Raw genomic sequence first — 57,582 nt, 5'->3', positions numbered from 1 at the left:
TTCTTGCACTACGACTGGATGACCTTACACTGATCCTTCACACACACCATTGCTGCCTCTCCCCCATATCTTACAGCCTGACACGTTGTGTCAGACGGTGAACCACAGGAGTTGATGGGTGATCATAAATAGTGTACTGTGATGAATTCAATCAAAAACAATGCGAGCAAAAACCAAGCTGTTGAACAAACTCAGTAGGTCAAGCAGCGTCTTTGGAGGCAAAGGGATGGTTGACATATCGGGTCAAGAACCAACATCAATACTGAAACTATAGAGAGGAGATAGCCAGGGTAAGGACTTCAAGTCCCTGAAGGTATCTGTCTCTGATACAGGGAAAAAGTTTACTCCATTCTACCTTATCTATACCCTTCATAACTTTATATATCTCAATTATGACCCCTCTTAATCTCCTCTGCTCCTGGGAGAAAATGCCAAGCCTCTCCATTTTCTCTTTGTTTATCTATTTGATATTGAAAAGCAAAAATATTGTAGCTACTGGAAATCAAACCCTTAGATTAAAACAGAAACTGCTGTAAGTCCTCAAAGGGTTTAGCTGGATTGGTAGAGAGAGAAAATTAATTAATGCTTCAAATTTATCATCATTTATCAGCCAACTCATCCTGGAGGGGTACTGGTTTGATAACTCACTCTCACCCTGGCAGGAGAAGCTTTCGTTCATTCTATTTCAGATTAAGTTATGAAGTGAGATGTGAATGTACATAGAGTGAGGCTGACAATTGCAATAAAAGTTAAAACCTGAAACCGAAGCAGGGCCCTGAAGATGAATTACAATCCGTACAAAAAGGCAAATGGCTATCACACCATAGTCATCCAAGTCCATTGATTAGGTATAGCTTTTCAATTATTTTGGGGAAATGTGACAAGCCACCCCATAGTTAATCCCATAATTTTGGCCGTTGTGACCATTCATGTGAGATGTTGTCACAACCACGGATTTGGCAGCGCAACAGATATGGCAATTGCGCTCGTGTATATGCACGTATCGGCTAATTATTATTTCATTGGGACAGTATTTAACTCCATTCTCTTCACTGTAGTGCTTGTCGAGACTTGAGCAAACACAGCAACATTTCGCTGCCTGCTTGCATTCGGCCTTGCCTGAGAAATTGGACTGTCAATTCAACTGAAGACTAACGGTATTTGTTCTATATTTAGTTATTATTCTCAGTCGCAGTGTAGGCTTCGTTTTCCATTTGAGAGTAATAGTTATTGGCCCTGTTTGGCCTTGTGTTTATTGTTTTCTTTTCCCTCTAACTCTATTTGCATTAAAGCCTGTGAACTATTGACCCGCTTCACTGTCTCTCTCTCTCTCTCTCTCTCACTAGACACTTGGGCCATATCCAAACATACTAACGGATGTTATAACCACTTTACTCAAATTTTGCTTGGGTAAAGCAGAAAAGAGATGGGCAGGTTAAGTTTTTTTACAGAGTGGCATGTGTTTGGAACTTGCTGCTAGGAGTGTTGGTGCAAGTAGACACGATACTAGCATTTAGACAGGCTAGGAGAAAAGAGAGATATGGATCATGTGTAGGCAGATAAATTAATGTTTAATTTGGCATAATTCAGCACTGACAATGGTGGGTCAAAAGACCTGTTCTTGGGCTCTGATGTTCCATGTCAACTATATTGACTACTAATCCTGCTTTGCCTTAACTAGGGTTGTTACACCTTCCAACTCTATTTACTCAGGCCTCTAGATCAAAGCACCTTTCTGCACTAATCATGCCTTCCTCTGCTCAGTGACACAAGGTGTATGGTTTTTCTCAACCTAACCACTTCAAAAGTTCAAAGGTCAAAAGTACATTTATTATCAAAGTAAGCATACATTATACAACCTTGAGATTTGCCTCCTTACAGGCAGCCACAAAACAAAGATGCCCAAAAGGACACATAAAAAATGAGGACTGTCAGAAGCCCAGTGTTCAGAGAGAAAAATAAATTGTGCAAACTATAAAAGTAAGCAAGTAGCATTCAGAATGTGAGTGAGTCTACAGGCACGAAGCCCAGAGCAGCTGGAGCAGGCCATGGCCTTCATTCAGCGCAGAGCCGAATAAACATCACGGAGCAGCAAGCAAAACTTTTTGCTGTTTAAATCGTCCGAGCACTGGTTTGTTCCTCGCTCAGGGACCTGGGCCCTGTCACTTCGATATGCTTTAGGCCTGGACCCTGCCGCCTGGTTTCGGCCCATACCAGACTTTTCCAAATCAGCCTGGCAATTAGATCGACCAAGCCTCAGGTCTTTCCTCGCTCTCAGTTTTGGTGGACTGGCTTCAAACCTGCTTCGTCTCTGCCTCACACCTGCTCGCTCCTCGACTCTGCCTTGCCTTCTCTTGCTTCGGCCTGCGACTCTGCAGTGAGAGTTTATCAGAAAAAGTGTTATTAATAAAGCATTTAAGATGTATTCCTTGTTTTGTTTGCCAGCAACAAGTTGTTGTTGGGCTTCAGCAATCCTTTTCTTGTCCGTGGGTCTTTCACCCTCCCCTTTCACATTGGTCACTTTAACAGGTTCTATTGTCTTCCATTATTAATGACAAATTAGTTGAAATGTTCACACACCCCATTGTACAGATATTGTGCCTGACTTAATGAGTGGCTTCAGAATTCTCTGTTTCTATTAAAAAAATGAAATCATCTAGTTATTTATTTCAATAACACAAGAGGTTCTGCAGATGCTGGAAATCTTGAGCAATGTACACAAAATACTAGAGGAACTCAGCAAGTCAGGCAGCATCTATAGAAAGGAATAAACAGTCGACGTTTTGGGCCGAGGCCCTTTCTCAGGACATTAGTTACCTGACTTACAGAGCTCCTCCACCATTTCGTTTGTGGTGCTATTTATTTCAATTCTTTTCAGGATATGACTTCAGTGAGTACAATTCAAAAGAAACCCTTTAACTATAAAATAGCTTTGGAGAGACCATGGATATTCCAGACCTCTTTTAACAAGACACCTTCATATATTAACTTACAGATTTAAAACCTTTAATTCTTAAGAAACAATTCTCGGAAAATCAGAAAGCATGATTATATTTCAGGAAGCCAATCACTTAAAACATGAAAAAATTGACAACTATTTAAAATAATGTTCTAAATCAGGGGTTCCTAACCTTTTTTATGCCATGGACCCCAGGTTGGGACCCCCTGCTCTAAATGTATATAAAAATGAAATACTTATTTTACATAATAAAATTCATACTCCATAAAACAAAAGCAAAACTATACAGCAGAATCTGATAAATGAAAAGGGATAGGGGGAGATTTGGTTTTGACGCTGTATGTACTTGACAGCTGGGGCAGAAATAGAGAACAATACGACAGTAGATCCCCAAATATTCAATTCCGATTGAAAGAAGTTGAGCAAGATGAACCTCCCCAGCAAAAGGTATTTAAGGATACGGCCCTAATGCAGGTAAATGTGACTTGTGTAGATGGGTAAAATGGTCAGCATTGATGTGATGCACCAAAGGGCCCATTTAGAGTCACAGGGTACTACAGCACAAAAACAGGCCCTTTGGCCCATCTTGTCCATTCCCCCGATCTACTACCTATACCTGTCCCAAACCCCTTTCATCCATGTACTTAGCTAAACTTCTCTTAAATGCTACAATTGCGCACCCATCTACCACTTCCACTGGCAGCTCGTTCCACACTCTAAACACCCTTTGAGTGATGACATTTCTGATGCACCATCAATAACTCTCGGAGACGGGAGGTGAACAATAGGCTTTTATTAGCTGCAAGAGACCACGATTAGCAGCAGGAGACCACCACACAACATCCTGGAGACCGAGGGAGGAGCAGTGCCTCCAATCGCCTTTATACTGGGGTCTGTGGGAGGAGCCACAGGAGCAGTTAGCAGAGGGGCATGTCCAGACAGGTATATGTAGTTCACCACAGTTTCCCTTTAATTATTTTGTGTTTCACTTTAAATCTATGATCTGTAGTTCAGGCTTCACCCAGCTTGAGAGGAAAAAGCCAGCATGCATGCGCCCTATCTACCGGGCCTGCACAGGCAGGCACCTCCCAGTCTCCAGCTAGCTAACAGGAGTCATCTGCCATTCATTTCCAACTCATTACGTGCAGCCTATTCAAACCGAGCTCTGATCCACAGTCCTTGTTCACCCATCAAACCAGCGAGGCACAACCAGTTGTTCCTCGCTATCAGTTACCTAGTTGCTGGAGGCATGTTAAGTATCCGTTCTCTCTTGTTTTGTGGCCCCTTGTGGCTTGTTAATTTGCAGTTTATTCTTAAAGTGTTTGCTCACCGCTAAATTGTTTCCGCTGCTCTGCAGTTGGGTCAGGCCTACATTTCCTGACACGATCTGTACGCCTCATAATGTTGTCCACCCCTATAAGATCTCCCCTCATTCTCCTGAATTCCAGAGAATAAATTCCTAACCTAACCCATGCAACCTTTCCCTATAACTCAGGTCCTCCATTCCCTGCAAAACCCTTGGAAATTTTCTCTGAACTCTTTCAAACTTTCTGTACTGTACAACTCCATTTCATATCCAAAACAAGGTTTCAGAAACACTTTTCATGAACTTCTGTTGTCACACATACTATTCTGGATTTATTTTTAAAATCCTGCTTCTCCCTATTTTGTTGCTATCCAACTCTATTAACAAAATACCACATAAACAAGAATAACAAAGGAAATACATTGTGCTTAATGATGCATAGAATATGCAAGGCTAACTTCTCAGCAAAGGTAGATGTGTATCAGGCAAACATCATTATTCTTTAAGGAATAAGGAATGACAGAGCAATTTTTTTCCTTCTCTCATTTTTGCTCACAACAGGTTAGTAAGAGATTTGGTCCTTAAAAGAATTCCACTGTGATAAGGTTCACGTGCAGCTGTTGATACCTTGAGCGCTGTTGCAAGAACTGTCTTGAAAATTAATACGTCTTTGATGCTGAGATCGTGTGGATAGTTTTTTCACCAAATACTGCTTATCTTGTCTTGCCTAGAGAAACAAATAGTTCACAATTAATGAATATTTGAAATAACATTAAAGGTTTTGTATCCTCTGTGTTCGTGCAAGTACTTTTTACTAAAGATGTTCATAGTAAAATAAAACATGCAGGATATTTAATGCAGCAGATCTGGCATTTAAAAGCATCTCTGATCTACTTCTAATTCATTCACATACTTTCTCAAATAAGGAGAGCAATAATGCAGCATATGATTGGAGCACAACTTCTGCACTTACCAGACTTAAATGCCACTTCAGCAGGGTAATAGCCCTTCTGTTAGCTCGAACCAACACTACACATGTTGTCAGTACCATACTGTTAACAAGAAAGAATTTGAGAACTACGATTACATTGTTTATGTACAATAAATATATTATTATTATTATTATTCACATGTAATGCCTAAGAATGTTATTAGCTTTAATATACTGTGTATATATTGGTAAGTCCAATAGGGAAACACCCGAGAAGGTAGTGGAGAATGACTGACTAAGATCCTGTGGAACTTCCAAAGGCAGACAGATAAACAGGTACTGGCCAACCAACCAGATATAGTGATACTGGACAAGGAACAGAGGAAAGCAATAGTTGTGGCAATCCAGAATGACAGTAACATCAGGAAGAACGAATATGAGAAGCTGGAGAAATACCAGGGCTTGAAAGACCAGATAGAAAGGATGTGGAAGGTTAAAGCCGGAGTAATCTCAGTGGTGATAGGAGCACTTGGAGCTGTGACACCTGGACTGGGAGAGCGACTCCAACAGATACCAGGAACAACATCTGAGATCTCAGTCCAGAAGACCACATTACTAGGAACATCAAGGACACTGCGCCAAACCCTCAAGCTCCCAGGCCTCTGGTAGAGGACCTGAGATTGAGGGAAAAATACTCTATATACCAACCATAAACATTGAGAAATATATATATATATATATATATATAATATTATATATATAATTTTATATATATATATATATATATATATATATAAAAGCAAAGGGTTTGAAGACTGACATTTCAATATATCATTATATCATTCAAATAAATTTCTTGAAGAAGAGGGTATTGAAAGCTACAGGATCAATTCACTTCTTGCTCACAGAAAACATGGGAAGTATATAACAATAGTGACACTGTTTTCAATTTCCACATCTGCACTTTATTTAAAAATAAAAACCATACACATTTCTATTTTAAAAGGATTCATCATCTCACAAATAAACAATTGTGGCAGGTGCTATCAATAATTTAATTGCAATCACCTTTGTTTTAAAAGATTTGCACCATCTTTTCTCTATGATAAGCAAATAATTGTAAAAGATACAGTGACATTGTTGCCTACCCCAACAGCAATAGAAATAATTAGAATAAAAGGTGAACTAAATGGAGCTTGGTCATTCTTCATTTCACAATTATTATGTTCCTTTAATTTCTACATCTGGTTTGTCCATGAGCAAAGCTACCAAATGATAAACTTAAATGATAAAAGAATGCTGTAATCTAAACTTAATTCTTAGCCAATGGTTCATGCAAGCAATATTCTGCAAGTTCATTATTTCTTTTGTGTCCTAACGTTCATAACAAATAATTCACACTAATTTGTGCAGTTTTCTTTTGCTAGAAACCTCTAGGCAAATCTGTAAGCTTCTGTACCACCCTGTAACTGGCTCCTCGACTTCCTTATCAAGAGACGACAGTCAATGCAGATCGGGAAAAACAACTACTTCTCACTGACAATCAACATAGGTGCACCTTGAGGAAGTATGCCTAGCCCACTGCTCTACTCTCCCTAACTCATAAGTGTCTGGTTAGGACTATTAATTCACCGATGGTATCACTGTTAACAGAATTTCAGATGGTGAATAGGAGGCATGCAGCAGTGAAATAGATCAGCTGGGGAACGGTTTTTGCAACCAGAACCTCATGCTCAGGATCAGCAAGACCAAGGAATTGACTGTGTAATTCATGAAGGTGGAGTCAGGCGTACCCTGTCTCCTCCAGTCCTGATCAGTGGTGGGAAGGGTGAGCAGCTTCAAATTCCTGGGCATTAACATCCCAGAGGATGTAGCCTGGGCCCAACATTCTGATTCAATCATGTAGAAGGCACACAAGTGGCTCTAGGAGTTTGAACAAACATTAGGAGTTTGTGGAAACTTGGTAGGTGACCAAAGGTTTTTGAAATTACTACAATGTAGAGTGGAGAGCATTCTGACGGGCTGCATCACAGCCTAGTACAGAGGCTCTAACACACAGGATCACAAGATGCTCCAGAGGGCTGTAGACTCAGCCATCTCCATCAGGGGCACAACCGTCCCCGCCACTGAGGACATCTTTAAGAGGTGGTACCTCAAGAAGGCGACATCCATCATTAAAGACTCTCACCATCTGGGATATGTCCTCTTCCTATTACTACCATCAGGAAGGAAGTACAGGAACCTGAAGACCCACAAACAATATTTTAGGAACAGCTTCTTCCTGTCTGCCATCGGGTTTCCTGAATAAACCACGAACTTATGAACACCACCTTGTTTGAAAGGGAGAAGCTATCCTGTGCAGTGTATATAGGGAGTTAGGGAAAAGGCTGAAGAACAGGACCTATAAGGTAATAATCTCTAGATTACTTCTGTCGTCATGTGTTTTAGTCTGGGCAGGAATGGGATGATAATACAGATGAATGAATGGCTGAGGAATTGGTGCAGGGGGCAGGGTTTCAGATTTCAGGATCATTGGGATCTCTTCTGGAGAAGATATAACCTGTGCAAAGAGGACAGGTTACACCTAAACCCAATGGGGACCAATATCCTTGCCAGCAGGTTTGCTAGGTTGGTGAGGGTTTAAACTAATTTTGCAGGGGATGGGAACCGGAGTGATAGGACTGAGGATGGAGTAGTTGGTATACAAGTTGATACAGTGTATAGTGAGACTGTGAGGAGGAACAGGCTTACGATAGGGTAAAATTGCCCTCAGTGGGATGGGTTGAAGATCGAAAAGGGTGACATTTAAATGCACACAATATACAGGATAGGGTAAATGATCATGCAGTGCAGTTAGAGATTGGCAGGTATGACATCATAGGCATCACTGAATCGTTTTGAGCCTGAAAGAAGATCATAGTTACAAGTGTAACATCCGAGTGTAACAACCCTTGGGAGACAGTGATCATAATATAATACAATTGACCCTGCAGTTTAAGAAAGAGAAGATAAAGTCAGATGTATCATTATTTTAGAGTGGAATAAGGGAATTTCAGAGGAGTGGACAAAGTTGATTGGAAGGGGACACCAGCAGAGATGATGGTAGAACAGCGTTGGCTGGAGTTTCTGGGGAGAATTCTGAAGGTACAGGATAGATACACCCCAAAGATAAAAAAAAGTATTCTCAAGGGAATATGATGTGACTGTGGCTGGAATTGTGGCTACAGCTTGGAATTCGATATTATCACCCCCTCAAAATTAATTAATAAGGTTCAAGACTTGGGCCTTAATACCACCTTGTGCAATTGGATCCTCAATTTCCTCACTTGCGGACCCTCACTCATCTTCACCCGCCCCATCATTGAAATATTCTCATAACCTGTGCACTGGCTTTCGAGGATTCTTCATCTCATGTTCTCAATATATATTGCACATCTATTTATTTATTTATCTATCTATCTATTTATTAATTATTATTTTTAAAGTAGTAATTTGCACAGTTAGTTTTCTTTTGCACACTAGTTGTCCACCCCATTGGGTGCAGTCCTTCTATGATTCTGTTATGGTTATTGGATTCATTAAGTGTGTTGCAAGAAAACGAACCTCAGGGTTGATAACAAATTTACTATGAGCTTTAAATAAGGTAGGTCAAGGACAGCATAAAAGCAGAAAGAGGGCATACATTATAGCAAAATCAGTTGGAAGTTAGAGGATTGAGAAACTTTTAAAAACCAACAGAAGGCAACCAAAAAAAGCCATAAGGGGAGAAAAGGTAAAATATGAATGTAAGCCGGCCGTTTATATAAAAAAAGGATACCTAAAGATTTTTCAGGTATTTAAAGAGTAAAAGAGAGGTGAGAATGGATACCAGACTGCTGGAAAATGATGTTGGAGAGGCAGTAATGGGGCAACAAAGAAATGGCAGACAAAATGAGTAAGTATTTTGCGTCAGTCCTCACTGTGAAAGACACTAGCAGTATGCCAGAAATTCGAGAACGCAAAGGGCAGAGCTGAGTGTTATTGCTATTACTAAGGGGAAGACGCTTAGGAAGGTGTAACGTCTGAAGTTAGATAAGTCACCTGGACCAGATGGACTCCAGCTCAGGATTATGAGAGAGGTAGCTGAAGAGATTGTGGAGGTATTAGCAATGATCTTGCAAGAATTCTAGATTCTGGAATGGTTCCTGACAACAGGAAAATTGTAAATGTCACTCCACTTATTAAGAAGGGAGGGAGGCAGAATGGAGGAAGTTATAGGCCAGTTAGTTGACTGGTGGTTGACAAGGTGTTGGAGTCCATTATTAAAGGTGAGGTTTCAGAGTACTTGGTGGTGCATGAAAAAGTAGGCCAAAGTCAGCACTGTTTCCCCAAGGAAAATTCTTCCCTGACAATTCTGTTGGGATCCTTTGCAGGAATAAAAATCAGGATAGACAAAGGAGAGTCAGTGCATGTCGTTTATTTGGATTTTCAGAAGGCCTTTGACAAGATGCCACACATGAGGCTGCTTAACAAGAGCCCATAGTATTACAGAAAGACTCTAGCATGGGTAGAAGATTATCTGAGTGGGGTAAAGGAGGCCTATTCTGTTTGGCTGCCTGGGACTAATGGTTCCGCAGGGGTTGGTATTGGGACCGCTTCTTTTTGTGTTATATCTGTCAGTGATTTGGATGATGGAATTGATGGCTTTGTGGCAAATTTTGCAGATGCTACAAAAATAGGTGAAGGGGCAGGTATCACTGAGGAAGCAGGAAGCCTGCAAAATGACTTAGATTGGGAGATAGGGCAAAAAGTGGCAGATGGAATATAGTGTAGGGAAGTTTATGGTCCTGCACTTTGGTAAAACGTATAAAGGCATAGACTATTTTCTAAATGGGGCGCAAAGAGACTTGGGATTTTTGTGCAGGATTTCCCAAGGTTTAACTTGCAAGTTGAGTCAATGGTAAGGAAGGCAAATGCAATGTTGGCATCTATTTCAAGAGGACTGGACTATAAGAGTAAGGATGTGATGCTGAAGCCACACTTGGGAGTACTATGAGCAGTTTAGGGCACATTATCAAAGAAAAGATGTGCTGTCATTGGAGAGGGTCCAGAGGAGATTCACAAGAATGAAAGGGTTAATGTATCTGGAGCATTTGATGTCTCCTAGCCTGTACTCACTGGAGGTTAGAAAAATAAGGGGCGATCTCATTTAAACTTATTGAATATTGAAAGGCCTGCACAGGGTGGATCTGGAGAAGATGTTTCTTACAGTGGCCAAGTCTAGGACTAGAGGGCACAACCTCAGAATAGAGGGACATCCATCTAGAACAGAGGTGAGGAGGAGTTGCTTTGGCCAGAGGGTGGTGAATCTGTGGTATTTATTGCGTCAGACGGCTGTGGAGACCAAGTCATTGAATATATTTAAAGAAGAATTTGAAATGTTCTTTATGAGTCAGGGCATCAAAGATTATGGAGTGAAAGCAGGAGAATGCTGTTGAGAGGGATAATTAATCAACCATGATGCAATGGCAGAACAGGCTCAATGGGCCGAGTGGCCTAATTGTGTACCTATGTCTTCTGGTCTTATTAAATATATCACCATTATTATTATTATTGCACCCTATTATCCCAAAGTAGGGGAGTCATAATTCTCTTTTAGACCACTCATTAAACCCTCCCACCATTGAGCACAACTACAAGGAACACTATTGTAGGAAAGCAACATCCGTCATCAATTACCCCCACCATCCAGGCCATGCTCTTCTCTTGCTAAAGCCATCAGGATGGAGGTAAAGGAGCCTTAGGTCCTGCACCACCAGATTCAGAAACAGCTATTACCCAATTCTCAGGTTCCCGAACCTAGCATGGATAACTTCACTCACCCCAACACGGAACTAATTCCGCAACCTACTGACTCACTTTCAAGGACTCGACAACCCTTGATTTCAATATTTGTCACTTAGGTATTTATTATTATTATTTGGATTTTTCTTTTTTTTTGTATTTGCACAATTTGTTGTCTTTTGCGCAATTGCTGTCCATCTTTGTGTGCAGTTGTTCATTGATTCTATTGTGTTTCATTGATTTACTGTGAATGCCTGCAAGAAAATGATTCTCAGTGTAGTTCAGTATATGGTAACATATGTATATGTAAGCAAATTAATAATAAACTTACCTTGAACTTTGAACTTTATTCTATTTAACATTTAAATGCCAAACTGTTCGCCTTGTTTCTCAATCCTAATTTTTGATCATTTGCTGCTATTCTTACCTTAAAATAGTGATCAACATCAACAAGAAGGCTTCGGACTTAATGTAGATAAAAAAGCTCTGTGCCTTCCACGGAAGTCTTGCAATAACTTCTGGAACAATATCCCAAACTGATCTGTAATATCGAAATGGACCACATGCTTTGGATGGATGAACCCTGAAGAGAAAACATTTGGAATTCTCACTTGCATGATCTCACTCCAAGATTGGAACTAACATAATCTGCAGAAATAATTCATGTGAAAGCTGATGAAAATAGCTTTAAACTCAATAAATCTTTCAACGTACACATCGACATTCAAAGGATATATATATATACAAAGGATAATAGCAGAGATAATGCAGAAAAGAACTGGTAACATACACACACACACACACACACAATATATATATAAAAACAGTGCTGTGCAAAAGTCTATATATAGCGAGATACAGTAATATTCTCCTTATTTAAGAAAAGTTGCTGAGATGTTGGAAGAAGATTTACTTATACTTCAGAAAGGAAGATGGTGCTGAAAGATTGGAGAGCTCAGGCTTGCATCCACTGTAGTTCAGAAGACCAGAGAGAAGAGAAGATTATCCCCTTCCCTTATGGCATTCTCCCTCAAACAAAGGAAAGAATTTTGTAGACAGTTGCAGACAAACAATATCTGCTATTCACCTCCCCTTTAGCTACCTTCATTACAGCTTTTGAACAGAGACCTTCCCAAATCCAACACTTGATGCACGTTGTAGAGTTTAAGCAGACTAAACAGGCCATGAAGAAACCTGTCTGAGCTATGCAGTTTGAATCAGGGAATATAAAGCAGGAAATCTGAATTAAAATGAATTCAGTACAGAAACAGTTAACTCGGAAAGAAAAATGGGATCACCCAATTGCGATAAAAGATGCAAGCAGTGGAAGTAAAACATGTTTTTAATCTACTGCAATTATTAACTTCTGAAACTTGAATACATTTGATAATAAATGATACTTACTATTAAAAATTCAATTATCTTTGATTGATTTACCAATTTTGTTCAGACTAGTTTAGTAGTTAACTGCAAGTTGTGTGCATTATCTTTAATTCATTTTTGAGATATGGGCAACAATGCTATTTCTGACCCCTTATTTCCTTTAAGAAGGTGCTGTTGATCTATACAGTGACGGGGGTTGAAATTCTCAGACCCAGGAATGATGAAGGACAGGCAATATGGGTCCAAATTAGAAAGATGTGTAACTTGTTGGAGAATCTATTAAAATACTCATTTTGTCACTACTTGCCTGGGGAAATAACGGCATTGTATTTGCCTGTGGAACATAGTGCAGCCCCTATGCACCAAAAGTGGAAAGAGTGATGTTAAAAATAGTTGATGGATTGTTGATTAACTAGGCTGCTTTATCCTGGGTGCCTGTGAGCTTCTTGAGAATTGTTGGAACTGCAGTGATCCAGGCAAGTGGAGAGAGTTCTACCACACTCCTGATTTCACGTTTACTGATGTTGAGGTGGTCTTGTCCTGTTAGGAGGTGAGTTACTTCCCACAGGATACCCAGCCTCTCAATTCAATGATGTTGCAAGTGTTACATAAGAACATAAGAAATGGGAGGAGGAGTAGGCCATCTGGCCCAACGAACCTGCTTCGCCATTCGATAAGATAATGGCTGATCTGTCCATGGATTCATCTCCACCTACCTGCCTTTTCTCCATAACCCTACTATGCAAAAATCTATCAAACCTCGTCTTAAATATATTTACTGAGGTAGCCTCGACTGCTTCATTGGGCAGAGAATTCCACAGATTCACCACTCTCTAGGAAAAGCAGTTTCTCCTCATCTCCATACTAAATCTACTCCCCCGAATCTTGAGGCTATGTCCCCTAGTTCTAGTCTCACCTACCAGTGGAAACAACTTTCCTGTCTCTATCTTATCTATCCCTTTCATAATTTTATATGTTTCTATAATATCTCCTCTCATTCTTCTGAATTCCAGCGAGTACAGTCTCAGTCCTCATAGTCTAACCACCTCCCCACCCCGCCCATCTCTGGAATCAACCTGGTGAACCTCCTCTGTACTGCCTCCAAAGCCAGTATATCCTGCCTCAAGTAAGGAGACCAGAAATGCACGCAGTACTCCAGGTGTGGCCTCACCAGTACCCTGTACAGTTGCAACAAAACCTCCCTGCTCTTAAATTCAATCCTTCTAGCAGTGCAGGCCACCATTCCATTTACCTTCTTGATAGCCTGCTGCACCTGCAAACCAACCTTTTGCGATTCATGCACAAGCACTCCCAAGTCCCTCTGCACAGCAGCAAACTGCAGTATTTTTACCATCTAAATAATAATCTGCTCTTCCATTTTTCCTTCCAAAGTGGATGACTTCGGATTTATCAACATTCTACTCCATCTGCCAGACCCTTGCCCACTCACTTAACCTATCTATATCCCTCTGCAGTCTCTCTGCATCTTCTGCACAATTTGCTTTTCCACTCAATTTGCTTTCCCCAGCAAACTTAGATACACTACTCTCAGTCCCCTCGTCCAGATCACTAATGTATATTGTGAACAGTTGCAGGCCCAGCAACAACCTCTATGGCAAACTGATTGCCAACCAGAGTAACACCTGTATATATCAACTCTCTGTTTTCTATTAGTTAACCAATCCTCTATCCTCTATACATCACCCCCAATTCTATGCATACTTATCTTATGGATAAGTCTTTTATGCTGCACCTTATTGAACAGCTTCTGGAAATCCAAGTAAATAACATCTATCTGTTCTCCTCTGTCCACTGCGTTCATTATATCCTAAAAAAAAAACCCAGTAAGTCCGTCAAATAGGACCTGCCTTTGCTGAATCTATGCTGCATCTGCCTGATGGATCCATTTCTTTTCAGATGCCTCACTATTTCTTATTTCATGCCAAATCCATTGATATGGAGGTTATAGCTGTCCTTGGGAGGTGTAAGTGCAATTGGGGTTTTATCAGTGCACCAAAATTGCTATCCATCTCCTTGCAAAACAATGCAACTGCTTCCTGATGATTATTGATACAAAATCTAGTTGAATACAAGGCATCCTGCTAAGACTTATACTTACAGAAATAGATTAACAGCAATCGGGACCAATGCTAAAGTCAATCCAAACAGTAGCGTCAACTGAAAGAAAATCCTAGAGCTGGATGCTCGAAACAACCTTCTGGCAGGACGGCAGTAATTATATAGACTGTGCTGTGGATAAGGTCATATAAAAGAGAACATACAAAGACAAGGCTTTAAAACAATTATCTTTTCATAATCAAATCAGCATTTTACGGCCGTGCCAATTATAATCACTGAGACTATAAAGACAATAAGGTCTGCTGTTCACTGAATTAAAAATATTTAAATATTCATTCTGTCATTTGCAACCTAAAAAAGCATAAACCCAACTCCCTGTGGCTTTGGATCCAAAATGATGATTAGTTTTTTCCACTGAGTCATGGCCAAAAAAAATACACACTGCAATCGTTATTGCTTAGTTCCCCTGCCATCATTTTCATTATGAATGGTATCATCTCAATCCTATTTCTGGTTGGGTCCCTGATTAGAATCAGTCTAGAGTCCTGATATGATTGTGAATTTGTACATGATGTGAAGATCATCTTACAGTTGTGCACAGCTTTTCTGCAGGCTAGTTGCTGCCAACCAGAAAGTTTTCTTAGAATTACCGAAATTTTAATTTCACAGACAGAAGATTGCTTTGAGGTCCAATCTACACAACGACTGGTGATTGTGTTTAACTTCAAACCAACTTTTAGCTGCAGTGACAATGTTCTTTCCTCTACCTTTTTCATGTAGAACGTGATGACGCATTTGATGGCATTGAGAATCGGCAGCAACGGAGAATAGAACATTCCAATCCAGACGATAGTCTGTCCATTAACAATACTTAGTATATTTTCCGTAATGATGAAAGGTGGCCTTTGCAATATCTTGGGTAACTGAAAGGAAACATGATCCTCCAGAAATCTAAACATTGAAGGAAAACTATGAATATTTCTTGCAGAAACATTGTTCATTCATTTGTTGAATGGGTAGGCATGTAAACAACTTCATGAGCAACCTATTTAATGAAATATAGCTTGCAAGGATATCAATTTGAACTGAATAAATGCATACACTCAGTGGCCACTTTATTTGATACACCTGTAAACCTTTTTAATGAAAATATCTAATCAACCAATAATATGGCAGCAACTCAATATAGAAAAGCATACAGACATGGTCAAGAGGTTCAGTTCTTCAGACCAAACATCAGAATGGGGAGAAAAGTGGTGTAATTGACTTTGTACCAAACGGGGTGGTTTCAGTGTCTCAGAAATTGCTGATCTCCTGGGATTTTCATGCATAACAGAAGTTACAGAGAATGGTGGGAGAAACAAAAAAAAACATCCAGTGAATGGCAGTTCTGTGGGTGAAAATACCTTGCTAATGAGAGAGGTCAGAGGAGAACAGCCAGATTGGTTCAAGCTGAGAGGAAGGTAATAGTAACTTAAATAACCCTGTGTTACAACGGTGTAGTACAGAAGAGCATCTCTAAACGCACAACACATCAAACCTTGAGTGGATGGGCAGGAGATCAAACTGGATTGCACTTCTGTACCTAATAAAGTGGTCACTGAGTGTATATTAAATTGTAGATTGCATCAGTTTTGAATAAATCTGGGGCTATATCAGAACTTACTTAAAAAAGAAGGAACATTTACCTGTCATTTCAAATAAGCATGCCTTCCAAAAGTGTTGCTCATATCTCCTATACTCAGCCAAAATAGATCAGCATGAAGCTGAAATTTATAACCTTCTATATCATTTTGTGGTGATAAAATTATAGATCAGATTTCTAATGATTCATCCCAAACTTACAGCTTGCTTGTGTGTTAAACTGCTTTATACATTATGGACAATTACACAATGTTACTGTTTGTACAAACTTAGATTAAAAGGAATATTTTAAAAAGTGAAAATAATCTTTCTGTGAATTCATTCTAATCTGAATCATCCAGTAGAAGTAATCTATTATCTTTTTAAAGTACTCTTCTAATATGAGAACATCTATTGTGTCCCCCAATCTCTGTCTGAAAGTATATGAAATGTAATTTTTCTTTTTGCTTACTTTCTTGGAAGTTCCATACAAAATATGACACCGATGCTAGCTAGAAAATCAAACAAAAAGAGCTTGTACATTTCTTGTCCAATCTTCGTCTCCCAACACTAGAGAATCAAACATAAATTATCTTAGTCAACTTGTTAAAAAGCATTGTAAAATAAATGTCAGCTTGATGTTGAGAAATTGCACAAAAGGACAACCGATCCTTAAATTACACAAATCATTTTAAAGCAAAATGGTTTTTTTAAATCAGTCTGCTTCTGAATACTTTTCCAAGTATTGTTTTTGAACAAGGGCTCCAACAAGAGCTGGAACATTGCCTCGCAATTAAACACAGCTTCAAGCAACTTAAGTTTGGCTTGAGTACAGTGCACAAAATACTCAAACTGAGATCACAATTTTGATGCAATCCATGGACTCATGAATAAATTAATTTTTTCACTGGCACCCTACGATTCAGATTACTTCTCTACAGATTTCTTCTCACAGTCTATGTATGGGAATTTAAATTTGGAGAACTGCTTTGAACAAACACATACAGTATAACATGTGCATACGTTTATCAATGTGTGCACCCGCAGCGAGTTCAGTGATTACTGGAGGGAAAGTGATAGAGTGCATCTGAGATTCACTCAGAACAGAAAAACAACAACATTAATTTATTTTGTATCCTGATGCAGAATCTTGAATCTTGATGCAGAAAAGTTGTTGCTTTTCTCCCACAGATGCTAATCAACCCACCAAGTTCCTCCAGCAGATTGCTTGCTGCTTCAGATTGTAGCACCTGTGGTCACTTGATGAGGCCCTCCGTTAGTCAGGGTCAACCTTGGATGTGTGCCCGAGCTGTCTATGTGATAGACAGCCAGGCAGTACAACAGGGAGGGCAAGCTGTTGCCCATGCAGTAGGCTCCCCCTCTCCGTGCAGCTGCTGAACCCAAAGGAACGCCAGAGACCGATACAGTTTGGCGGCAGCAGTGGGAGTTGCCAGTCAGCGTTGAACTCAACGTAGGACTGCTTTAGTGACCCCAGCTTCAGATTTTTCCTTGAGAATATCCTTTATTTTTATATAAAAGATATATCCCTTGTGGCCATTATTTGTCACCCTTCTACTGTTTCATCCCAAATTAATAGACTGGTTAGGCTGATTGTGCTCATGTCAATAATTCAATTGATGGACACTCAGATTTTTAGCACACAATCTAGATTAACGCATCAGTGCAGACTAAAAGGAGCAGATTTATTGGAGCTTATGTCTTTGAGGTAAAGGAATACCTTATGTTTTTAAGGTAGTTTCTCCAACCCCTCCCATTTCAGTGCAGGTAAAGTGTCCAAAAACATAATTTAAAGAACAATTGGATTGTTATCACACATAATAGATAGCAGCCCTCTCTTAATGAATGCTCCCTTTATTCATCTCTGTTGGTCATGGGGCAATTGGTTAGCATGATAAAGGTAACCGCATTTCCAAAATGAATCATTCCTTATAAACCAATTTGGCATTTCTTGATGATGTGACATGATGATATGCCAAAGCAAGTTATACCATATACTCTCAGGTCAGTGGTAATGACCTTGTTTCCACCAGATCTGCAAAGAGTTTACCAGAGAGAATGAATGCCACATGTGAACTTTTACTTTCTGTCCATTACATCACTAATCAAATCAGAAGTGTCCAGGAGTGCCTGATCAGACCTGTAATGCACCACTGAATTCTCTAATAATTCACTATTTGTGCCTTCTTATTCACCTGGTAATGTTTGTTGTAACCGCAGGCTTCACAATCCTTTTCATTTTTCCCATCAGTGCAGGTGATCTGCTGCCACAGAGAGAATACCAACATGCTCAGATTGGTCAGCCTTAAAAATATACACCTAGAGGGAATAAAAGAATTATAAGTTTAAACATGGCAGAAGTTATCAGTTCCTTTTTGGATGGCCATTTATTTTTGACTTTTCTCTTTTCTCTTGTGGTCCTGCTAAATACAATCTTCTGTTGCTGGGTAATATTATAAACCACTGGACCAATATTAATGCAAACAAGATGTTTTAAATATAAAAGGGGTTGGGGGTTTGATGTTGCTGTCACTGTTTTTTTGTTGTAGGGCAGTGGGGTTTGTGAAGTTCTAGCTGCCGTATTCTGGGTGAGGGATCTGTTCTTTTTTGTGTGAGCGAGGGGGTTGGGGGCTTGGGGTTTTATGTTCCAGCTGCCGTTTTCCATATGGGCGATTTGGTTTTGTTTCGGGGGGGGATTGGGGTTTGCGAATTTTGTTTCTTTTTCCTTCTCATACGGTGGGGGGAGGGGTTGATGTCTTTTCTTTCAACAGCACCTGTGGTTTATCTGTAGTTCGTGGCTATCTGGAGAAGACGAATACCAGAGTTGTATTATGCATGCATACTTTGAGGATAAAATAAACCTTTGAACCCTTAATGTCGTTAATATGTTGCAATCGGATCATTTATACCAGAGATTTTTATTGGATTTGTTTTAGCATCTCATGTTAAAAAAACTGGCATATGTTATAATTCAGCACCAGTGTCGGTAGCATAGTGCTTAGTGCGGTCACTTTTCAGAACCAACAACCCGAGTTCTTTTCTTGCTCCTGTCTGTAAGGAATTTGTATGATCTGCCCATGACCGTGTGGGTCTCCTCCGGTTGCTCCGGTTTCCTCCCACATTCCAAAGACGTATGGGTTAGCAGTTTAATTAGTTCCGTGGGTGTAATTAGGCAGCGGGGGCTTGTTGAGCTGGTAAAGGCCTGTTACTGTGTTTCATCTCTAAATATACTGCTCTGAAGTGTCAGCCTAGGGTTTTCATTTTCTAAAGTGGTCTTAAGACAGGAAGAAAAATTATCACCTACAAAAATTAATTGATAATGAACTATAGAAATAGGAAAAAAGCTCCCAGAATGTATTTAGTTTTCCACTGGCTTTTAGAATGAAAGCCACCAAACAAAGCTGTAAGCAATTTTACACAATTTTGCCAGTTCCATTTCTGATATTCCCAAGGTCACAACGGTGCAGGATAAAGATATTGCACCAAAATACTTAAGAACATATTGTCTAAAAGTTAGCGGGTACACAGTTATAGATGGCAATTAGTGTGGAGTACAGGGTAACGATCAGTAAATGCAAGAGCTGGCCTTGTGTCTTCCTGCCGTCCAGGGCTACACACTCTCAATCCAGGAGAGGGAGCTATACACTTGTACTTCCAATGTAGTATACTACATTTGATACTTTGTGATGAGGAAATCAAACGCAGGTTGAAAAGTGTTATGTTTTGAAACTCCAAAACATGAAACTAATTGAAAGGAAAACAACGGAGCTGAGAGATGCGAGTCTTTGTTCGGTTTATACTTTAAATGAGACTTGCACATATCACATGGTAGCGTCATGTGTTGATAATTCACTTATTTTAACATGCAACCTGTAATGAAATATTTAAAACAATATACTTAATCAAACAATATATTTACAATATTACTCAAATACTACCGAAATATTAAATACACAATGCTCCTTGCTGCTTAACTACAACTCAATATCGAATGCATCTCAACTTATACACATAGTATACCATAGAATACAGCTACTACACAGGTATCCACAGCATAGTAAGTTTTACATTGTCCCATTCAGGCTTAAAGATTTAATCGCTGTGCAGTCTGTCTTACTCTTGTAGGATAACATCTTTCCTGACAAGGGAGGTCACTCTGTTTGGCGGGTGAGACTTGTGGCTGTGAAGCAATCTCAGGTTCTGGGGCCTCCTCTGTGGTGGTTGTAGGAGTTGACTCTGAGACCGCAAGAAGTGGGTGTCACAGCCATGGCCACCTTTCTTCTCTAACTACTGACTCTGCTTTCCTCAGCTGATCAATGTGTCGTTTCCAGATGACGTCAGACGCAGTCTCCACTTTGGAGCAGAGTGGTCAGGTTCTGTTCCTAATCTTTCTGAGTACCCTCTTTGATCACCTCTGTAGTCCCTCGCCAGGGCTACTTGTCCTGGAGTGAAACATCGAACCTCCTCGTTTAAGGAGCCCTCAATTTGTCTCAGCCTTTTGTCCTGCAAACTCTTTCAGAGACTGGGTTTGAGAAGATCCGAGCATGAGTTTAAGAGATGACTCTGGAACATCATAGAAGGTGAGTTGTTGGTTGTGTAGTGTGCTGCATTACAATATACAAGGAGGAAATCAGCAAACTTTAGGTTCAGTGTGTAACTCTCGCTTCGGCGAGCAGCTTGATATAGGGGGTGATAGCCCCTGGCCCGGCCAAATGTCAGAAATCTTGTTTGGGTGGATGCTGCACGATGTGTCACCTGTTACAAATCAGTACCCCGAATAAACAAACAGTACACAACATGTGATTAAACGATTAAGCCCAAAAAGGGCCCAATCTTATGAAACAGTCTATTACGCGATGTTAGAGCTCAATGATAAGCCAATCGTCCACCATCAACCTCCTCCGATTGTCGCTGTCCTTCAGACCCTCGCTCCTCCAAGTCCACCCCGTCCGGCGGTATGTCAACTCTCTCCATTCGTGTCTTCTCTCCTCATCTCTTCCCAGCAAAAGACCGCGAAAATCTCTCTTCCAGCTCACAAGAAAGAACAACAGCAATCCAAACTCTGGGCAAACCTTTCTGCTAAGCCATTCATAGCTGGGTGATATGATGCAGATATAATATGTCTTATTCCACTCATTTTCAGGAACGACTGAAACCATTCCTCCACAAACTGTGTTTCAATGTTACTGACTAAGAGTTCTGTAACATTAGTCCTTGTGAAGAGGCTTCCCAACACATCAACAGTGTGCAAAGCTATTGGGAACACTTCTGGCCAATTTGTAGCTGCATCCACTACTACCAAGAAATTTGTGCCCATGAATTTGCTGGCAAAATCCACATTTATTCTCAGCCAGGACATTGCAGGCCGATCCCATCTTCTGGACGTGTTGGCATCCCACACAATGCATGGCAAGCTGCTCGATCTGCTGATCAGGCCGTCAGACAATGCTTTTATTTTAACCATGCCCAGGTTATCAGCATGTAGCTCCTCCAACACGTTAGCTCTCGGCTTGGATGGTACAACAACTCTCAATCCCCACACAAGGCAACCACCATCAAAGGTGTTAATCTTGGCACTGGTAAAAATGGGGGAACTGGACTTTTTGTTGCAGAATCCAGCCACTTTGGGTTGCCATGTAGACTTGAGACAGTCTGGTTTCCTTTTGGATCATCTCTGCTATAATAGGGAGATTTTCAATTTGCATTAATGAGAGTACGTCTAAAGGAGTGTCCTCTTTCATAAATGTTTCCACGTATTTTCTTTTACAACGATAAATGGAGCATTCCATCCACATTTTCATGCTCAGTCACACTCTTGAATTGATTCTTGTAATTGTGTCCTCCAAGAATCAGAACCCACTTCTGCTTTCATGCTGCTGCTGTTCCTGGAACATCCTTCTGTAGTTTGAAAATGTACGCTAGTGATTAATGACTAGTTATGAGAGTAAACTGTCTTCCATGGTTCAACCACTTTACATGCCAAACCAGACTCAAGGCCTTTCCGTTAATCTCAGTGTACATTTTTTTTTTGCAGTGTTAAGGGAATGTGATGCAAAGGCTCTGGGGTGTTCATTTCCATGACTCGTAACATGTGACGTGACTGCATCTACAAACCCCATTTCTAGAAAAGTTGGGATATTTTCCAAAATGCAATAAAAACAAAAATCTGTGATATGTTAATTCACGTGAACCTTTATTTAACTGACAAAAGTACAAAGAAAAGATTTTCAATAGTTTTACTGAGGAACTTAATTGTATTTTGTAAATATACACAAATTTAGAATTTGATGGCTGCAACACACTCAACAAAAGTTGGGACAGTTAAAATAAGATTGAAAAGTGCACAGAATATTCAAGTAACACCTGTTTGGAAGACTCCACATTAAGCAGGCTAATTGGTAGCAGGTGAGGTATCATGACTGGGTATAAAAGTAGCATCCATCAAAGGTTCAGTCTTTGCGAGCAAAGATGGGTCGTGGCTCACCCCTTTGTGCCAAAATTCGTGAGAGAATTATTAGTCAATTCAAAAGGAACATTTCGCAACACAAGATTGCAGAGAATTTAGGTCTTTCAACATCTATAGTACATAATATTGTGAAAAGATTCAGAGAATTCACAGACATCTCAGTGCCTAAAGGGCAAGGTCGGAAACCACTGTTGAATGCACGTGATCTTCGAGCCCTCAGGCGGCACTGCCTAAGAAACCGTCATGCTACTGTTACAATTATAGCCACCTGGGCTCGGGAGTACTTCGGAAAACCATTGTCACTTAACACAGTCTGGCGCTGCATCCAGAAATGCAACTTGAAACTGTATTATGCAAGGAGGAAGCCATACATCAACTCTATGCAGAAATGCCGGTGAGTTCTCTGGGCCCGAGCTCATCTCAGATGGACTGAAATACTGTGGAACCATGTGCTGTGGTCAGATGAGTCCACATTTCAGCTGGTTTTCGGAAAAAACGGGCGTCGAGTTCTCCGTGCCAAAGATGAAAACGACCATCCTGATTGTTATCAGCGAAAGGTGCAAAAGCCAGCATCTGTGATGGTATGGGGGTGCATCAGTGCCCACAGCATGGGTGAGTTGCATGTATGTGAAGGTACCATTGACTCTGAGGCGTATATTAGGATTTTAGAGAGACATATGTTGCCATCAAAGCGATGTCTCTTCCCGGGACGTCCATGCTTATTTCAGCAGGACAATGCCAGACCACATTCTGCACGGGCTACAACAGCGTGGATTTGTAGACACAGAGTGCGTGTGCTTAACTGGCCTGCTGCCAGTCCAGATCTATCTCCTATTGAAAATGTATGGCGCATCATGAAGAGGAGAATCAGACAATGGAGACCATGGACTGTTGAGCAGCTGAAGTCTTGTATCAAGCAAGAATGGACAAAATTTCCAATTGCAAATTTACTACAATTAGTATCCTCAGTTCCAAAATGATTACAAAGTGTTATTAAAAGGAAAGGTGATGTAACACAATGGTAAACATGCCTCTGTCCCAACTTTTGATGAGTGTGTTGCAGCCACCAAATTCTAAATTTGTGTATATTTACAAAATACAATTAAGTTGGTCAGTAAAATTATTGAAAATCTTTTCTTTGTACTTTTGTCAGTTAAATAAAGGTTCACGTGAATTAACATATCACAGATTTTTGTTTTTATTGCATTTTGGAAAATATCCCAACTTTTCTGGAAATGGGGTTTGTATACCAAAGCAAGCTTCACAGAAATATATGGATCATAATCTGAGTACACTGTCTGACATCACGTTTATCTTTTTGAAAGCTACTTCACACTGCTTTGTTCATTGCTATTTCTTCCTGATCTATAGTAACAAGTTCGAGTGGTGGAGCACAGTAGCCAGGTTTGGCAGAAAACTGCCGTGGTAATTGACAAATCCTAGAGATGACCACAACTGTGACATGTCCTTTGGTCTTGGGGCATCCAGCACTGCTTGAATTTTCTTAGCACACTTGTGTAACCCTTAGCATCAATGGTGTGACCTCAGTAAGTGATGTTTGGTTTAAAAAACTCACAATTGTTGTGTCATGCTCTTGGCCCATAATCTTATAATCTTTTTAACATTGTCTTGAGATTTTGGAGATGATCCTTGTCATTCTCACCAATAACACTGATGTCATCCAGCTAAATCTATTATAGCAATAAAGTCTTTTGCAGATGTTCATGGTGAGAAACACTTTGGACTCTTCTTCCATCTTCATCTGTCGGCAGGCCTCAGCTAAGTTCACTTTGCTGAAGTGTTTCTGTTCAGAAATGTTTCCAAAGATATCTTCTATCCTGTGTATTGATCTACTTTCAGTAACTAAACAATTTCTCAGTGCATCATTGTCTATTACTGAACTGACAATGCTCAGACAACTTCTTCTGCTCTGACATGTACGCTGAAATGGACTCCCCCTTCCTTTTGATTCAACTTATGAAACCTCAAGAGTTCAGCATCCAACAATGGTTTTGGTTATAAATGTTCCTGCATAACTTTCATGATATCAGCAAAGCTCAAGGTTTTGTTGGAGTTGTCAAATTTCTAAGCAAACTGTATGCCTTATACTCAATGCACTCAGCAAAACAGGTACTCATTTCACATTGGCTTCAAAGTACTGCTCAGTTAATTCAGTGTACATGAGCCAGTTATTCACTGAGCAATCAAACATGTCTATCCTTCTGATGTAGCTAGACATTTTTGCTTTTTTTTTTAATGCATCTGGAAGCTGCTAGATGCAAGATGGTGCCTGTGAACCATGGTGATATTCTGCAGGCTACATGCAATTCTTCTAAGTATACTTCTTTTGAATTGCTCTCACTGCAATCTGCAGCATTTAATTTCCCTTTAAGCAATGCACTTTTAAATCAATTTAATGATCTTCAGATTTTAGATCTTCTGAATGACTTGGTGGACCAAGCATGCATGGGACCTATAAATGGAAGAAGGCTCATCATTGCAGCTGGAATCAAGGCAAGGTGAGAGAGGGTGATCCAAACCAGGCTGAAATGCAGAGGGATGAGTCTCCCTCTACCCAGCATCTCATTAGTAAATATGCAGTCACTGGAGAACAAAATTGAGGACCTGAGGGCAAGTTTGCTGTATCGGAGAGAGATGAGAGATTGTTATGTTCTATGTCTGAGCAAGATGTGGCTTTCTCCCAGCATGTCAGATATAGCAGTCAGACCAGAGGGCTTCTCAATTCACTGAACAGACCAAACTACTTTTTCAGAAAAGGCAAAAGGTGGAGGTGTGTGCCTCCTGATAAACTCTTGGTGGTGCTCCAATGTGGCAGTTTTGTCGAACCTATGTTCCCCTGATGTTGAACACCTAATGGTCAAATGCTATCCATTCTTTTTACCTAGGGAGTTCTCCTCCATAATCGTGACTCCAGTTTACCTACCACTAATGACCGACTATAATCAAGTGTTTGAGATACTACATGATGCCATGTCCAAAAGAGAAACAGTCCATCCTGACATATTTCAAATCTTGTTTGAAGAAAATCCTGCCCATTACCATCAGCATATAATCTGTAACACCAGAGGTCCCAATACACTAGATCACTCTAATACTAAGATAAGGAATGCGTGCTGCTTCATGCCCTGATCGCATATCAGGAAAACTGATCTTTTGGCTGTCCTTCTCCGACCTGCATACAGGCAAGAGGCTAAAGAGCAAGGCCTTAAAGATTAGGACAACAATGAGGTGGTCATGGGGAGCAGAGGAATGGCTACAGAATTACTTCAAGTTGGTGAACTGGGCCGTGTTCAAGGACTCATCTGTGGATCTGAATGAATACACCGTGGTTGTCCCGGACTTTATAAAATCAGTTGTAGACGAGTGTGTCCCCACAAAATCATTTGGTCTTCCCCAACCAGAAGTCCTGGATGAACTATGAGATCTGCAATCTGTTGAGGGCTAGATCAGAGGCATTCAAATCTGGTAGCCAAGAAAGTTACAGAGGGCTAGGTACGATCTCTGAAAAGCCATGTCACCAGCAAAGTGACAATTCCAAACTAAACTTAAATCAATGAAGGATGCTCAACAGTTATGCAGGGCTATCACTTCTTATAAAGTAAAATCAAGTGACAACGGGGCTTCACTTCCAGATGAGCTCAATGCCTTCTATGCATGGTTTGACTATCAAAATATGGAGGAACCATCACAAACTCCTACACTCTCCAATGATCCTGTGATTTCAGTCTCCAATAATCCTGTGATTTCAGTCTCCGAGGCCAAAGTGCGGGCATCCTTGGGAGGGTGAACCCATGAACTACATCGAGCCCAGGTGGGGTACTTGTACAAGTATTAAAGACCTATGCTGATCAGCTTGATGGTGTGTTCATGGAGATCTTTACCCTCTCACCTTGGCAGACTGAGGTACCCAAATTCTTCAAACAGGCCTCAAATTAGACCAGTGCCTAAGAAGAACATGGTAACCTGCCTCAATGCCTATCATCCAGCAGCACTTATATCCACAGTGATGAAGTGCTTTGAGAGGTTGGTGATGAAACATATCAATTCCTCCCTGGAAAGAAATTAGGATCCACTCCAATTTGTCTACTGAGACACAGGACCCCCATCGGATGCCACCTCAATAGCCTTTCGCTCAATCCTGGAACATCTGGACAGCAAACATACATCAAGATGCTCTTTATTCACTACAGCTCAGCATTCAATACTATCATTCTCACAAAGCTAATCAAAAGCTTCAAGACCTTGGCCTCAATACCTTTTTGTGCAATTGGACCCTTGAGTTCTTCACTTCCAGACCCCAATAAGTTCAGATTGCTAACAACATTTCCTCCACTATCTTCCTCAGCACAGGTACATCACAAGGCTGTGTGCTTAGCCCCCTGCTCTATTCGTTGTACTCTTATGATTCTGTGGTGAGGCACAGCTTCAACTCCATTTTCAAGTTTGCTGATGACTTCAATGTTATTGGCCGAATCAAAGGTGATGACAAATCAGCAATAGGAGGGAGACTGACAATCTGGCTGAGTGGTGCCATAACAACAACCTCATTACTCAATGTCAGAAAGACCAAGGAGATTATTTTTGACTTCAGGAGGAGGGAACAATAGGTCCATTAGCTAGTCCTCATCGGAGGTTTAGGAACTGAGAAGGTCAGCAGCATTAAATTCCTCAGTGTTATAATTTCAGAGGACCTGTCCTGGGCCTAGCATATAAGTGCAATTACAGAAAAAACAAGACAGTACCTCTACTTTCTCAGGAGTTTGTGAGGATTCAGCATGACATCTAAAACTTTGACAAACTGCTATAGATGTGTGGTGGAGACTACATTGACTGGCTGCATCATAGCCTAGAATGGAAACACCAATGCCCTTGAACAGATAAAAAAAAGTAATGAATTTGGACCAGTACATCACAGGTAAAACCCTCCCCACTGTTGAGTACATCTACATGGAGCATTGTCACAGGAAAGCAGCATCCATCACCAGGGACCCCGCACACCCAGGTCATGCTCTCTTCTCAGTGCTGTCATCAGGAAGAAGGTACAGGAGACTCAGGACGCACAACACTGGGTTAAGAAACAGTTATTACCGCTTAACCATCAGGCTCTTGAACCAAAAGGGATAACTTCACTCAGCTTCACTTGCCTCAACACTGAAATGTTCCCACAACCTATGGATGCACTTTCAAGGATTCTTCATCAAATGTTCTCAATATTTATTGTTTATTTATTTATTATTATTTCTTTCTTTTATTATTTGCACAGCTTGTTATCTTTTTCACACTGGTTGAACACCCAGTTGGTGCACTCTTATATTGAAATTATTATGGCTATTATTCTATTCTGGATTTATTGAATATGCCTACAAGAAAATGAATCTTAGGGCCGGAAATGGTGAGATATACATACTTCCATAATAAATTTATTTTGATAATAAAATTTTTGGTGATAATAAATCAGATTCTGATTCCTTGTTTTATTCATGAGTTGATACCACCTTTTCAGCCAGTACCACCACAATTTGTCTCATTGAATACCTCTTCCATTCCACCCCATTTCAGACCAACCCATTTGTTCATCAGGACTAATTGAAGAGTTGTCCTTGTTACCCCAACCAGGACTGAGTAACAGCATATGCAGGGGATCCTACCTAGAACTTTCTCGGTCCAAAAGCCCTTTTACTCTGGCCAGCAAAAAGCTGGATATTCTTGAAATTTTTAACACTTGCGTAATAACTGTATTATTTTTTGTTGATAATTTTTCTTCCCCTCATAACATCATTTTTAGGATTTAAAGATCTAGGCGGACACATCAGTGCATGACCTAGTGGGTGCTGAATTATTACATGTCACTTTCTAACATGAGATGTTAAAACAAAAACCTCTTTACTGCTAACTGAGCAGTAATACAATTCTTCCAGCATCTTCTTCAATATTTATCTAACAACTGCACTATTATAAGTTAATTGTTCTTCACACTTATCAACATTATAGCACTAAATTACTTTCAAAATTAATTCATTAGTAATGAAGCATTTGAGAACATTCTGAGTGTATAAAATGCTCTGTGGAAAAATTATTTCTTTTCCGTTCAGTACTGTTGTGTTGTAGCTTCACTTAGGGACCACAGAGTTCACATATTACAGGAAGTTTTGACACAGAAGGCCATTCATCCAAGGGGGTCCATACTATCCAAAAGTTGAGCTGTTGATCACTCCCATTTCAAAGCTATCAATTATGTCCTTATGGGCTCAGGCTCTTCAGTAAATTTTAAATATGTGGTTATTTCTACCATTCCCTCAGGCATAAGTAAATAACAGAAGTAGTTTTCCATTGCCTTCTTCTGGGCAGCGTCTTTACAAGATAGTTGATCCCAGCCGTTATCAATCCTCTTTAGAGATTGTCTGCTGGTGTGAGTGGTCGCATAACCAGGATTTGTGATATGCACCAGCTGCTCATACAACTTCACGTGACCCTGATTGAGGTGGGGGAGGGGGACGTAGCTAAGCAGATACTACATCTTGCCAAAGGGTGACCTTCAGGAAAGGAAAGGAGCACTGCAGATCCATCACACCACCCACTTCCAAGAGTATATAGGTTATTCCTGCTAATCCCATTCAGGCTTCACAGAATTTCAGATTCCACAACTAATTTCCACTTATTCTGCTTCATTATAAGCGTTAACATGTTCCAAACCAAATGATTTAGACCATCATGGAAGCGAATGATACAAACATGGTATCCAAAATGAAATTAGTTGGATAATATTTGCACCAAAAAAATGACTTGTTACAAACTTGTAAAGAATAGACTCAATATATAAAGTACAACACATTGCATTTTCAGTCACTTTTAAGATTCTGCCAAATGAGTCTCAGACTGACAATATTTTATTTAGTGATACAGCATGGTAACTGGGCCCTCCGGTCCAACAAGTCGATCCTGCCTAATCACAACAAAGCGACCAATTAACCTATTAACCCAAAAGTCACATCATTAATAAAATATATTTAATCACAGATTTAATTGTCAAGAAAAGCAGATAGAGAGTTTACCTGATTAATATCAAATTGATTTCAGTGTTTGGTGGATACTCTTCATATCGGATAATTACCCAAAATAAGTATGGCAGAAGAATGTTGTTAAGGGTGAGGATTAAAGATGGAAGATATTCCATGAAGAATTCCGTGATAAATGCAAATCTCCCCGGCTAGAAGAAAGAAAGATTTAATATATACATAGATACCTGGAGCTATAACTTTTCCCAGGACTAGTGGTACCAGTCCTCCACGTTTTCAAATCCTTATATAAGATCACTTTGATTCAGAATTCCAATATTCCAAATGGCACAAACCCAATGGAAGGGGAATTAAAATTTCACTGGGAAAGGGATAGCCAATTCAGGCAAAGATCAAAGAAAATGAAGACTAAAAAACTAAAGTGGCATTGGTGTTATAGCCACACCGTAGGTTCCCTTGCCTTCTCTCATCTGAGTTTCGGAGCCAAAGAAACTCAATGGTCACTTTAGGTCTACAGGGCCACAAGCCCAACTTTGAGAAATGGATCAAGATTTTCTTACAGCTATGGAGTGAGCTACAATTGCTTTTGGCAAAAAAATTGTGTATTGTAGCTATTGGCTCCACTTCACTGTGGGTTTTTTTCTTTTGGATTCATACTGGGTGGTAACACACTTCCTGACTTGCTATGACATTTGACCAATTTTGACAGCAGCTTTCAGCTAGCCAGGACACCAGAGATTCTAGAATTTCTATGTACAAGTTCATTAATCTAACAAGTTGTTACCCAAGGATCAAGGCATTTCAGGTGTTTGCAGTTACATTTCTGATATTAAGTGCTCTTCCAATACACAACTTCACTCAACTTTCCTTTGTGCTGTTGAAGACAAACTAATCTACACACAGTGACCACTTTATTAGATCCACCTGTACACCTGTTCTTTAATGCAGTTATCTCATCAGCCAATCATGTGGCAGTGATTCATTGCGTAAAGCATGCAGACATCGTCAAGATGTTCAGTTGTCGTACAATCAAAAATCAGAATAGGGAAGAAATGTGATCTAAGTGACATTGACCATGGAATGATTGTTGGTGGCAGAGGGGTGACTTGAGTATCTCAGAAATAGCTCATCTTCTGGGATTTTCATGCAGAGTTTACAGGGAACAGTGAGAAAACTAAAAGAAAGTGCAGTGATCTGACGGTGAAAATGCCTTGTTAATGAGAGAGATCAGAGGAGAATGGCCAGACTGGTTCAAGTTGACAGGAAGGTGACAGTTACTCAGCTAAGCACATGTTATAGCATTGGTGTGCAGAAGAGCACATCCATACCTAGTACCTAACAAAGTAGCTACTGAGTGTATATTTTCTCCTATGTTCTACCTGTTCCATCTTCAGGGTGTGTATCTCACTTTCATTTCTTCCTGTTTTTATTTCCCTGTTGCTATTTTTGCCGATGAGGTGCCAGAGGATTGGTTCTTCCGCTATTTAAGAAGGGTCTGAAAATTAATTATATGCCAGTGAGCCTGACATCAGTAGTGGGAAAGTTATTGGAAGATATTCTAAGGGACCGGATATATGAGTATTTGAAGAAGACATGGAGTGATGAAGCATAGTCAGTGTGGCTTCATGCTTGGTAGGTCATATCTAACCAATCTTATAGAGTTTTTCAAAGAATTTACCAGGAAAGTGGATTAAGGCGAGGCAATGGATGTTGGCTTCATGGACTTTAGCAAGGCATTTATGAAGGTCCCGCACGGGAACTTGGTCAAGATGGTGCAGTTGCCCGGCATTCAGAATGAGGTAGTAAATTGGATTAGACATTGGCTTTGCGGGTGAAGCCAAAGAGTGGTAGTAGATGGTTGCCTCTCTGATTGGAGGCCTGTGACTAGTGGTGTGCTGCAGGGATCAGGGCTGAGTCCATTGTGGCTTGTCATTCATATCAGTGATCTGGGTGATAATGTGGTTGACTTGATCAGCAAATTTGTGGATGACACAAAGATTGGAGGTGTGATGGACAGTGAGGAACACTATCATGGCTTGCAGTGGGATCTGGATCAGCTGGGAAAATGGGCTGAAAAATGGCAGGTGGAATTTAAAGCAGACAAGTGCGAAATGTTGCACTTTGGTAGGACCAACCAGGGAAGGTCTTACATAGTGAACGACAGGGCACTGAGGAGTGTGGTAGAACAAAGGGATCTGGGAATACAGGTCCATAATTGTGGTGAGCTTGATTTCAATGCTTGAGAGAAGTTTACATGGATGGTAGGGGTATGGAGAGCTATAATCCTAGTGCTGATTGATGGGATTAGGCAGTTTAAATGACTCAGCAGGGGCTGGATGGGCTGACGGTCCTGTTCTTGTGCTGTACTTTTCTATGACTCTATGAAAATATTTACACTGTGTTTTGAAGTTAAATCCCAAACTTAATATTGAATAGGGCAATTTTGAGCTTTTCAGTCAGGTCAATGGGACTAGGCAGAAAAATGGTTTGGCACAGCCAAGAAGGGCCAAAAGGCCCGTTTCTGTACTGTAATGTTCTATGACTATAACTGTTTAATTCATAAATTAACTAAAAGTTTTAATTATTTAAATTAATACTTGTTTTACAGCACTTAAGCATATTGAATCACACAAATAAATCATTACTTATCTAGACATTTAAGAATTTAATTCTTTAGAGAATTATGCCCTTATACTTATTACCTGATGACAACAGATTGCACCTTCCAGAAATTTTGTGGCTATTTCTATCTTTCTGGGTTATCTTACTGTATTTTGTAAACACAACGGATTTTTATCCCTTGATTTTGCACAATTGTCAAAAATTGAATGAAGCATCATAACTACATTAAACTGAAGAGAACCAGTTGGACTGACCAGTATTATATAGTTAGTGGCTTAAGTGGAATGTGGATGAGATTCAGGAACTTTTAGGAAATATTAATAACAAGGCTCGTACACACTTATTTGTCTACTTGCACTGCACTTCCTCTGTAACAGTGACGTAAAGTTCTCTGTTCTATTTACCGGTAAATTCTTAATTTTTGCAGATGTGTTTAAAAATGGATTGGGCTTGAACTTGCCACCAAATGAAGCTAGTGAAGTGACGATCTTAGGTAAGACAGGTAAATTCACAAGGGAGAAAGGATTAAAGAGTGATCGAGCACAAATGGTCTTGTTTTCAGGTGCTTATTCTTTTATATATTACAATACAGGTCAAGTCCATCCCAGCTACTGAAAGGACAATCCAGATTTGCTTCTTATTCCCCAATGTCCTTGCAACTTAACCTCTTTCACGTACAAATCAACTATCTTATTTTAGAATTAATTTGTCGTTTACCTACACTAAGGGTTAATTTACAGCAGTCGATTAACTCATGAACATGTCTTTGTATTGTGTGAGGAAATTAACCCACATGTTTACAAAGGAAATGTGCAAATCCCACCCTAATACCTCCCAAAATCAGGAATGAATCTGGATCCTCGGGACTGTGGATTTATATGCTTGTAACATAATCATTCAATGTTCTTTAACTTTATCTATTGCTCACCTTCCTCTGGAAATTCTGAGATGATTTTGTGGCTTGATAAATGATGTAGAAAGCTCCAGTCAAAACAATCATGATAAACAAATTGAGCAAAAAGCGGATGAAGTAAAGAATTGCTCTCTCCCTTGTGGTTCGTTCTGCTTTTCTCCTCTTGTATGCTTGCTCTGCTAAGTCAATCTAGTTAAAACAAAAAAATTACAAGGCATGGCACTTAATTAACTTTGAATATTTAAAGTTTAATCAGCAGTTTACACATTATCTTAAATATCTCATTAGAGTGCAGTTACTGGCCATAACATCAGTTGAAATCTGCTTTACTTTGAGAAACTGGAGAAGTTTCGTAACAGGATGAGAGTGCAATTATTAAGAAAGCATGACAGTGCCTTTACTTCTTTAGCAGTTTGTGAAGATTTGGAATGACATCGAGAACTTTGATGAATTTCTTCAGATGTGTAGTGGAGAGTATATTGACTGGCTGCATCACACCCACACCCATGCCCTCGAAAGGAAAATCCTACAAAAGGTAGTGGATATGGCCCAGTGCATCATGGGTAAAGCTCTTCCCACCACTGTCGCAGGAAAGCAGCATCCATCATCAGGGACTTTCACCACCCTAGATGTGTTCTCTTCTCACAGATGCCATCAGGAAGGAGGCACAGGAGCCTCAGGACTCACACCAATAGGTTCAGGAACAGTTATTACCCCTCAACCATTAGAGTCATGAAACAAAGTGGATAACATCACTCAACTTCACTTGCCCCATCATTGAAATGTTCCCACAACCAATGGACTCAGTTTCAATGGCTCTTCATCTCACGTTCTTGATAGTTATTGCTTGTTTATTTATTACTTTTTGTCTTATTTTGTATTTGCAAAGTTCGTTGTCTTTTGAACACTGGCTGAAGACCTAGTTGGTGCCATCTTTCATTGATTCTATTCTGGTTATTATTCTATGGATTTAATTGATATGCCTGAAAGTAAATGAATCTCAGGTAATAAATTTACCTTGAATTACCAATAAACCAATTACTGATGGCCTTAATAGAATCTGGTTAAACTTAACAACTATTAATATTTAATCAGTAGCTCAGATTCCTGGATCCATTTCTGCTGTTATAAAGTTCTTCATTTGAGAAGCATTAGTTGTATAAAACATTAGTGAATTGTTTCATTGAAAGCAAGTTTATACATCACTCATTTGGACACAGTTCTGGGATTCATATGACAGAAAAGATGTCAAGGCTTTAAAGAGGTACAAAGAGATTTCCTTGATCAATTAGCAGGGAGTTTGTACTTCAAGCCAATCTATGGATATTTTCCTTATAACAAAGAAAAGGAATTATGGGTGGCTTGGACTTTGTTGGTTGCTATATGATTCCAACTGCATCATAGCAACAGCAGCTTGTTGACATCATGTATTTCAGAGAACAATAGATAATATTAGTTATTCAATCTGATGAAGTCACATTGCTGGAAACAGCCTTGAATGATCTACTCATTTCATCAATAAGAGGTGAGCCAAGTCATCACTGAATTGACTATCTAATATTTATACCATCCCTTATGCTGTAACTACCAAGAATTATTTATGGCATTGATTGTCTCTTTGAGTAATTTGTGGATTAATGCATAAACAAACGATATCACAGACAGAAACAGTGTAGACTGTGATGTATGGCTTAATGACTCCAATAACAAATGGAATTAATGTAGTGTAAATGGGTAGTGTAATAGTCAGCACTGCCATGATGGCTAAATGGCCTATTTTCATGCTGCAACTCTTCATATGTTAATGACTCTAAATGGGTACAAAACCACAATGGAGAAGATCACAATTTTGGAGCAAAACAGTTTATGCTTGTTCCAAATGAACTCGTGAACAACTCGAGAGTGTTCACTTAAAAGATTACAATGGTATGGTTACATGTGATCGATAGGGTTCCAATACCTTCAGTTCATTCACAATGCTCTGGTGCTTCAGTTCAGCCGTGGCGTTTTCCTTTATACAAAAATCCCAGAGAGTGAAGATCTTGGCACTTTGTCTGGATTTGTAATTATCCTCGTGCATACTCTCTTGTTTAAATCTATTCACTGTCCTGCGAAGACATACCCATCGCATTTTTGAGAGCACTTATTTTCACAGTCTACTACATGTTTAAGCTCAAGACTGCCACATCATTGTGTTCAATGATGTTCTGTTTTTCTTCTGAGTTTCCCATTGCTTATGCATCTTCTTATTACTTTTAATATATTTTTTGTAAAGTTAACAACTGGAAAAGACCAGTAGAATACTACCACCAGTAAATCTGCAGATGCTGGAAATCCAAAGCAACACACACAAAATGCTGGGGAACTCAGCAGGTCAGGTAGCATCTATGGGAAACCGGTAAACAGTCAACGTTCCTGGCTGAGTAGAGTCAGTAGAATACAACCACACATCTTTCAATTTCTCAAATTCCAATGAAATTGCATCTCAGGAGTAAGATTGTGCTGAATGGAGTAAATGCCCCTTGGAGATCATTCGTAGATGACAAACCATTGAATAACTTGTTCATTTCACATGACCTTTCACCTCCTTTGAAATAACTCTGCCTCGGGGCATAGTAATAAATTCCACAGCTGTAGTCTAAGCATTTGAACCCAGGTTTCTGGATTGTTGGCCCCTGGATAAATAGTCCAGTCACTTACTGCTTCACCACACTCTACCAGTGAATCAAAGCTTTATCAGCACTGATGGAATGAAGCCATCCCGGGGCATTATATGGATGTTCCGCTTCTCGCAATGAAATAATATAATATTAACACCACCAAATCTGCTCAGAACTGCAACAACATGCTGTGACCATTTATCAGAAACATCCCAACTTTACAACAATTTAGGAGAGCTTTTCTACAGATTTCACAGTTAAATTGTGACATTGGTCTGTTCCAGGATTGGATTTGTTGCCCCCTTTCAAAAAAATGTTTCAGATCTCTCTAATATACTTGACAATTAAAGACAACTGCTAGTTCATGTGTGTTTAATAAATTATCTTTAAATGATGCCTATTAATTGTTTCCTCTTTAGAAAACTTCTTTGACTTCCAAAGTTCTATCTTTGCCCATTCTCTTCAATGAAATCATAAATGGAACTTAATATTGGCCTCCTCTACTACCACAGGATGAAGGAGCAACATCTTGTGTTCCATCTGAGTAGCCCCCAGCCTGACAGCATGAACATCGATTTCTCTAAATTCTAGTAACATCTCCCCACAACAACTTTGTCCCTCTATTTTCCATTCTAGTTCTCCTCTTACCCCCTTCTCCTCACCTACTTATCACCTCCCTCTATTGCTGCTCCTCCTTCTCTTGCTCCAATGGTCCACTCACATCTCCTATCATTTTCCTTATTCTTCTGTCCTTTTCCTTTCACACCCATCACCTCCCACATTCTCACTTCATCTCCCCCCCCCCCCCCACCAACCCACTAACCTCTCTCTTCACCTGGCTTCACATACCACCTTCTAGCTTGTACTCATTCCACTACCCCCACCTTCTTATTCTGGCTTCTTCTCTCTTCCTTTCCAGCCCTGGTGAAGGCTCTCAGCCTGAAATGCTGACTCTTTATTCCTCTCATTGATGCTGTCTGACCTGCTGCGTTCCTCCAGCATTTTGTGTGTATTATTCTGGATTTTCCGTATCTGCATAATCTCGTGTTTCTGAAAATTATTTTTCCCATTTGAAAGGTTCTTCAGAAAGAAGAATGGTCTTGCTATGATATATGAATTGGTACATTGTGCATTTGCAAGAAACAAATGGGCAATGGGATAAAGTTTGTTATCCCACTACATCTTTGAGCTTCATTTTCATGATTGCAACGTTTACCTCATTTCTTAAACTGTATTCTCATTAAGTAACAAGTTTAAAATAAGAACAATATAAAGGGTAAAGGAAAATCAAACCTCTTTACAATCCAGCAAAGACAGAATAGGAAATAGAAGACTATGGTCAGCAGATAAGCCAAGGAAGGGTTATAGTTCAAGCCCTTGTACATTCCAAATTTATAATGCCCATAGAACATATAGGAATCTTCTATGAATCCCTGAAAAAAGAAAAATATTAATAGCATTAAAAGGGATCTATTTAAAGACTTTTTTTTCCCTAATTTTAAAAGTTAAGTTCTGATGCTGATTTCCACTCTCAGACTGTACCTTGATATTTCAGTTGATAACTGAACTTCAAGTTCTGGCTAATTGTGGTAAGAACACCAATTGTACAGCTTCAACACCAACAAAACTATATCTTATGTTTGCATTTCCATCCACCCTCCTGATTGCTCACCCTACAAGCTATCAATTACCAAGTTTGTTTTATTAATGTGCATTTCCTACCTCCTTCCTAACTGCTGCACCAATGCTGAAGGCTTTGTCTATTCAAGAGGGGCAATTTCCCAAAAGCTAGACTTTTGTTTGCCATCAAAGAAAATTCTTTATTTAACAGTGACTGAGCTGCATTCATCTCTCACTCCCATCCATTGGACCCTCTGCCCCCATACGCCCACTCAATGTTCTTTTAATCCCAGCATGGCCTTGTCTTTTCATACTCCTGCAAACTCTTTCATACAATGTGCCATTTCACACCCACTCTATTTCCCAATGTGCTATTATCAAATGTTGGTGAATATCTTCATCCACTCTCAGTAAGGAGTTTTGCATTCTCTTATCAAACTTGTCATGGTGCCCCTCTTTCTCCCCATCTAAAGTTTTGTGAAAGCATAACCAACTCTTCAGTCATCTTTTCTACCACTTTTCCTAATTTATGCTACCCATTTGCTGAAGATTTTCAGGGTTGCTTAACAATATTAAAGTCCCATTTTGCTAATTATGTTGATAAAATTGAGTTGAACAAAAGCATCTTATAGCAAATTATCTCATTCTTAGTGCCATTCAAATGCTTGGTAGTGGAGAATGTAATTAAAATACAAAACACTTTGTAAAATTGTAAACTCTATTTATTTGTATTATTTACAGGATCCAAATGAATGCTAACAAATTTAAATCAGTTATTTTAAACTACATAATTAGATCCATTCAGGGATAAGTTGAACACATTTCATCATTGAGTCAAGTAGATAGAGTTAACCTCTTTCTGTGCATGTCTTACTGACCACAACATTTTATTGTTCATGAACTATTGGCCCTCAGAAAGTAGAAAATAAAGTTAACAGCAGCACATTTCTCATGTTTAAAAGAATGTGAATTGATATAATTTAGCTATCAAGATCAGCATTAGTAGAGCTTTCTGACCAGGCTCCCTTATTACACTAGTCACTGGCTAACTAATGCATGCATATTATCTGTTCAAAACCTGTCCGCTAATGATCCCTGGCACATGTGGCTGGGCATTACTGACTACGCAAGGAGAAACAGCAGCAACTGTACTAGTGACACCTCCCTCCCTGATGCTCTAAACTACTTCAATGCATGCAACACATCGCCGGTCTCCAAAGCTACCACCCTCTCAGGAGAGCTGCCACTGTCTGTAACAGCAACAGATGAGAGAAGGACTCTGCAGAGAGTCAATCCCTGCAAAGCGGCCAGGCCAGACAACATCCCAGGTTGAATACGGAGAGGATGCGCACACCAGCTCACTGACATCTTCAACACTTCACTCATCCATGCTGCTGTCCCCACATGCTTCACCTCAGCCACCGTCATCCCTGTACCAAAGAACTCTACACTATCAGAATTGAATGACTGCCATCCGGTGGTACTGACACCGATCATCAAGAACTGCTTTGAATGGCTGATAATGGCACATATATAAAAAACTCCATCCCTGCCACATTGGACACTCACCAATATGTTTACTGACAGAATCGCTCTATGACAGATGTTAGAGCATTGGTCAAGCATCTGGCCCTAACACATCTAGAAAACAAGGAGACTCATGTCAGAATGCTGTTTCTGGATTGTAGTTTGGCATTCAAAACTATTGTCCCACAGACCGTGATGAACAAGCTCATACCCCTTGATCTAAATATGCCACTGAGCAACTGGGTGTTGGAGTTCCTAATGAACAGACCTCAGAAAGTCAGGATTCACAACTGCTCCTCTCTCCCTATCATCCTCAATACGGGTGACCCTCCAGGGCTGTGTGCTGAGCCTATTGCTGTACACTTTGCTTACACGTGACTGCACGGCAAACACCCAAGTAATCACATTGTCAGGTTGGCCAAGGACACGATAGTGGCAGGGCTCATCACCAACAATGATGAGATGGCCTACAGAGAGGAGTGGAAGAGCTTGAGGCCTAGTGCCAGGCAAATAATCTCTTCCTCAATGTCAACAAGACAAAGGAGATGGTTATTGATTTCAGAAGAACTCATACAACTCACACCCCTCATGGTCACAGAACACAATTTGTACAATCAGGAAAGCTCACTAAAGCCTCCACTTTCTGAGGAGGCTGGAGAGAACTGGACTATGCACATCCATACACACATCATTCTACAGATGTGCAGTAGAGAGCACTCTAACAAGCTGATCACTGCACGGCATGGAAACTGCAGTGTGGTGGATAGGAAGGCTCGACAACGGGCAGTCAAAATTGCCCAACACATCATCAGCACCAGCCTACCTGCCATCAAGGACATATATACAAAAAGGTGCCAGAAAAGGTCTAGCAACATCATAAAGGATTCCACCCACCCTGCTCATGGACTGTTTGTCCCACTCCCATCAGGGAAGAGGCTACATAGCAACCATGCCAGGAAAACCAGACTAGGCAGCATCCTGGTAAATCTCCTCTGTACCCTTTCCAAAGCTTCCACATCCTTCCTATAGTGAGGCAACCAGAACTGGACACAGTGCTCCAAGTGTGGCCTAACCAGAGTTTTATAGAGCTGCATCATTATATCGCAACTCTTAAACTCTATCCCTCGACTTATGAAAGCTAACACCCCATAAGCTTTCTTAACTACCCTATCTACCTGTGAAGCAACTTTCAGGGATCCGTGGACATGTACCCCCAGATCCCTCTGCTCCTCCACACTACCAAGTATCCTGCCATTTACTTTGTACTCTGCCTTGGAGTTTGTCCTTCCAAAGTGTACCACCTCACACTTCTCCGGGTTGAACACCATCTGCCACTTCTCAACCCACTTCTGCATCCTATTGATGTCTCTCTGCAATCTTTGACAATCCTCTACACTATCCACAACACCACCAACCTATGTGTTGTCTACAAATTTGCCAACCCACCCTTCTACCCCCACATCCAGGTCGTTAATAAAAATCACGAAAAGTGGAGGTCCCAGAACAGATCATTGTGGGACACCACTAGTCACAACCCGCCAGTCAGAATGTATTCCCTCCACCACGGCCCTCTGCTTTCTGCAGGCAACCCAACTCTGAATCCACCTAGCCAAAATTCCCTGAAACCCATGCCTTCTGACTTTCTCAATAAGCCTACCGTGTGGAACCTTGTCAAAAGCCTTACAGACTCCTCTGTGTCTGACATCACTTTAGGGATGTAAAGCCTATCAATGTATATAAGCTATCTTACGTATTTATATTTATTGTTTTTTTATTATTATTGCATTCTTTTTCTTATTGTGGATTACTTTTGTGCTGCAACGGAGCCAGAATGACAATCATTTTGTTCTCCTTTACATTTGTGTACTGGAAATGACATTAAACTATTTTGAATCTTAAATTCTACCATAAGAGAATAGACCAACTGATTATAAATAAAAGCAGAGAATGCTATAAATACCAAGCAGATCAGACAGTGCTTGTGAAGAGTTTCAGAGCTAATATTTCAATTGATAGATTTCCATTGGAGAAGATTTAGAAATTTACCAGACAGTTCATTCTCCTACATTGCCAACATCTTCAGTGTGATTCCACCAAAAAATATATCCACCCTTCTCCTTTCACCTTTCTAGACTCTTCATATCATCCTGATCTGCTCCCTAAACACCTTGAATTACTCTTCGCTTTCCCTCGGCACTCATCAGCACAAATGTAGGTAGCATAATTCTGTCCTTTACGTCTCTCCCTTCCCAGCACACAACATTCCCCTTACTAACGTACATCACTGAATTTGATAAACTGCTTATAATGACTTGTGGGGGCAGATTTTGTGTAACATTCCTATTCGGTTCGTAAGTATGGCACTGCATTTTGGATGTCCTTTCACTTCAATTTTCTGCCCAGCTCTCATTCTGGCATCTCTGTCCATCTCTACCAAACTGTTCCAATGAAGCTGAATGTCAGGTCACTGCTTCATCTTTCATTTAGATACATTACAATCTACTGAACTCAACACTGAGGTTCATATTAGTGTAGTGATGAGCATTAAAGAAGTAAAGAACTACAAGAGGAGGTATGACAGAGAACAGTAGAATCAATTTTATTTATTTAGAAATACAACATGGAACAGGCCCTTTCAACCCAATACAAGTCAATGCTTTGGCCATTTGATCTTGCCCGTTGTTCATTTCACCTCATTTCCTCTCCATAATAAAGTAGTCTTATCCTCAACAATTTCCCCGGTTATGGTGACCTGTTTCTCTCCATATACAGTTTTCTTACTTAATTTCAAAATTCTGACACTTACAGTGCTTGCATAGTTTAGCTTTTTTACTTTTGACCTACATCTAAAATTTGGAATTTCATTCATTTTCTGCAATCAAAATTTGATTTTGTTCTGTAACCTTACGTAGTAACTTTTCATTGTTTTGTTTTTGTTAAGACACACTTTAAGCCAATGGTGGATGGAGTGGCTCACAACACCCTACACTCGTTCTGTAGCAAGAAATTTACATTTCCAGTGAGTAAAATGCATGAACAAATATTATAGCAGCAACAACATAATATTCCCAGTCTGTTAAAATCTATTCCTACATCAGTCAGGTCTTCTTCTATTTAGTTATTCAAGCTCTACAACCATGAATGCAGAACAATTTGTTTTTAATTGGAATTGCTGCCCACACTAATTAGCTGACTTGCTTCATGAAACTATAGTGTACAAAATCATATAGAGAAATATCTTACAGGTCTCAATTAAAATCTACATTTTAAATTAGAGGTGAGACCACGAAGTTTTAATCAGGATTTATGAGGCAGATATTTATGGATTCTGGGATTATATGGTATTCAAATTAGTGTTTTAATGCGTATACTGCTAAACTTCTTCCTGTGTTCAGTCTCATTTACACTCATGTAAGATGTGCAGAAGCCATAACTTCATACGACACCATGGCTGGTTACGAATTCACCACTTGGAAGCTGGCAGCTACTTATCTCTTAAATAAACAACTGCTGAACCCAAGTGCATTTCATTTGAATCACATTTTAAATTTAAATAACTTACTGTCCCAGAAAACAGATCCAGAATTTTTTCATAAAATGAAACTAAGCCCTTTGGATATCGCTTATATCTGAAGCACTCAGGTGCTGAAAGAGAAACTAGAAACACAGATCGTTAATTGGATGTTTGCATCTATTATTACTGAATGGACTCCAGCACCTTACTTGATTACAGTATACTTAAATGTAGATGTATATAGAGAAGAGAGCTTATAGATGTATGAACCATTACAACCAATGTCCATTTGAATTAATTCAAGAATTCACATCAGAGTAAAATTATTACATCAATGCAGCCAGAATAGCTTATTCCATGCAATATCTCAATCAATCATTCATTCAGTCAATCAATCAATAACCAAATAAATCAATAAAGTCAGCCTTGAAGTCATTGGAAGAGGAACAATATAAGAGCCTGCACTGATCAGAAATTCCCTTAATCTTTTCAATCCTATGATTATAAAGATAAGCATTTTGACAATTCAGATAATGTCACATTGTAGAAATTGTTAAAATATAAATAATGGGCTAGGCATGCTGTGGATGCCTGTAATTAAATATGAAGAAAAATAATCTTCTTAACTAAAGTACAGGTATTCCAACAATGCACAGTAAATTTTATGCTGCCTGGACCAAATCCACCATTAAAATTAGCAATGATGCTTGGTTTGAGACTAATATTTGCAGTTTAGTTGAAGATTCGTGGAACTGAACTTCTGAAATATTGTACAGGTTATGTTCCTGAGGATGGCTTATGAATTGGAAATCCACAAAAGCAACATGGGAGTGGATTACAGCTGTGATGGAAGCGCCAATCGGCCTCGCAAACTCCGTAAGAGGTGGAATCTGCTCAACCTTCTCAGCTCTGTTCAGCTCAACCCAGCCCAAGTGGGAGAAAAGGCATGCAGAAATGCCCCATCCCACACAGCAGAAGATGCCTGAAGCAGCACAACAGGCATCACATCCATCCTGCTGGTCCCCCATATGCTCACCTGCATTGTCCTTAAATCAGGCATTCATAACCTGGGGAGAATCTGACCAGCCACGTCCAATAGTCAATGGGACTAGGAGGAATAATAGTTCAGCATAGACTAGATGGGCCAAAGTGTCTGCTTCTGTGCTGTAGTGCTCTATGACTCAACGTAAAATTTAGAGAGTGAATAAAGAATGCTCCATTTATCAGGAAAAATTCTTGACCAATTCTTCATGGCATCTTCACGGTTATCTCAGCTTCGAACCAGCAAGCAGGGCAATTGAAATAGTAATAACATGGACTAATGCCTCCAAAAGTTTCCCCTTTGAATTAAAATAAAACAAATGGAAACCAGAGAGATATTTCAAAATAAACAATAACACCATGAATTAACTTGATCAGAAGCAAAAACCAATAAAAGCAATGAGAAAAAATGTATAAACAAAATCTCAGTTATACTTAATAACTTTGAAGTCCTCCATCACCTCAGATATTACTGACAAATGATTGTTACACAAACCATTCCAAGAATAAATCTCCAAAATCATTGAATTCTGACAGCAATTTGTACATCCATTCATTTAGCAAGTGAAAGAGGTGGATAGTAATGCAGAAGCAAAGAAAATTAATCATTTTAACCTGTCACAGTTGAACAGTTTTTGCAATTGAACATGAACATGCATAGTACATTATTATGCATAATGATGGCATAAAATGTGACACATATCATAGACTCACTGTTTTCTATGCGCTCCGTGTCTGTCTGGTTGAGTTCCATGTTGGTTATGTAGATGGAAGGCAGAAGCACAAAGCCACTGACCAAAAGAAATGCCAAAAGATTCAGGAAAACCAAGAAACGAAGGAATGTGAAGTATGACTGGATGCCAGTCCCAAAGCGGCCTAAGTCCAAAACATATTGTGAAGCAATAGATTAACGTAAGGTGCCATTCAGTATTATTTTGATTTTGAAAATTAAATTACTCTCCAGAATAGTAGTTCTAACCAAAGTATTTTTACACCTTCAAGAAAGTGCTTCAACATGCAATATATTTTTCATTTATTCCTAGAACAAATGGAAAATTAAATCTGTCATTATATTCAGCATTCAATTAAGTCATGTTCAACTTTGGACTTCATATTAAGGTAGGAACTGAAGTAATCCATTTCCATCATCTATTGAGATTGTGCTGATCAGTCTATGATGTTTTCTCAATCCCTTCAGTAAACAAAGTTCTAAAAGCCTCATATTAAACATTAAATTTTGCTTCCTCAGCATTTTTGTGTGTATCTTACGGATTTTGGACTGCTGATCATGAAAATCACCATTAAATTTCCCGATCATGCACTTTTTTGGAAAATAGAGGTATTCCACAGGGGTCTATGTTGGGACCGATTCTTTTTATATTATATGCCAATGATTCCCAGATCGAATGGCTTGTCATATGAAGAGTGTCTGATGATTCTGGGCCAGTATTCACTGGAATTCAGAAGAATGAGGGGTGACCTCATTGAAATTTATTGAATGGTGAATGGCCTTGATAGAGTGGAAGTGGAGAGGATGTTTCCTGTGGTGGGAGAGTCTAAGACCAGAGGACACAGCCTCAGAATAGAGGGGTGTCCTATTGGAACGGAGACGAGGAGGGATTTCTTTACTCAGAGACTGGTGAATCTGTGGAATTCATTGCCACAGACAGCTGTGGAGACCAAGCTTTTATGTATATTTAAGGCAGAGGTTGATAGATTCATGAAAGATCAGGGCATGAAGGGATACGGGAAGAAGGCAGGAGATTGGGGCTGGGAGGAAAATGGATCGGCCATGATGAAATGGTGGAGCAGACTCGATGGGCCAAATGGCCTAATTCTGCTCCTATATCTTATGGTTCTTATACTCAAATATCTGTTGGTATCTTCAAGTTAGTAATGAAAACCCTTGTTCGGATTTAGCCATCTTATCACACCTGCAGTAAGAAATGTACAAAGACAATAAGCTTAAATACATTAAACATTGCAACAATGTGACTCATGAGTACAGATAAACTAAATCCAGTGCGTTAGTGGGAAAGAACCACAAGCAGATTCCTTGTGCAAATGTTGAGGAACTGAAACAAACTTCTGCTTCCTTGTTGAACTTCAGGTGCAGCAGAAAGTTGCTGGTAGAATTGGCCAACAAGATCAGGGCCTCCACATTCTCTTGGGAGTCCCACATTTGATGGTATTCATGTTATGTGCCAATTGTTCCATGCAAAGTTGCTGGCAAGTCCTCCATGCTCATTTCTCAGCAATAAAGACAGAAAAAGCTAAACGTGCAGCACTTCCGTAGAGAAAAGTATAACTACACTTTAACTTTGTAATTATGCACGAGAATATTTCAGATCATCGAACTGAAGCTTTACTCCACAGACACTACCTGATCTGGTAAGAATTGTCTGTATTTTCTATTTTTAGATAAGATTTCCAGCAGCTGTCATTTTGCATTTTTCTAGTTGCAAAGCAGCTGTTTTAAATTTATTTCTAAGATCACTCTTGTTTGTCTTCATGTGTTGGGCCCAACAGTTGATACACTTAGAAAGCTATTTCCTTGGCTACTGAATGCAAAGGTCACTAAAGGTGCTTAGTACTAATGGATAAATGACAATTATTTCCATAATTCATTCCTTTATTTTTATGAATAACTCCCTGATATCTTTTATTCTCTTCATCAATCAACTAACATTCTCAATAAAACTTTGTAGACATCCCTTAATAATAAACATCCTACAATTCATCTGAACCTCATCACGTGTTCAATTTACAAAGTTTTTAAAAACTAATTGCACAAGAATGCTTTAAAAATAGTGCTCCCTTCTAACAGCTATATTCAGATACTGGGATTGAGTTGCAGTAATGATTGATTTTCTAAATTATTTCCTCTCATGTTACACATACTTAATAGCCATTTCCAACTTCAGACACTTTGTTCCTGACTGTGCTAAGAATGCAATCCCACATTGAAGAAGTCACTAATACCTTCTATTTCTTTCAGTGACCTCTTCCACAGTTCTAACCAGGATATGGCATTTCTCATTTCCTCCTGCAGCCGCCTCAGTGATTTCTGCTGGCTTTGCTTCCATGTTTCCCAACTGCTGAGTACCTCTGAGCCACATGTTCTCTTTTTCCTGAGCAAAAAGTAAAAGATCAATTCTTAGGACAAATAATGAGATTAAAACACACAACGTGCTGGAGGAACTCAGCAAAGTCAGGCCGTATCTATAGAGAGGAATAAACAGTTGAACTTCAAGCTAACATGGTTCATCAGGACTAAAATAATGAAATTGATTGCTTACAGATTCATCTTTAATCACGCCTAGAAAGGAAAATTGTGATCTGAAGCCCTCATTTATTGTAGGGGACTCTTTACCAGAGATTATTATTAACTATTTACAGCCCAAAAATGAAGGCATTGGTAAGGCTTTGTTGGATCCTGATGTTTTTGTGATCCAAGGTTCTTCAGAAGTCAAGAACACGGCATAAGACTTGTTACTTATGATCATTTTATTAAACATTAGGAGAACAAAGGAAATGAAGGGAAGGAAGACAGCAAAGATCAAAGAGAACCTAATGGCAGGGGGGAAGAACAAAGACAAAGGAGAGCAAACCAACAAAGTCTGGCCCACTTATATCGGACTGTTGATGGCACAAATTCCATCCAAATTCAATTGATTAAATCAATCAATAAGATAGCTCCTATTCCAGTAATTCAATACCCACTAAAATGAAGACGTTTCCAGAAAGATACAAGGAAACTGGAACTACTAAAGAACACACTGAACAATTTCACGTATATAGGTAATTATATAAAAATACAAACAAGCATATGAAATTAAAACTACAAAGAAAATAACAATTATATAGTCCAATCCAACAGCATACTTGAGAGTTGTTCGTTACTAAAAGAAGTTAATTCAATACATTTTTCCAATCAATATTTTTGATCTGTGGTTTTAAGTGTTAAAAGGTTAAAATGTTTTCTGAAACAGGCACAGACAGTGATCCTGAAATAGTCAGAAAGGAAGAAAAGAATTTGTTTACTTGATTATCTGCATGTCTGAACCAGAGTAAAACTTTGTACCATGGTTACGAGTCTGTATACAAAAGTGATAAACATATCAAATTTCTGTAGCAAAGGATAATACACACTCCTTCCTTGAAAGGATGCACGTTATTTCATCATCATCATCATCATGTGCCCGTGTCATATGACGTGGAGGATCATGGTCTTATGACCATGATTGTTCTTGGCAAATTTTTCCACAGAAGTGGTTTGCCACCATCTTCTTCTGGGCAGTGTCTTTACTAGACAGGTGACCCCAGCCATTATCAATACGCTTCAGAGATTTCTGCCTGGCATCAGTGGTCGCACAACCAGGAATTGTGATATGCACCACCTGCTCCCATGGCTTCACGTGACCCTGAGCAGGGGGTGGGGGGGCAGGGGGAAGCTAAGCAGGTCCTACACCTGTAGGCTAGCAGGGGGAAGGAGTGCCCTACATCTCCTTTGGTAGAGACACATCTCCACCTAGCAAGTTATTGACCTCAGTTCAAAAATCATCGGGGACCTCAAATGTGATAATATATGGTATTGTTTAGATTCCATTAATAATCTGAGCCACATGTTTGCAGGTTTGCCGTACTAAAAACTTATAGTTAAGCCTTATGGATAAAATGACCAGGCCTATTAGTGGAATGACTGTGTTTCAGTTTAATGTTGCCAGAGATATTATGTAGGAGCATATATGAATAAATACAATGGCCTACAAATTGTATTTTACATACACAAATTTACATTTAAGCACAATGGAACTTAAAACTACTGACTTTTCATTATTTATCTTCCTGACTAACTCCCAATCTCAACAAGTCAATCATCTCCCTACTCATCCACTGATTGTCTCAGCATGAAATAATACTCCCATTATGCTAATCATATTCTCTCCATTGTCCTGAAGCACAAGTCATATCATCTCACACACCAGCCCTAATCGGCCAAGACAGGGGACTGCTGAAGAAAAGCCGTAGTGGGAATTTACTCAGAGCAGAGATCATGGATAATTAGAGTGGATGGCCAATTTGGGAGCCAAGGCATTCAAGTGCTGACGGATCATTTGATGGCAGCACATGTGCTAAAATCTTTTGAATAATCCTGAAAATTTTGAAGACCGAGTCTCCCACCATCAACACCCAGGAAGAGTCATCATTAACTAGAAATATATTGAGTCAACCACAATCATACCAGGACTGTGAGCACAAGTTACAGGCTAGGTGCACAGTAATATGTGCCAAATGGCATGTCACTGCAAAGTGTTTCCAGCATCTACATGACAGGGCATTGCGTACTGAACTATGTTGCAACTGTGTAAGTCACTGGTGAGGCTGCACTTGGAGTATCCTGTTTCAGTCGCCCTGTAGTGGAAAAGGTGTGGTTAAACTGGAATGACTGCCAAAAATATTTAGGAGGTCAGTGCTTGGACTAGAGGGCCTGGGTTACAGGGAGAGACTGCGCAGGAAAGGTCTTTGTTCGTTGGAGCGTAGGGGAATGAGGGGCAAATGCATGGAATGTTTGAAATTATGAGGATCATAGACAAGATGGGCATGGGTTGGGGGGAGAGGGGAAGAATTTAATAGGGACTTGAGGGGCAACCTTTTCACACAGAAGGTGATGAGTATGGAATAAGCTACCAGAGAAGGTGGTTGAGGCAGATACAATAGTATCATTTAAGAAGGAGATGGACAGGCACGCGGAAGGATGGGACCTAGAGGAACGCAGGACCTAATAGTTTTGGTGTGCATCACGGACAGCATGGACTAGATGGCCCAAAGGGCCTGTACGTGTGCTGTATTGCTTTATGCCAGGAGTGTGATGGAATTCACTCTGCTTGCTTGGATGAGCACTGCTCCACAACATGCAAAAGCTCAGTTCCTGCCAGAACCTCATCTACCACCCATCACCCTAAAAATTCACTTCCATTGTTTTCAGAGCACTCTGCCCACTTGGAGTACAAAATGCACAGTTATGGATACAAAATGCACTGCAGTAGCTCACCAAAACTTCTCCAGCAGCACTTCACTAAAGTGAAATCTGTGACATCTAGAACAACAGAGACAGCAAACTCGTCAGACTGCTACCACCTCCAAATTCAGCCTCTGACTCACAGTTTATAACCCCAGGTTTTAATTTCAATGATTCTAAACCCAGATTCTAACCTCACTGGTTCTAAACGCAGGTTCTAACATCAATGGTTCTAAACCCAGGTTCTAACAACTGGTTCTAAACCCAGGTTCTAACATCATAGTCCTAAACCCAGGTTCGGACCTCACTAGTTCTAACCCCAAGTTTTAACATCAACAGTCCTAAACCCAGTTTCTGACCTCACTAGTTCTAAACCCAGGTCTGACCTGACTAGTTCTAACCCCAGGTCTGACCTGACTAGTTCTAAACCCAGGTCTGACCTGACTAGTTCTAAACCCAGGTCTGACCTGACTAGTTCTAACCCCAGATTCTAACATCAATGGTTCTAAACCTAGGTTCCAATCTGACTAGTTCTAACATCAATGGTTCTAAACACAGATTCTGACCTCACTGCTCTCACCCCAGGAGCACTCCACCAAACAGCAGTATAGGAGCATCTTCACTGCAAGGACTACAGTGGTTGAAGATGGTATCTCAAGAGCAGTCAACAATACCAATTGACAACCATATTCCTTAAATCAGTTTAGTGAAGAAGGTGATGTAAACTGAGAAATGGTACCCAAATGAAATTGAGTTGAATAAACAACAATGCAGTACAGCTGGCTATCTTTCACCAAATTGATTAAATAGAAATATAACCATTACTGTCCAATGAGGTAGGACTATTGTCCCATGGGGTAGGGAGGTCATTTAAATTCTGTCACAACAACATCCTCTTACTCGAGATCAACAAGACCTAGGAGCTGATTTTTTACTTCAGGCGGAGGAAAGCAGAGATCCACGAGCCCATCCTCATTGGGGGATCACACAGGTGGAGTTGGTCATCAACTTTAAATTCCTCTGTGTTATCATTTCAAAGGACCTGTCCTGGTCCCAACACGTAAATGTGATTATGAAGAAGGCATGACAGCACCTCTGCTTCCTTAGGAATTTGCGAAGACTTGGCATGACATCTAAAACTTTGACAAACCTCTTTAGATGTGTAGTGGAGAGTATATTGACTGGCTGAATCACAGCCTGGCATGGAAACACCTAGGCCCTTGAATGGAAAAAAGTAGTGGATACATCCCAGTCCATCGTAGGTCAAGTCCTCCCCACCACTGAGTACATCTGCATGCAGCATTGTGGCAGGAAAGCAGCATTCATCATCAGGGACCCCCACCACCCAGGTACCCAGGTCATTCTCTCTTCTCACTGCTGCTCTCAGGAAGAAGCTACAAGAGCCTCAGGACTCACAACACCAGTTTCAGGAACAGTTATTACCCTTCAGCCATCAGGCTCTTGAACCAAATGGGATAACTTCAGTCAACTTCACTTGCAGCATCACTAAAATGTTCTGACTATCTAAGGACTCAGTTTCAAAGACTCTTCATCTCATTTTTTCAATATTTATGTATGTATGTATTTATTTATTATTTCTTCATTCTTTTTGTATTTACACAGCTTGTATGCCCAGTTAGTGCCATCTTTTGTTATTGGATTTATTGAGTATTCCCACAAAAATTAAATCTTAGCATTGTATATGGTGACATATGTATACACTTCGATAATAAATTTACTTTGAACTTTGAACTTTAGAACTAACCTCTCTTTCTTTCTCTTTGCCATTACGAAAGGAAGTTCTCTCAGAGCTTGCTTGCCATCCACAAGTAGATACTCCTCATCACATGTGAATTCTGAAGTCGAAAGCTCAGATGAATTCTCAACGAAGGACCGACATTTATCTTGGGAAGTCACAGATTTTGATCTTCTTTTCACTGACTGGTTACTTGGAAGTTGCTGGTAAATGCTGGTTTCACAGCAGGAGTGATTGGAAATATTCAATGAAGAGTTCCCATCTGTTAGGAAAAAAGCAAACACATATTCACTTACAAGAGAAAACCTGCAGATGCTGGATATTCACATATTCACTTATTAAGTAACCATCTGGTTAATACTTTGTCACATTAAAACAAAAAAAATGTTCAGTTATTATTAGTGCAGATCAGAAAATCTACACACAGTAGCCACTTTATTAAATACATCTATATACCTTCTCGTTAATGCATATATCTAATCAGCCAACCATGTAGCAGCCACTCAAAGCATAAGAGCATACAGGAAACACAAAGTACACCGCAGATGCTGTGGTCAAATCAACACGTACAAACAAGCTGGATGAACTCAGCAGGTTGGGCAGCATCTGTTGAAACGAGCAGTCAGCAGTCAGGATGAGTTCTGACGAAGGGTCTCGGCCCGAAACGTTGACTGCTCGTTTCAACGGATGCTGCCCGATCTGCTGAGTTCATCCAGCTTGATTGTATGTGTTGATAAAATCTTGCAGGCATGGTCAAGAGGTTCTGTTGTTGTTCAGACCAAACATCAGAATGGGAAAGAATTGTGATAACAGTGACTTTGACCGTGGCAGAGTGGTTTGAGTATCTCAAAACCTGCTGGTCTCCTGGGGTTTTCACACTCAGTCTCTCGAGTTTAGAGAGAATGACGTGAAAAACAAAAAAAACGTCCAGTGAGTGGGAGTTCTGTGGCCAAGTGTTTTGTTAATGAGAAAGATCAGAGGAGAATAGCCAAACTGGTTCAAGCTGACAGGTACGTGACAATAGCTCACATAACCAAGTGTTACAACAGCTGAATACGTGTTTCTGCATGCATGTGTAGGAGAGCATCTCTGAGCACACAACACATCGAATGCTACAGCCTCAGAAGACCACAAACAGTGTGCTTCATTAACCTGCTTCATTAGTTATCATTCACTGGTATATATTGTATTCAACAACAAATGACCAACAATTGGTCATTTAAAAATTTTCCAAGACATTCTACAGGACCATTATTATTCAAATCTAAACATGCCATGAAGAAAAGAGGGTAGTATAGAGGGGAATTTACCAGTTTAGGACAAACACAGCTGATGGCTTGGCTGTAAAGGATGGAAACATCATGTGTTTGAATAGAAGTATACCTGAATCTTGGAGGCAGTTACAGAGGCAGAGAGAGGAAAGACCATCAAGAGATTTAAACCTAAGAATTAACACATTCTGGTCAGTGAATACAGAGAAGTTTGGTGTTCAGCTGTAGTTCAAGTAAGTACCAATCCCTTATTAAAAAAATTAAAACTGCAAGTGTTAGAAATCTGAAATGAAAACAGGTAATGATGAAAATGCTCAGCAGACCAAGGAGCATCAGTGGAGACAAGAATAGAGTTAACATGTCAATTTATTGACCTTTTCTTCAGAGTTCTGAAGAAATGTCACGGACCTAAAATATTAACTGTTCCTCACACCACAGATGCAGACTGATTGCCTGGGTAATTCCAACATTTCCTGTTTTTATCTAAGCATCAAGCTTAGTCTTTACCTCAGTCCCCTGGCACTTTGGCTCCCAGACATAATGTATTATCCATGCCATGTGCTGCAGGGAATCTGGAAGTTGTGGTTAACATCTGAAACCGTTAATAATTTATGGTTGACAATTTGTGACTATAGCAATGGTGTTCAAAATAATTATACAATCAAACTGAAATCAAAATGTATAAAACTCAGACATTCTGAGATTGCTGTGGGTGGAAGCCGCCTTCTCAACGAGATAGTCTGCTGAAGTCTTGCAGATGGTAATCATTTGCAATCACCAACTTGTCAAGAACTATAATCATGAATGCACTATTTTCTCTTAAAAATCCTCAATGAAGCCTAGTTGAATGAGGCATTTTACTTAGGCAGTAACCCACAATTATTCTGAACAAATGACTGGTCATAAAGAATTAATGCTACATATAAAGCTTTACTCCCTTAGGATAACTACTTCAAAACTCAATATTATTTTAAACTAATTAGTGCAAAGTTTTGTTATGGATGATTCAATTTTTATTTTAAAACCATATGGTATAGGAGCAGAATTAGGCCATTTAGCCCATCGAGTCTGATCCATTTTTCCTCTCAGGCTCTGTCTCCTGCCTTCTGCCTGTATCCCTTCATGCCTGACCATTCAAGAATCTACCAAGCTCCATCTTAAATATACATACAGACTTGGCCTCCACAGGTGCCTGTGGCAACAAATTCCGCAGATTCACCATTCTTGGGCTAAAGAAATTCCACCTCATCTCCATTCTAAAATGACACCTCTCTATTCTGAGGCTGTGTCCTCTTCTCTTAGGCTTTCCCACCACAGGAAACATCTTCTCCACATCCACTCTACTGAGGCCTTTCACCATTCGATAGGTTTCAATAAGGTCGCCTTCATTCTTCTGAATTCCGGTGAATACAAGTCCATACCCATCAAATGCTCTTCATATGACAAACTGTTCAAACCTGGAATCATTTTCATGAAGATGTCAATCTTATAATGCCATAATCCAAAAATTGTTTGGATTGACTCTAGCATTATAGTGTCATAGAACACCTCAGTAATGAAACAGGCCCTTCAGCCCATCTAGTCCATGCCAAAGCATTAAGACCATAAGACATGGGAGCAGAATTGGGCCATTTGGCTCATCAAGTCTGCTCTGCCATTTCATCATGGCTGATCCATTTTCCTTTTAGCCCTAATCTCCTACCTTCTCCTCATATCCCGTCATGCCCTGACTAATTGAGAATCTATCAACCTCTGTCTTAAATACGTATACCCAGTGAGATGGCCTCCACAGCCACCTGTGGCAACAAATTCCACAGATTCACCACTCTCTGGCAAAAGAAATTCCTCCTCATCTCCATACAAAACTTGTCCCTCTATTCTGAGGCTGTGTTCTCAGTCTTAGACTCCCCCAACATGGAAAACAAACTCTCCACATCCACTCTATCTAAGCCTTTCAACATTCGATAGGTTTAACGCGATCCCCACTTATTCTTCTGACTTCCAGTGAGTACAGGCCAACAGCCACCAAAAGCTCCTCATGTCAAGGACTGGTGTTAATTTAAATTTTACTCTTTAAAAAGTTAACTTTAAATTAAGATTATGTGTTCTTGATTTGCTTTCAATGAGGATTCTTCATATTGTCTGGCTGTTAGGCCACCTTCATATCATGATTGTTATATGTCAGAAATCTCCTATAACTGACATCAGAATACAATTCATGCCGGAAAAGGTGAAATCCATTGAACAGAAATTTAGAACCTTGTAGGTGACTTTATTTAGGATCAGTGGTGAGTTCCATCACTCTGTGGCTGATAGAAAAGAGTAAAGTTAAACATTAAAGATTTGCTTCATCTGTCATGTGTGCATCAAAACAGACAGTGAAGTGGATGATTTGCATCAAAGACCGACACAGTTCAAGATGAGCTTGGGGCAACTTGCAACTGTTGTTACGCTTCTGGAGTCAACAAAGCATATCCACAACTTAGTAACCATCACTGTATGTCTTTAGAATGTGGGAGGAAATCGGAGCAGCCAGAGCAATTGCATGCAGTCTCAGAGAGAGTGTACAAACTCTTTACAGATTGTAGCTACAATTGAACCTCAGTATTACAGCTGGCTCTGTAAAGCGATACTCTAACCGCCATACTACTCTGCCACCCAATTCATGTCACTGTCTCTTCCTTTCCAACTCAACGTCAAATCAACACCACCTATAATCTGTAGAGCAGAGTGATTGGAGACAGGTTTAATCCTGCAACATCACCTTCCAAATATTCTACCCTAAGGAGGAAATGTCAACTTTCTTAAGTTTTGACAAAAGGGGATAAGATATTTTTTATTTGTTCTAGATATAAGTGGCCCCATCGTTATGCCAGTTCGGATAATGGAAATTTGCCCTTTAAAAATCCACAAATCACTACCAAAAGAATCTGGGATACCAAATGAAAATTAACTCTTAATAAATTTATCTCAAAAAAAGGTAAAGAAAGAAAGAATGTCTTTCAACTTTTATTCCTTGACACATATGCAGATGACATAGTGATGTAGCTTCATATTAAGGGAAGTTTTGACATGAACCATTTTCTTGGAACGCAAACCACTTCCCCCAACCTCCACATATCTGTTACCTAGCGTTGCCTCTATGTGTGACAAAGTCTTCACTTCATCACAGTGTTACACAGTCTTATTAGCCCACACATTCGCATTCTTGGCATTCTTGACTTTGAGACCAAATTGTTCATATTACAGACGATGAGGGGCACCAGCACTAATTGCCCATCCCTATTTGTCCTGAAATGAATGGTTTGGCAGGTCATTTAAAAGGACACTTATTTTCATTCCTGATTTTTAACTTCTTACATTTAAATTCTACAGCTGCCATAGAGGAACTTGAATCATTCCTTTAATTCAATAATCCTGACCACTAAAATATTATGCCTGTAATACAACTCACTTTTGACCTTTTTCATCCACTTTCCAATATGCAATTGCACTATTTTACAATTTGAGTGTTGTTTAGGTAAAGTATTTCAAATAACAAAGTAATAAAGTTTAAGAAAATTACTAAGAAGGGCAGCAAGATCATAGTAACAGCACAATGTGGGTTGCCCTCCAAGGTCACACATCATCCTGACTTGGAAATATACTCAATGACCACCTTACTAGGTATCTTCTGAACCTAAAAAAAGAGGCCACTGAGTATATGTCTGTGGACTTCTGCTGCTCTCTGTAGTCCATCCACCTTCAAAGTTCAACGTGTTGTGTATTCAACGATGCTCTTCTACACCATTCTCTGTAAACTGTTGGGACTGCGTGCATGAAAATCTCAGGAGATTGCACAGTTTCTGAGATGCTCAAACCACTCCGTCTAGCACCAACTATCATTCCACGATCAAAGTCACTTAGGTCACGTCTTCCTCATTCTGATGTTTGGTCTGAACAACATCTGAACCACTTGACCATGTCTGCATGCTTTTATGCATTGAGTTGCTGCCACATGATTGGCTGATTGCATATTTGCTTTAGTGAGCAGATATACAGGTGTATCTAATAAAGTGGCCACTAAGTTCCTTCATCATTGCCGGGTCAAAATCCTAGGATCTCCTTCTCTGTCAGCATGGTGGGTTTAACCACATATGAAGCACTGCAGTCACTCTAGAACAATTAAGGGAGGGTGTTTAAATATTGGCTCAGTCTGTGAAACCCACATCTCTTGAATAAATGAAGAAAAGTATGTCAGAACCAGTTTTCTCATCATTTTCTCTGTGGGGAAAAAAATAGGTTGCAGCCACAGAAAACAGAGGCAGAAAAACTGTAGGAAAATTGTCACTACAATGCCAGCCATATGGCTTGCTCACACTTTGCACTGTCAAGTACAGGAAGTAGTTGTAGTCAGTAAGTTGCTGGTGGCTACGCTCGAGAGAAGTTAAGTGTGATAAAACATAATAATGGAATTCAATATTCTATTCTAATAAAGTAAAACCCGTGATTTTTATGATATTACCTTTCAAAAAATATAAAGCCAATTGAGATTCAATTACGATTGTGTTAAATGTATTAGAGAAACCATACACTTTGAAAACTGCCCGTTTACTGTCAGATATCAGCATTGCATTACTTAAACTTTCAGTTCAATGTAGTAAATGTCCGACCCACCTGATTCTGCATCAGATAAGTCTGCCGTTCCTTGCTCCATGTTCTGAAACAATTCTTATGAGTGTTTGCAGATACTCAACGAGATCTTCTTTGGAGAGGTAACATTACAATTCAGCCATCACTCAAAACATAGCCATTCCTGGCAGTTCTATAAAGTCATCAGCCAAATCATCATGTGACAGGAAACAGAAACACAACAGAACTTCCCCAAATAAAAAACAACTGTTGCATGAAATGTAGCTACCAGGCAGAGCAATCTGCAAAGGAACTTCTGAATTTAAAGGTTATAATTGAACTGCATGTCATTTCTCTGCCCCATCCTTTGTTCGGCTTCCTGCATTTTGTAATATGGCTC

General features: G+C 39.8%; 1 protein-coding gene across 1 annotated transcript; it reads right to left on the bottom strand.

Annotated features, from left to right (window-relative positions):
• Window positions 1–1,808: 1,808 nt before the first annotated feature.
• On the bottom strand, window positions 1,809–57,377 carry LOC140714716 (transmembrane channel-like protein 7). Its single transcript, XM_073026214.1, has 17 exons — window positions 57,228–57,377; window positions 51,310–51,562; window positions 46,505–46,653; window positions 44,237–44,398; window positions 42,530–42,624; window positions 37,114–37,253; window positions 35,121–35,268; window positions 33,176–33,349; window positions 29,662–29,816; window positions 18,318–18,441; window positions 16,577–16,674; window positions 15,249–15,432; window positions 14,522–14,652; window positions 11,447–11,602; window positions 5,239–5,317; window positions 4,893–4,992; window positions 1,809–2,372 (listed from the first exon to the last, which is right to left on the bottom strand). Exons 1-17 carry the CDS (start codon window positions 57,265–57,267, stop codon window positions 2,317–2,319), a joined length of 2,244 nt encoding a protein of 747 aa, XP_072882315.1. The 5' UTR covers window positions 57,268–57,377; the 3' UTR covers window positions 1,809–2,316.
• Between the last annotated feature and the right edge of the window lie 205 nt (window positions 57,378–57,582).

The sequence above is a fragment of the Hemitrygon akajei genome, chromosome 22 (assembly GCF_048418815.1).
Source record: "Hemitrygon akajei chromosome 22, sHemAka1.3, whole genome shotgun sequence".
Classification (NCBI taxonomy): Eukaryota; Metazoa; Chordata; class Chondrichthyes; order Myliobatiformes; family Dasyatidae; genus Hemitrygon; species Hemitrygon akajei.
This window is presented reverse-complemented; position numbering and strand designations above follow the sequence as displayed.

Excerpts from the sequence above, each read along its gene's own strand:
- LOC140714716 (XM_073026214.1), bottom strand. The coding sequence starts at position 57,267 with ATGGAGCAAGGAACGGCAGACTTATCTGATGCAGAATCAG. Across the intron at positions 35,269-37,113 it reads CTTTGCTGGATTGTAAAGAG|GACAGTGAATAGATTTAAAC; the intron begins GTTTGATTTTCC and ends ATGTCTTCGCAG. Across the intron at positions 15,433-16,576 it reads TGTATGGAACTTCCAAGAAA|ATTTCTGGAGGATCATGTTT; the intron begins GTAAGCAAAAAG and ends TTCAATGTTTAG.